Source organism: Papaver somniferum, chromosome 8, assembly GCF_003573695.1.
Source record: "Papaver somniferum cultivar HN1 chromosome 8, ASM357369v1, whole genome shotgun sequence".
Taxonomy (NCBI): Eukaryota; Viridiplantae; Streptophyta; class Magnoliopsida; order Ranunculales; family Papaveraceae; genus Papaver; species Papaver somniferum.
Window position 1 is genome coordinate 126,325,279 of NC_039365.1, and position 72,089 is coordinate 126,397,367.

A 72,089-nucleotide genomic window follows, 5' to 3' on the forward strand; every position below is an offset into this window, starting at 1 on the left:
GGCCCATAATAAAACTTCTTTCATGGCCAGACATTTAGCATGCTCGGGATCTACTCCTGCATGGAAGTACTTGCCTCTGATGCCCCATCATTTCCCTGAGAAGTCACGAACAATTAGACCGATTCCAAAGTTTGAAGAAATATAATCGAATGAAGCATCAATATTTATTTTCAATTCATGAGCTAAAGGAGGCCTCCAAGTCTGATGAGTTTCCCCCAGATTGTGGTGCCTGTTGATAGAATTATTGAGAGTGCATTGATTTATCATGTTTTTTATGTAATAAATTGTGGAACACACATTTTGATTCTTATTTTGAAACACCTTAGAGCAACGATTTTTCCATATAAACCAAGTTGTTATCATAACAGTTGAAATCCAATGTTCCCTATCTTGAGAGTAATTATTAATTGAGTTTTAAAACCAACTTGTTATCTAATCTGTAACCTGAATCTGATGTTGTTGTAATTGGGCCACATTGACATTCATAGCCAGCCAAACTGACTTGGAGTAATCACAATCTAACAGTAAATGTTGGATTGTTTCATCTCCTTGAGAGCATCTGGGACAAATTGTATCAATGTCTTTCCTATACTTATACAGTTCAACTGCAGTCGGCACAATTCCTTTAAGGCATTTCCAAATGAATAGCTTAACCTTATGAGGAGTATTAGATTTCCACAATGACTTCCAGTTGATGTTTGATCTATTCATTTGAGAATTATCAGTTACGCTAGTCTGCCTCATTAGGGAATTGTAAGTGGACTTTACCGAAAATTCTCCATTCCTATTTGGTTCCCAGATCATTTTTTCATTACCTACTTGGACCAATTGCATATTCAGAATTGACCTAGCTATTTCACGCGGGAAAAGATCCGTAACAAGCTGAGCATTCCACCTTCTTGGATTCTGCAGCATTAAGTCAGAAACATAGACTATTCTGGCCGGTTCCTTAAAAGAAGTATTTGGTGTCGATGGATATTCGAAACCTTCTACCCATTTATCATACCAAACTAGAATTCTAGTTCCACATCTGACATCCCACCTATAGAATTTCCTTACATAATGCAGACCTATCTCCAGTCCCTTCCAAATCCATAGTAGGAGGCTCTTGTAGATGAAGAAAGTCACAGTATGGGGAGTATTTTTCTTTCATAATCTTTACCCAAGCCTTATCTCTCTGTGTGCATAATTGCCAAGCAAGTTTGGTTATCAGCACAAGATTAAATTGCTCAAGATTTCTAAATGCGAAACCTCCATCAGCTTTAGAATGGCAAAGACAACTCCAAGCAATCAAACTTAAAACCTTATTTGATTTGTGACCCTACTAGAATTTCCTTTGTAGGGAATCTAATTTCCTTATTGTATTCCTAGGAAGTCTGAAATTACTCATATAATGAGTGGGAATTGTGTTTAAAACTGACTTTACCAGTGTTGACCTTGCTTCCTGATTAAGAGTCTTTGCACACCAACCTTGAAACCTATGCTCATATGAATCTTGAATAGAGCTAAAAGAGTTGTTCTTTTATCTTCCTAAAAGTATAGGAAGTCCAAGGTATTTATCTGAGGTACACAATTCTTAACTCCCAGTTCATTCCTAATGGCTAACTTGTCTTCATACAGTAAATCACTTGTAATAAATGCTGATGATTTGGAAAAATTAATGAGTTGACCTTAGAGATCACTAAATTGCTTCAAACAAGACTTAACTTGAGCTATACTCGTCTTGTCAGCATTGAGGAACAACATACAATCATCTGCAAACAGCAAATGATTGATAGAAATGGAATTCTTCGCTACCTTGATATCTTTCAGCAGATTAAGAGATTCCGACGCAGTTAAAGATCTAGCTAGATATTCCATATATAAAATGAAAAGGTAAGGGGATAAAGGATCCCCTTTCCTAAGTCCCCTAGAAGGAATGTAAGACTGGCAGGTACTTTCATTTAGTCTAATGGCTACTGTAGTAGTCGGTATGACTGTTGGATTAAAGTACGCCATTCTTCACAGAAACCCAAAGAGAGAAGCATTTTATCTATAAAAGTCCATTCAACCTTGTCGAAGGCCTTCGACATATCTAACTTTAGTGCTACCAAGCCCTGCTTTTTCTTTGATTTTTTTATTGTGTGAATCAATTCATGTGCCATAACAATATTATCATTAATATATCTCTTGGGTACATAGGCAGCTTGAGATGGCGAAATGATATTCTCCATTAAAGGTTCATTCTGGTGACCAACAATTTAGAAATTATTTTGTATGTAATGTTACATAGGCCAATTGGTCTATAATCATTAGGAGTAGAAGGTCGATGAGTCTTCGGGATTAAGCAAGTTACAATTTGATTAATACCTGAAGGCATCTCTCGTTGAGCAAAGAATTGTTGAACTAAATTAGTGACATCTTCAGCAACTATGGACCAATGAGCTAAGAAGAAACCTACAGGAAATCCATCCGGCCCTGGGGAATTCCAACTAGGCATACCTCTGAGTACATTCTAAATTTCCTCTTGTGAAGAAATTGCTATAAGCGTTTCATTTTCTGCCTGAGTGATTATAGGATTAATAATATGAAAAGACTGATCTTGAATTTGAGGATTGGTAGATTTGGCAATGCTTGAGAAATGATTAGTAAGTAGTTTCTCCAAGTCATTGTGAGTATGATGCCACTGACCATGTTCATCTCTTAGAGCTGATATATGGTTTCTTGATCTTCTCCTATTTGCCAATGAGTGAAAGTAAGCTGTGTTAGAATCAACCTCTTTAACCCAGTGATCACCTGATTTTTGTTGCCAAAATTCGATTTCTATTCTCTTCCAGTAGCTTAACTCATTAATAGTTAGATGAATCTTGTTAGAATTATGTTCACTATAAAGCTGAGCTTGGAGAATAGACAATTGTTCTTTAAGTCTTTGAGTATGATAGTTGACCTTCCCAAAATGTTTCCTATTCCACTTTGAGAGATTTGTTCTAGCAATTTTTAATTTTTGAGATAAGGTATTAATTGTAGAAGAAGAATTTCAAGAATTTCCTATAAGCTCTGAACAGTTAGGATCTGAAAGCCAACATTTGTAAAACTTCCAAGCATTCTTAGGTTTAAACAAATCTACTTCTGTGGTGAGCAAAATAGGGGCAATGATCTGAGCCTAAGAATGGAAGATGTTGCACTGTAGAATTAGGATAATCTCTAATCCAGTTTGAGTTGCGTATAGCTAAGTCAATTCTAGCTCTCTTGTAACTTTTCCCATTTATTTTATTTCACCAAGTATGATGACTACCAGAGTACCCATATCCATTAAACCAGCATTGTTGATAACATTACAAACCCAGTTATCAATCGAATTGATACTAGTTGAGGCATCACAGTTTGATATATGAATATTAAGGTCCCCAATAATCACCCATGGCGGAAAAACATTTTCACTCAGTTCTCCAATAAATTCCCACTGTTGTTTTTTGACTTATAGATGAGTTGAGCCATAAACACAAGATAGACGCCATTCTTGCTTAGAAGCATTAGAAGTAATAATCAGATGAATCATGTTATCTTTGCTGCAAGCAACATCACATGGAAATCCATATTTCCATAGAAGAACCAAACCCCCAGATAATCTTATTGAACTAACAAAAAGTGAATTTGGGTAATAATATCTTTGAGTTAAACTTCTAGCTTTCTCCTCACCCAGTTTGGTTTCTACAAGAAAAATAATATCTGGATTGTGCTTTTTGATAATGTCTGCTAAATGGTCTCTAGTATCTTTGCCCATTAGCCTTGGACATTCCAGGATGCTATTTTCATGATTTGAACTTTACTAACTAAAATAACCAATATTTTAAAGCAAGAACATCTAATATTGCTACAAACAGAATTATAATTTGGATCAGAGAAATTAAAAGAGTTAAAATTTAAAACTGAGATTTGTAAAGAAGGTACCTGGCCATCAGTTCTTGGATTTGCTGTTTTGAATCTTTTAGAATGGTTTTGCTCTGAAACATTCCCAATAAATGAAGAATGAGAGTTTGGAGATGGAGAAATTTCAAAATTGACATGTTCATTGTCAGATAAATCAACATTTGGATCTGGGGAATTAATATTGGAAATGGATCCTTCATACTGAGAGATTAGAGCTTGAAGTGATTTCTTATAGGCTCTGACAGGGAACTGAGTATCTGGATTTATATTATGAAAATTGAAATCATCAAAAGAGACATCAAGTTCTCCTAAAGCCATGTAAGATTTTAACAGCTCCATGTTAGACCCGTATCCACCATCTTGACCCATTATAGCATTTGATGTCTTTAACTGCTACTCCATATTTTTCTCAGACAAATTATCCAGATTAATATTGTTTCCTATATATCCTGCAGAAAGTTGGTCCAAATTCTTGGAATTACTAGGACCCCCCTCCTCCAATCTAATTCTTTTACCTTGCCTATGGACCACTTGTTCTTTTCCTTTCGAATTATTAATATTAATTTGAATAATACCTTGAGAATCACAAGAAACCATAGCGGCTGGAGAAGAAGACGACAAAGGAATATTCCTTGTAACATTGTCTTGGAGTTGTTCATTCAGATTAACTGCATCTTTTGTCACTTCCATTACATATTGAACTTGATTTTCAGTAAAGTTCGTTGCATGCATGGCAATAGATTTCGACCCCATAGCCACATTTTGGTCCTGATGAAGAATAAGTTGATTAGCATCATCAGTATGTTGCTCTGCCTGACTTATCATTGCGTTGTGAGACACCACTTTCTGTTGCTGATGAGAGGTACCAGAGTGGCAAGATTTAACTCCCCTCATATCTGGATTCGTCCAAGAAGGAGGATCTAAAATTGAGGTAGATGAGAGGTAACCTCTTTGTTGTTGGAGAAGATAGGATGAAATTGTTTGACACTCAGTTTCCTTGTGATCAATGGTATAACAGTAACCACATAGATTGAATGGTTGCTTCTCATAATACATTCGGATCCAGACCTCATCTCCAGCAACGTTTTTCATCCAAAAACCACGCCTTAAAGGGTCTCTGACATCCACGAGAACTAGAGCTTTCTGCACTTTACCTTTAGGAACTATACAGTCTGGAGGATCTAACTCCTTGACTTCTCCCATAGCTTTGGCTATTCCATACACAATGGATGGTTTAGCGAAACCTGGTTTCATGTTGTAAAGCCGCATCCATAGAAGTTGTTTCGTTAAAACCACAACACTTTTTGGAATCATAGGATTCCAGGGTTCTAGAGCTAGCAAATCACCTTCAAGAAACCATGGTCGAAACCTAAGTACAACATCGTATTCCTCCTGTGTTTGGAACTTGATAAGGTAACAATCATTGTCCTCCTTTTTGATGTAAATATCTTTAATTTTAGGCCACAACTTTTTGAGTTCAGTGTCTAATTCACTCACTGTGTAAACTTTATCTGAGTACGGCTTACTTAAGAAACTACATTTGAACTCAGCCGCACCTTGTTGTAAATCTTCTAAAGATAACTCTGGTTCTTTCAAAGCTCTTAATCTGTCAGTGATTGATGTGTGTTTCTATCTTTTCCTGGACTCGTATCAACTCAGAGTCCATTAGAGGAAAGGTTAAAGTGAGAGAAAAAAGATGAGAGAAAATAACGAGGTGAAACAAATAAATAAAAACATTACGACCTCTCTTTTGATGACTGAATGTCTTATCCCTGGGAGATTTCTTCTTACAACCCACTAGCTTAGGTTTAGGGTTAAAATTAAAACATCTATTAAGTCGGCTGGCATTGAAAACAAAAAGAAATTCAATAAGGTGAGAGAAGAATAAAGACTTTGGTCGAAGGAAATCATTAAGATACTCTGTCTGAAAAGGTATAAAAGAAATCAACCCGTGCAAGCTTCTAATCAAAAGTGAAACCATGTCCAAACCTAGGGAGATTACTAGGACCATCATGCAAAACCACTCTAATATCCAAGCAACCTCCAAGCACATCTGCCAGAACATAGAAAAGATAGAAAGAGAGCTCCGCTAGAAGATGAATAAATTAATACTATAACTAGATTGGATTAGGATGACATGCAAATAATGAAATTCAAGATTAGGAGATTGGATTTCAAAGAAATTAAGCTGAGTCACATCCGATTCAAACCGAGTTGATCGCCTAGTCAGTCGCCTCGAGAAACTTCTATAAGATAATTTTTCTAGAAGACCTCTTAGGTTCAATAGGTGTTGGCTAAGTGATAATACTTGTAAAGATATAGTTGTCGATAACCGGAAAACTAGTGAAAGAGGCTTTAAAGCCTACAAGCATACTAACAAGGGGTTAGTCAAATCAGATTTTAAATGACTTCTAGGGAGTTCGCAAATCTACTGTTAGTCCACAGAGACTTCTGGAGAGTCTCTTAATGTCTCTTGTTATTGGTTAAAGACTTTTTTCAAGTCATTTAAATTCTCTGAAACTCAATGTTATTGGATTAGGATTTTAATAAGAGAGTTGAAAGTCATTGATTTGTTATTTTCAGAGATTTGGAGAGACTATTTCTTAAAAATAGGCATGGTAGAAATCTCTCCTCAAGAAGTGATATTTTGGGAGACTTGGAGACTTGGAAATTTGGAGATTTTTTGGATTTTGGAGTGAACCATTTTTTTCTCTCCTTGTGCAGTAATACATTTATGAGCCACTTGTGCAGTAATAACTCCGCATAGGAAATCAGTAGCGAGATAGCATAGAAAATAAAATGTGGGACGAATGAAATAAAGAGAATGAAAAATTAGGCACATAAACTTTCTACAAGTCTCATATTTTTGTCCCGACATTTTTTTCTCTACAAGTAACAAAGACTCTCTAACTCAGAGAATCACTAGAAATCTCTAGATTTTCACAGAATCTACGGGAGTCACTCAACTTAAAAATCTAGAAAAGTCCATAGAAATCTTGTTTGACTACCCCCTGTAAATGTCTGTACAATATTAAGGTGGATCTAAGACAATGGAACATGAATACATTTGGTAACTTTCAAACCACATAAAAGATATTCAGAAACAACTTGAAGATGTCTCCTGTAATCTGCATGATAATACTAGTAGTAGTGTTAAAAAGGTTTTGAATTTTTTTTTAAGTATTGGTATGGTGTGAAACATGATTACTACGTGCAAAGATCTATGAGAATGTATTAACTTTTGATGATAAAAATACTAAGTATTTTCATGATAAAGTTAAATTTAGGAAAAGAAGAACTTAAATTGATTGTTTGCAAAGTAGTATTGGTGTATGGTTAACTGAAAAACGCATGATAGCAAATGAACTTAGGGAGCACTTTAAAAAAATGAGTAGAACTACTAATCCTCCCAGAGATGGTAGTTTTCTGGATGTCATTACTCCTTGTATTACTGCAGAGGAAAGTGATTACCTAATTTATTCTCCCACTAATGAGGAAAACAAGGCTATAGTTTGGCAAATGTAACCATGGACTAGTCCTGGTCCTGATGGGTACCCACATGGATTTATCAACGAATGTGGGAGACAGTTGGTGCTGACACTATAGATATGGTAAAGAGTTTCTTTCATTCTTGCCATATTCTTAAATAGATGAACCATAACTTTGTATCTCTAATAACTAAAAACAATGCCCCTAAAACACATGTTGATTTTAAGCCTATAAGCTTAAGTAATATGAGTTACAAAATGATATATAAATTGCTTGCAAGTAGACTTAAGACAGTTGTGGACAGGTTCATATCTCCATATCAAGCTGCTTTCCTTTCCTTTAGGAAAATAACAAATAACATTGTAATAACACATGAACTTGTTAAGACGATGAGGGAAAACAAAACTAAGTCTGGTTTAATGGCTATCAAGTATCTTTGATAGGATTGAATGAAAGTTTTTAATTGATGTTCTTAAATAACTAGGCTTTCATGATCATTGGTGCAACTTAATTGGGAAATGTGTTTCCACTGTTTATACTTCAATTCATTTAAATGGTGCACCTGTTGAGGTTTACTATCCTACAAGGGGTCTTAGACAGGGACACCCCTTATCCCCTTACTTGTTTATTATATGCATGGATATTCTTTCTAAAATGCTCATGGATGCAGAGCTTAAAAATAACATTCACAGAATTAAGGTAACTACTTCTAGTCCTTCTGTTAGTCATCTTTTTTTTTGATGATGATTGTCTTGTTTTTACTAGGGCAACTGTCAAAGGAGCTAAGCACTTGGAGAATATATTAGAAAATTTCAGTAAGTACTCTGGTCAGGCCATAAATTTTGAAAAGTCGGGATTAGCTTTTAGCCAACTAAGTCTCAAACTTTATCCATCCTTAGAATTAAAAATCTAGGTCTTGCTGATAAATATTTAGGAGTTCCTCTGCTGCTGCAAAAGAACAAAAGGGAGACTTTTAAGCACCTAGGAGAAACCTGCGAAAGTAGACTAGATTCTTGGCAAGGGAAATATCTTAATCAAACACGGAGAATTGTCCTCATTACGTCTTCATTAGGTACTATGGCTTCCCATCATCTGTTAGTTTTCCCAATGCCAAAAAGGATGATAGACAAACTTGATGCTATTCAGAGAAAGTTTTGGTGGAATAAAAAAGGGTCTGCTAGGGTTGGTTACTTTATGAACTAGGATAATGTTTCAATACCTATTAAACTAGGTGGCATTAACATAATAAAAACACAAAATATTAACATTGCCTTTCTAGCTAAGTTAGCTTGGAGAATGTTGAATGAACCAGATGCTTTATGGGTTCAAATTCTTTGTCACAAATATTTTCCTAATTCTAATCCTATTCATGTTAATAACAATGATTCTTTGTCGTGGGTTTTGAAAGGAATTTGCAAGGGTCTAGAGTTGATTAGTGAAAAGACGAGGGTACTCAAATATACCTCAATCTAAAACTTTTCTTACCTATAAGTCCTTTCTGCGAAAGTGATTGTCTATGGACTGAGTCGAGACAATGCAACTAATCGGTTCACACTTCGTGTGATCGTCTATGGATACGAGATCGAGACAATACAACAACGAAGTATGTTTACTTGATAAAAAGTTTCGGACTTAATCAAACACAATGGGATCACTTATCAAGTAAATAGGAATTAACGTTTTGTGTAATTTACTTTAATTATAATAAAACAATTATAATACGGAAAATAAAAGTAAATGACACAACAAGATTTTGTTAACGAGGAAACCGCAAATGCAGAAAAACCCCGGGACTTTGTACAGAATTGAATATTCTCAGGATTAAGCCGCTACACAAAATTAAACCTAACTTCGTATAGTTGAGACCAAGCAACTAAACCTTTAGTTCACCTAGTTTCGTCTGTATTCCCACGCCTCCAACTTATGAATAAGTCACGTACTTGGAACAATTCCTTTGGTTCGTATTCCAAACAGTAAAGAAACAACAAATCTGTTTGGTATCAACTCTCTTCAACCAAGTGATATGAGTTGGACAAAGGCTCTTTTGTTCATCTTAACATAAACTCCTTCGTCAGGTCCTTAGATCTATCTTATGTTCAATTACCGAAGTAATCGTTAAGATTTTGCAATCAACACTCTTAATCCAAAGAATTGTGTTGATGCCGATCCACACAACTAATCAATCCAATTCTATCACAAGGATAAAATCGATTATAGTTAGATCCTCTTTTTACCGAAACAAGTATTGTGCACACCAAATATTATGAACCCCAAATCAGAAATCTTCAATATCTTCTTTGTCTTCAAATCTTCTTAGATCTTCAATAAACACCTGCACACAATCACTTGAATCTCTTGTGATCAATCACGCATAAAACGGAGTCTGTTAACAATGGATTATCACAAGATCGTTTTTAGAACTAACAACAGTCAAAAGATCTCAGTCGAAACTCTGAACTAGTTTGAGTGAATCTTATATCAGAAGAGAAGATCCTCAAGCATAAACAAACTAGGTGAAATCAAAGTTCAACCACCGTTAGTCAATCAAATCAATCGAAAACAAAAGATAAACCGTAATTACCTAGTTTCCCACCAACGGTACTAATAGAGATTCTCAATCCAAAAGAAGACTTTAAAACGAGCGGTCATAAGAGATTTCACCTAATTAGATTACTCTCCTCTCCGATAGGCGGCTACACCAGTAACAAAGACAAAAGAGGAAGTCTGTTGTTACGAAGGATTAGTTTGCTAGAAAGGTAAACTTCGTGTATTTATTGACAAGGAAGTTTGGACACCAAGGAATTTCCAAAACCGAAAATATTCTCAAGATATTCATTAAAACAAAAATTCGGTTTCCATAATTCCTGCAAATGTTCTGCCCAAAAATAATGATTGAAATCTCTTGGAAAATCTCTAATTAGTAAATGCACATTACTAATTCTTATTTTCCTAAAAATGAAATTAATAACCTTAATTAAAAGATTCTTAACTTATTTATGTTTCGATCCTGGGATTCTCTTCCCTTAGCTATTAAGGAATAACTTTGAACAATCAAAGATTAACTTTCACATCACGTGTTCAAAGTATGTCGATATCCTTACTTTGTAAGTCCTCTTTCATACTTACAACCTTGAAACCGATTTTCCACACTTCCAAAAAAGTTTATAATTGGTTCATATGGCTTTCAAGAATTATGCGATTGATTAAGAACACCCGATCACAAATCATGGGTGTAACGGTTCTACCAAAACAAGTTTCGGTTCTACCTCCATGTGAGTATTGTGCTTAGTCACACTAGCTTTCCAAAATTCGGTTGACTAGGTACTAGGATCAGTTCCCCGCATATGTATGGTATCTAACTTATATGTGTTGCCATGTCCACAGGATCGGTTCCCCTTTGCCTAAAAACGTGTTGCACATGTCCATAAGATCGGTTCCCCTTTCTGTTATAAACTTGTTGCACCTCATACAAGGATCGATTCCCCTTTAAGATGTACTGCACCTCTTACTAGGATCGGTTCCCCTTTTCCCAGATTCGGTCAGTCATAAAATCACAAACTTGATCATACCATCTCAGGTGATTACTTAAGATCGGTTTCACTACTAAAAGTCATACCAATACATAAGTCAGGCCTTTGTGAATAGTTTTACCAAGAACACAAAAAAGTCACGAACGGTTATACTAATCACACATATTGGTTGTTCACAAGATATGCAATGAATAACAACACCAATAACACCTAGTGATTTCCTTTTCGATTCACAAACCAAGTTCATGAATTTACTTCCTTAGAACACATGTAAAACATTGTTCCCTAGGATGAAATCCTCACCTCATACCCATACATAATCACAATATCATTTAAACGATTATGTCGATGTCTTATCTACAAAGTTTAATGGTTAAGCAATAAACCTCGTATTATATTCCTTAATACTATGTCTATCTAGAGTTCAAACATGCTTCGCACTTTTGTTTTCAATATGCACGACTTGAAAGATACGTTAGGGAATGAAACAGTTCAAGTCAAATATCACTAACCTCAAGTGGAAGGATGATGTTGTCGTTGTATCTCCTTGCTTCTTCACAGCTTCAAGTCTTCGCAATACTTGTAAAGTCTCATATCCTAATACTTTCAAGCTAACCTATACGAAGTTGACTCTAGTACATAATCAAACGACTCTTAACATGAGTTTTTATTCATTAAAATATGACAACCAAACTTGACGTACAACGCTTGGTGGGTTCAACCGAGCTATGCTCTAACAATTAGGAAGCACTACTGCTGGAAGGTTGGGGATGGATCTTCCATTGAAATTCATGTAAGTGAAACTAGTAACTTTCCTTGGAAATCCCTGTGGAAACTTGATCTTCCACATAAAATAAAGCATTTTATGTGGAATTGTATGCATGATTGTGTCTTTAAGTAGTAAAGCATCTAGGTTTGTTTCCTCTATCCCTAGTGATTGCCCTTTTTTCTATAAGGAACCTGAAACTGTTAGACATTTATTCATTGACTGTGAAGCTACTAAGAGACTTTTTCTTTGGATTCTAACATTGCAGGAAATATAAATAATATGAACTTGCAGGATTGGATTACTAGCTGGCTTCAAACTGCTAATAACATAAGGGAGTCTCAGGAAAAATATGTCCAATTTTTCATTTTTGCTATCTGGCAAATATGGAAACTTAGATGTTCTATTGTGCTTGATAATGGTCAAGTGCGGGTGAAAGATATTATTGAATGGAGTGAAAATTCCATTAGAATTTTGATGGGTAGAAATGGTGTAAGGCAGTCCAGAACTGTTATGCCATGGAAATTACCAGATAATGGATTCCATAAATTTAACTTTGATGCAGCCTTTGTCAAAGAAAATAATCATATGGGCATAGGTCTGACAATGTTTAATGATGCAGGTCACTGTGGGGGTGCTAAATCAATCCATGGTGAATAACCAAGGATGAAAATCAGGCTGAAGCTTTAGCAGCATTAGCAGTTATAAAGTGAGCAAAAGCTGAAGCAGTGCAGAGTCTACATTTGGAGGGTGATTGTCTTAATGTATTCAGTGCTATCAATAGTATTTTAGGAAGTGTTAGATGGACAAATAATAATGTAATCTAAGATTGCAGGTTTTTTTTATGGAGTCTTACAAGTTGGAAATGCACTTTTGTGCACATAGAGTCTAATGAAGTAGCAAATAATTTAGTTAAAAGGGCTAGGAATTTAAGATCCGATGAGTATTGGTCCTCAGCCTTTCCAATATGGCTCAAATCGCTATTTAAAGATGAACTGAATGTAGAAAACTTTTAAATTTTAATAAAGTATTATTTTTATTAAAAAAAATAGTTTTTATTTTTGTATAACACGGGTTTCACTAAACTCATGAGAGGTGAGTGTCTTTGTAATTAAGGTTGAATTGAAAGCTCCGAATATTTATTTATTTTTTATAAAAGTGATCGATGTCGTATGCGTCAAAAATAATTCGCTTTCTCACTCAACTAAATAAACGAATATAGTATGTGATAAGAACGAGTTCGTTCCACCGGAGGCTTATGATGTTATGCAATTTCAGTTCCTAAGTAACCAAGAGGGGTTTTGAATTTATCTAAGCAATACAAAGTAAATCAAAAGCAAAGTAATACTTGGAAGTAATCAAGAGTTGAGAGTATTGGTCAAGGAATTCATCTTCAATCTTAAACAAGTGCTTGCATACATGCTTAGAATTACGATTTAATCTCTTATCTTCAAAAGCCCTAAACTATCAAGTGAGCAAGATAATCCGTTAATTTACTAAGTTCATCAACACACACATTAGAGCTACGCACGCGAATTCTACCTAAAGAATAACCTAACGCCTTGTGCTAATTAAGTTCAATTTCTAGGAGCATTAACTTTTAGAAATAGGCTAATCAATGCAATTGTCATACATTACGCATGACAATTCAGACAATGGTCAAACTCTACATATGATCACAAGAGTGTATCACTATAAACCATGATCATATATTATGGTACTCGTATTTGGGGTTATCGCTTGATGAAAAACCCTAAATTATCTATGGACAAGGATGCAAGTTCAATTATGGTCACTTAACTAAACAAACATCTAAATCCTATCACAATAAATCAATCATGTGATTATAAAATCAGTAGAAGCTTGAACGATAACAAAGAGAGAAAACTAATGCATTAATCAAGCACAAGTTGTAAATATAAGACTACATCCTTAACCAATAATATTAAATTAGCTACTCATAGCTATGAAGTTCATCAACATAATAATAATAATGAATAAAGAAGATGAAATAAAGCAAGCCCTAGTATCCGACTCTCCCAAAGCTCCAAGTAGAATATACGTGATCATCCAAAGTTGTAGAGGACTTTTTCCTTTTGTAGCTTTTCTTGTCTTCTAAAACTAGGTCAAAATCTTCAACGTCCAACAGTAAGATGTCCACCAAGTTCATATGTAGGAAATACCCAAGTAAAATTCACAGCCAAAAGTAGTTGCCGGAAAACTAATCTCTCATGCTTTCAGGGTTTTGGTAGTGACCAAGACTACTCCAGGCACCCAGAAATAGGATAAGGGTCGTCCTGAGCCATTTATTGGTTCCATTCAACTATCAGTTTCGTGGAACCGACAACTCATTCTTCGCCTCCGTTGATGCAAAACTTTAGCTGGATCCAAGTATCACTCGCTTGTGAATTGACCTTTTTGCCTTTTATGCTCCAAATGTACGATTTCTCCTTCTTTTGCTCCAAATGCCTCCAAAATACCTAAACACTGAAAAATAAACATAAGATACAAATTTTACAAGAAAAGTAGCAAAGAAAGCATACACAATAAATAAATATCAAGGTGTTTACAACACCTATCAAAAAGAGGCAAGCCTCAAACATAGATTGATAGAGCCGATTTGAAATCGATTTTATACATGGGTGATCAAAGATCAGTTTACAATCAACTAGACTTAAAATTCTCCGCTAGTTCTTGACTATTCCTGTAACTCCAACTATTAAAACCATACCAGAATTTCAATCATCTGTTATATATATTATAAGGGACAATGGTGTTTTTTCCTTTGAACAGAGATCTACAGTTTGGACACATAAAGGATGGCCCAGATTGAGATACATATTTAAGTTATTCAATTACATTTTTGGCATATAAAGAGTGGTCTAGATTGAGCTACATATTTAAGATTTTCAATCCACATTTTAGGCATATAAAGAAGGGTCCAGATTAATTCACGTATTAATTTTACTTAAGACAATGAATTTAGATTTTTAATATCATTTATTTGGGAGTTATTCCTCTCATTTAATGTCAAAACGTTTATTTTATTCTAAATTAACAACTCTAATCATCCTTTGCACAAATCTATTCTCAAGATATGATAATTCTCTGTTGTTTTGGTTGATTGAGATAATTTTTGTTGGCTTTTCTCTTTAATTTTTGTTAGCTTTTCATCCTTTGCACAACTCTATTCTCAAGATATGATTCTCTGTTGTTTTGCTTGATTGAGATAATTTTTGTTAGCTTTTCTCTTTAATTTTTTGTTTAACATCAATGGATTCATGGTGCCTCGCGCCTAGTATTTGTGTCATTTATGCAGTTTAATTTCTCTTTGTTACTTTTTATTAATATTGCATTTTGTTTTCTCGATTTTTTTTTTCATTTGCAGTCAAAAGATACTGATCATATATGATTGCTATCTATTCATTTTTATTTTTATTTTAGGTTCTTTTTAATGCCATACCATTTAATTTCTATTGTTTTACACTTAATTTTTTATTTTTCTCTGGATAGCTAATTGTCCAATTAGACTTTGACTTCTTCGGGCCAAAATCAGAGGATTTACATGGAGTGAATATAAATGACGTAGAAAATGATGGTTCCATTGTTATGCACTTAACTTGGATATGTAAATAGCATTTTTTAACTGTAATGCTACTGTTTTTTTTATCAGTTAACTGTATTGCTACTGTTGTTGGAGAGTTCATACTCTTTGTTGGATTAGAGTCGTGTACATGTTCGTATCAAATGGATTAGAGTTTCTTGATTATGTATGTATGTTATTTTTCAAAAAATTTGTATCATGTGAAACTTGAAATTACATTTCTTCATATAACCTTTTGATGGTTTACAAAGTGAGTTTTTACTTAAGACAATGAATTTAGATTTTTAATGTCATTTATTTGGGAGTTACTCCTCCCATTTAATGTCAAACCGTTTCTTTTATTCTAAATTAACAACTCTATTCATCCTTTGCGCAACTCTATTCTCAAGGTATGATTCTCAATTGTTTCGGTTGATTGAGATAATTTTCGTTAGCTTTTCTCCTTTTGTTAATTTTTGTTAGCTTTTCATCTTTTGCACAACTCTATTATCAAGGTATGATTCTTTGTTGTTTTGCTTGATAGAGATAATTTTTTTTAGCTTTTCTCTTTAATTTTTTGTTTAACATCAATGGATTCATGGTGCTTCGCGCCTAATATTTGTGTCATTTATGCAATTTAATTTCTCTTTTTTCCTTTTCATTAATATTGTATTTTGTTATCTCGATTTTGTTTTTCATTTGCAGTCAAAAAATACTGATCAGATATGATTGCTATCTATTCATTTTTATTCTTATGTTAGGTTCTTTTTAATACCATACTATTTAATATCTATTTTTTTACGCTAAATTTTTTATTTTTCTCTGGACATAAAATTGTCCAATTAGATTTTGACTTCTTCGGGCCACAATCAAAGGATTTATATATATGGAGTGAAAACAAATGACGAAGAAAACGATGGTTCCATTGTTATGCACTTAACTTGGATCGGTAAATAGTTTTTTTTAACTGTATTTCTACTGCTGTTAAAGAGTTCATACTCTTTGTTGAATTAGAGTCGTTTATATGTTCGTATCAAATGGATTAAAGTTTCTTGATTATGTATGTATGTATGTATGTTATTCTTCAAATTTTATGTATCATGTGAAACTTGAAATTACATTTCTTCATATTTATAAAACCTTTTGATAGTTTACAAAGTGAGTATTTGTTTGTCTTAAATTCTTCATGCATAGTCAAATAATGGTTATATGCGGTTGACATCTAAAAATAGTTATTCTCTTAGAAGATCATCTTAAATTCTTTATACATGGTCAAACATCTTGATAATACTGAAATTTAAGAAGCCTCAAAACAAGCAACGCCGAACTGGTTTATTGAAACTCACCATAATCTTTCATTTTCTGAATTCAAGAGATTTTTTTTTTGCTAGGAAAAATGATTGCATTGAAAAATTTCAAGAATTACAAGTGTTGTGATAAGAAATCAGGGATGATTTCCCACCACTCATTACAAATATTGAAACGCCTGCAATGTTTAACAGCTTTATCTGCTATAGAGTTGAAATTTCTCCTAAGGTGACTAGTTCTAATAAAAGAAAAGTAGTTCAATAACAGATTACAGTCATCCATGATTGTGCAGCTAAATCAACATAGACTACTGTTTTTATTCTTCAAGTAATCAATTACTTTTTTTGCATGACTGTAAATACTGATAGAAGACAGGTTCTTGCTATGTTCCCATTTGATAGCTTCCAGCACCGCTAGACATTCTGCCTCCTCTGGATTCCTTGCTAACCTTTGATTGTTTTGCATCCCTTAAAGGTACCTGCAGTTGTAGTCATATAGATACCAATTCCAGTGTTATTAGTATCTTTATCAAAAGACGCATCGCAGTATATTAAAATGCAATCATCAGGGAGATTCTCATAAGATACAATATAAGAATCAGAAACAGAATGATTACTCAAGTCACTACTGTTGTTATTAACTCTTTGGTTAAGCTCAGAGTTTAACAGACCAATGGTGTCATTAAAAAGTCTTATGGCCAGTCTAGCGGCGGCAGATGGCTGTGTAATTTTCTGCTGAAAGACACGGTAGCATCTATCTCTCCAGATGCTCCAAGCAGTAGTAAGGATTTATATACGAGTCTTGTCAGATCTACCTTTCTCAACCATTTCCTTATCCAACCCTTAATCGAAGGATTTGTACCTGCATCATGTAAAGTAATATGTCCATTTGGAGTTGCAGACCAAACGGATTTTGCAAAAGAGCAATGTAACAGTAAATGTTCAGTGGTTTCAATATCACCATTATTACACATAATGCAAAGAGTATCACTATTTGACATGTATTGTGACAATCTGAATTTCGTTGGCAGAGCATCAGTGATACATTTCTAGGAAAATAATTGGACTTTAGGAATTAGATGAGATTTCCACAGAGCTTTTACTAGGATCAGGGGGAGGGTTCATAGTACCATTAACATTAACAGAAGATAAATCTCTATATGATGATTTAACAGAAAATGTCCCATTATGAGAGTTAGACCAAATTAATCTATCTTCGCCAAAATAAGGGATACGAAGTTTCCTAATTCTACTAACATTCTCACTAGTGAAGAAAGCATTTAACAAAGGCTCATTCCAAGTTTTAATGCTGTCATCAATGAAATCAGCAACCACCAAATTAGGATTAGGATAATGAATGCAAAGGGGACTGGTAACATCAGGTATCCAGTTATCTTCAAAATCTTTTACACTTTTTCCATTCTTAATTTCCCATAAAGAGTTCTTTTTAACAATATCTAGGCCTCTACAAATTCCTTTCCACACCCAAGACGAGTCTTGGTTTTTCTTATAATATAAAGGATGATTATTGCTGAAATACTTGCATCTAAGGATTCTAAACCAAAGTTCATCCGAACCATGAATCAATCTCCACGCAATTTTGGATAACATAGCTAAATTGAACTTCTTTAAATCACGAAAACCTAGACCTCCTACATGCTTATGAGAACAAACACTTTTCCACTGTTTTATGTAAATTCTTCCCTGATTTTGTTTACCCCACCAGAAGTCTCTTTGAGACTTTCCCATTTGATAAATGACACTATCAGGAATCAAGAAAGAGTTCATATGGTAGACTGAAGACGATTTCAACACATTTTGTACCATGACTGACCTACCAGCTTGATTAAAATGTTTGCCTTTCCACTTGACAACCCTATTGTCAAAGTGGTCAGCAAGAAAGGCAAAAGATTCAGATTTGTTTTTATTAATGAAAAGAGGGATACCTAAATATTTGTCATTTAGGTCAATTTTCTTGACATTAAGAGTTCTTATAAGAGAGACACATTTATCTGGGTGTACTTTCTTACTAAAAAAACAACCAGATTTTTCGAAGTTTATCATCTGCCCTGAGACAGAACTAAACACATTGATGGCCTCGACTAAATTCTGAACTTCATAGTGAGTTGCTTTAGTAAACAACAAACAATCATCGGCGAATAAAAGGTGAGACACACTAGTTGCCTCAGTAGTGACTTTAGCACCATGGATCCAGTGTTTATCCTCGAAATACATCAAATATCTGGAGAAAGACTCCATACATAAGATAAAAAGGTATGGAGACAAGGGATCACCTTGTCTCAGACCCCTAGTTGGTCTATAAACATTGCAAGGGGATCCATTCAAGAGAACAGAGACGCTAGTGGTACTGACACATTGAAAAATCAACTCACACCAATGATTAGAAAAACCAAATCTTTTTAGGACATCAATCAGAAAGGACCATTCTACCCTATCAAAGGCCTTAGACATGTCGAGTTTAAGGCCCATGATTCCACTCTTAGCTTTAGTTCTTTTCATAGTGTGAACAATTTTATGAGCAATTATAATATTGTCGTGAATGTTCCTATTTGGCACATAAGCTGCCTGAAAAAGGGAGATGATTTTACTAAGGAGTGGTTTCATTCTATTAACTATTATTTTAAACATGATCTTATAGTTTGTATTACACAAAGAGATAGGTCCAAAGTCAACAGGAGTTGAAGGGTTCTTCTTCTTTGGGATTAAAGACAAGAAAGTGTGGTTCATTTATTTTTAAATATGTTTAGTTTCAAAAAAATCCTTGGTGGAATTCCAAACATCTTGATCTAAGAGACCGATATTTTCCTTATAAAACCCCGGAGGAAAACCATCCGGGCCAGGAGTAGACCAGGAATTCATTTGATTTATAGTCTCTCTAATTTCATCTAGAGAAATAGGTTTTAAAAGCATATCATTATCCTCAGCTGTGATACAAGGAGTTATGCAGTTAAGGAATTGTCTATTTCTCATAGGATTGGTGGAAGTGCCTATATTACTGAAATGATTAACCAATAAGTCCTCTAGTTGTTGTCTGTCATTAGACCATTGGCCATTACTCAGTTGCAAGGATTCTATGTCATTGAAGTGTCTTTTCCTGCTCATAGATGTATGATAAAAACTGGTGTTTCTATCATAACATTTTATGTAATCAGTTCTAGACTTTTGCGCATAGAAATCCTCTTGTACTTTCTGCCAGTGCTCAAGATCCAGTTCAACTTGTTTGATTGCATCCATATTCTGAGTAAATATTGGTTGTCAGAGTATGGAGCTTTTCATTTAAGAGTTGAACTTTGTGATCTATGTTATCAAAGTGAGAAATGTTCCACAGTTTAAGTTCATGTTTAACATTTCTTAACTTGTTAGTCATTTGGTAAGCATTAGAGCCTCTAAAATTTGTGCTATAGGCATTTTTAATTAAATCCTTACAGGTTGGGTCTTTACCCCAGCACTTAAAGTATCTGTAGGGTTTGAAACTGTTTTGGGACTGAGAATTAGTCACCAAAATAATTGGAATGTGGTCTGAACCGATTGAATCAATATGAAATACCCTAGCCTTTTCATAATGATTAATCCACAGACTATTACCCATGACCCTATCTAATCTATCTTTAATGACATTATCATCAGATTGCCTGTTACACCATGTGAAAGGTGTACCAGAGAAACCCAAATCATTTAAATCACCGCTAGAAATACAATCTTGAATAAAAGGAAACTCAACAGTGTTAGGCCTAGTATTGGTGGATCTCTCATGAGTGTGCAATGTTATATTCAAGTCACCCATGAGAATCCAGGGTTGATTAACTCTATCTCCAATACTTTTAATGTAATTCCACTGTTCCTTTCTCTCATTATAGTATATAGAACCATAGAGGAAAGTTACTAGGAATTCAGGCCTACTTGCATCATAAGAGATTAAGACATTAATCATTTTTCTATTAGACTGTACCAAATCACATTGGAATCCACTCTTCCATAGAAGTGTTATACCCCCAGAGAGGCCAGCAGAAGAGTGACACCAATAGTTTGCGTAATTGAATCTATTGAGATATTGATACATTTTAGACTCATTGTATTTGGTTTCACACAGAAAAATGACATCGGGATTTTGAGATGTTATTAAATTCCATAAAGAACTTCTGGTAGTAGGATTGCCAAAACCTTGGCAATTCCAAGAAAGAATTCTCATAATCAGGGAGTAAGAATAAGCTAAACAATGCCTATGATTAAGACCAAGATTGATTGTATTGACTACTTCGATATAATGTTCAAAAATCAAAATGTCAATGTAAAAAAATTAAATCAGAGTGCAACACAGAATCACTATTATTCAAATTAGGGCTTTCAAACAGGCAAAGACCATTAAATCTACAGGTATTGCTATTTCTACCCTGGAAATACAAACTATCATATTGGACAACATAAACCAAAACCCTAAAATCAACTATTTTGCACAGAGAAATAGGTAATTGAGAAAGCGAATGTGGGGAAACAATCAAAACAGGACAAACACGAGAATTAAAATCTAATTGAGTAATAAAAAGAACCTGATTTGAAGTGCTTATGGTTGATTCAGCTGCAGGAAGATGATACATCAACGGGTTTGGTTCTCTGACTCCATTATCAGCATCTTCCATGTTCAAATCGTAACCTCCATGGCTTGGCCCTCCGATCTCTAATTGAACACCTCTACCATTGGTATTAGATTGGGATATCTCTCTGGGATTTTGGTTAGGGTTTCCAGAGTTCATTTCTAGCAAAACATAGTTGTCTTCGATTCCTGAGTCTCTACTTCTTTTATGTTTCCTCGGATCGGTTTCTTCATTAATCGGATCTTCTGGCCCATTTTAGTTGTCAAGCCCATTTTCTCCTTCCATGCCATCTGGGTTGTTTTGCATAGCTTCAAATAAATGAGCATGGTTCGCACAGTATTCTTCAAATTCTGCTTCAGTCATGCCAAAGATAAAAATGTCTCATGCACGTTCTTCACACATCTCTTGATTATGATCAATAGTAAAGCAGTCAGGGAAGATTTTCCTGGGTTGTTTCTCGAAATGGTATTGAATCCAAACCTTCTGTTTAGCTGCATTAAGAAGCCAAATACCTCTCTTCAGTGGTTGGCTAAGGTCTACTTCAATTTTTGCAGAAACTACTCTTCCTCTTTTAGTAAAACCCATGCTCCCTTCTTGAGTTATTTTCCTTCCAATATCTTGACATAGTTTGTCAAGGATGCCATCATGAACATGCTCAAGAGCAAGACCCTTGAACATTACTGAGAAAACTTGACGAGAAAACTCATATTCTTCAATCGTAATAGAGTTGTCATACTTCTTCAGTACCACCAGGTGTTCGTAAATAATTCATGGGACCCTCTTTAGAACCTCATTTACATCATCAGTTGTCTTGAATTTGAAAAAAAATAGATTCCTGCCCATGGCGTGGATTTCAACTCTTTTATGTTTTCTCCAAATGATATTTACATCCTTCTGCACCTTATCGAAATCAATATCATCTTTTGCGATAATTTTACCGATCAAACTGTTCTTCCATTCATTGGAAGCTGCATCAATATCAGCTTCCGAGATAAGGCTTCCTCTAGCACGGTTGAGTTGACCCTGACTCAGATTTGAGTCTTGTAATCTCCTAGTTAGGGCAGCTATTTAAAGACGAGAACTCTGAGACATATTTTTGAAGGATAAAATACAATATTTGTTTTGAGAATAAGAGTTTCTTTTTGTGAATATGGTCTTCCTTTCTTGAGAGCTTAATATATATCCTCTCGGGATTTTAGGGTTTAGCTGGTGGTTTCCTAAAATTGTGGGATATTTTCCAACGTAAAACTGTTGAGATATTCATATAATTTTGGTTAATAAAATCCGCACTATAGTAAGCCTTTAATTTAGGAAGGTGAAAGTTGAATTTTTTGATTAGTTGTTTCTGCGCTTTTGAATCGAAACTGTTGAAACTTGATTTATGAAGTTCTAATAGTTGCGCCTTTTGGTTACCATCATTGCCAAAATCGTCGTTGATATTGAAGAGGCTGAACAATGGGGTATCTTGGAATTGACGATGAAGATTGAAGAAAGGATAGTAGAAGGGATCCATAGTAGTGAAACCTGTCGTTTCATGGTTCAAACTGTGACAGATCATAATGGATGAGAACTCTACAAGGAGAAAGATAAAATCTCTAATGGAGATGAACATGACCATGTCTATGATATGGAAAACACTATTGTTTTAATGAGTGTATAGAGAACCAAACTGCACCACTGCTTCCTTAACAACCACAACTGGTACCCTACTGAGATCAACCAAAGCACTACAAATCACACCGATTAGTTTGCCATGAAGATTAATGAAAAAGATAAAAAAATTTGTAAGAAACATAAAGAAGAGAAGCACAAAAAGTGAAAACACTAATAGCAAAAGAAGATCAACAAATTATAAAATCAACATTCAGACAGTCAAGTATTTAAATTTTACTAATCTCACTGACCAAATCTCATCACTTTCAAAAAAATATTATGAAGGCTGATATTGATTCATCAGACTATAATTCGACCAATAAGAATTTCAGATCTCTAAATCTCTCTAATGGTTTAGAGATTGTTTTTAAGCAATGAATAAAGCGGTTTAGGGAGCAATACAATTACATTTTTGTTTTTATTGTGGGATGCGTCACTATATCTATATGTGACGGGACTACACAAATTTTTATTGCATGCATTTTATCATTGATGCAAATGAAGAAGTTTTGGTGTTCCAGAATGGTACAAGTCTAATTTTTGCTAGAAGATGTGGTTCATATGAACATATGTGATTGCGATGATTAAATTGTCGAGTTTTTTAAAGATTATCTTGGTTTAAGAGAGCTTGGTGCATAAGAACCCATCTACATTTTGCATCTAAAGATACCATGACTAATACTTGAAACATTACCTATCTTTTACAATGTGGATACCATCTAATACTTGAGCTTCTTTTATTTCATTGAAGATACCAACTAACCAAAGTCGGTACATATATCTTACACTTTATAGAAGTTGATTTAAAAAATATTTTAATATTCAATTGTACTATCATGTTCATTTTATGCTAGCAAATTATAAAATTATGCATGTTTTAGGTCTCTTATATACTCTTAGGTCAAGGTGTAATATCAGTTCCATTTGCAAGTTTTCATACCATTGATGTTTATACTTGGTCTCTTATTTATTTCTAGGTCTCAAACGCAGATGCTGATAAAGCGCAACTCTCTTATACATGTATCATATTAGAGGGGGAAATTTTATTTGTTTGGATATACAATTTTATTTAATGCGAGTCTTTCACTACTTAATTAAGACAATAAGATTGTATTATTACTTTACAAGGAAAAGCATATTTGGCATATGATATATGCAATATCATCACGCGCGTCATTTTTCACCGCTAAGAAAGATTCAAGGGCGCTTCGTATCACTAATATCCAAGGGAATGCTGTAAGATTTAATGTTTTACATTTTATTTATTTAATTATTTTTAACTTTTTGTGATGCTGTAAGATGGGCATTTTTCATATGTTAGTTTAAACCATAAATGTATAGTTATCATTCTTTATCAAGAGGTTTCATATTACAGTATAACGTCTCTCAAACCTAGAATATTGTAGGGAATGGTGAAGTTTAATGGCCGTAAAATGACTGACCGTAAATTATATTAACCCAACCGATTAATTTTTTTTACCATGGGTTCGGGTATTACTAATGTGTAACCATGCCAATTATACATTGATACAAGCACAAAGTCAATATTCATATTTTAAAACTGTCAACAGTTCTAAAAATTAATGTAGATATAACACATTTTAAGGATATGAAAGAAGGCTTCCCAACTCAGATTCAACTTTTTGAATTTCGAAAAAAATATTACTAATTTTTTTAGCATAAAATGATAATCTATTTAATGATGACTGAACTGCATTTGTAATTTGGAATGCAATCGACAAGTTACTTTTATTCAAACCTAGAATTTCTACGTGTTCCCTCTTGGGACATTAGGTTTTCAAGTTTGTTGGTATTATTTGCAACAACTACGAATGGATGGTTATCTCAAGTACCATAAATGAAAATGGGTGCAGATCCCAGTGTACATACTTATATTGGATATCTTAATCACCAAAAAAATACTTTCTGCTGTATATATGTCAGTGTACATCCATGTGGACATCCTAATCCCCATTTAACAAGAAACCGATCCGGTTGATGTTAATAATATCGATCAAAGCTTCGAATTCAGTTTGAGAAAGATTACAGTTCCCCCAAGTTTCTCACGCTCAACTCTTGGTAATCACACAAGAAAAAAAAATCTAACCAACACAAAAACAACTCATAGCTCCGTGCCGTTACGGCGCGGGTCATATCCTAATCTATAATATAAAACATAAAGGATTTTTGATCCTTGGACGGTCGAATAACATTTTGAGAGACAAATATTTCATCTGACTATCCAGTTTTATCCGAACCAAAGACATCCGACGGATATAAGAATTGTAACCTCTTTTTATTATGAATTTTCATTGATTGGATTCCCTCATAATTAAATAATAAGTAAAATTGAATATGGAAAAAAACAAAAATTTAAAGATCATTAGCATTAAATTTTTCCATTTTTTTCTCCATCTACAAATATATAAATATTGACTAACCCGTAGTGGATTTCCTCTAACATGTTAAAACTAAAGCATTTATGTACCTTCGCATCACCTTATGACTATCAAATGACTTAAAACTAATTATTAGGTCTTCAACATATACAAGTCCCGAATTAATAAAAATGTTGGCATTAATTTGAGTATTCCACTTATTTTTATTTTTTAAATGTGGGTTGTTGTTGTTTTTTTTTGTTTTAAAAAAAGCTCTATATATTTAGGGAAAATCCTCTAAATGTAAAATGAAAATATTTAAAATTTAGAAAGGAAGTTAATATTTTTAAAATCTTTTAAAAAATCTTAGTTTAACAATTTTTTTTTATTTTTAAGAATATACTTATCTAAGCTTTGATCATGAAGGAGTTGTTTTAATAGGATAAAAATGTTCGTGGTATGAGTATTCCGGCGCACTACAATTCGTTTTAGTAAGTATACACGGAATATCAAAATATGACACGAATATTCAAAACATGCCATACATAGCGTAAATAAAAATAATTGCTCATTAGATAGCCAGTTACATCTAGCTGTATGTATGATGATTTTAGGCATGCTAATTAATTTACGTTGATGTTGTTTTTAGGTCGTGTTATTACTTCTTAAAAGCTTTTATATTCCAAGTACATTTAACTTTTAATACATTACATTCTCTATTCCACCAATGTAAATATATATTCAGGGACGACATAAAATCTCCAAAGTTAACAAAATGTATTCACGCGTTGACTACATTCAAAGGAACTGTAAGCACCGGGATGAAATATTCATAGTTTTCCTAATTGTCTTATAGCAATTCCTCACAAAAACATGAGTCCATCTATGTGCACCCCTACTAAACCAAAGGTGCACATTCCTCCCTTCACCATTGGCTTATATCTAACCGTAGTTACAATTATTGTATTTTAAAATTTGTACCACCCATGACATGGGGAACCGGAGTATGAAACATTGGAAACAAAACCAGATAATTATTAACACTTTTACCCCTGAATGTGGTATGGATCTATAAGTTGTCGCAGTAGTGCAGTTTGTATACAATGGTAATCTGCACACCCTTTTCCCTCTCGTGATTTCCAGGCTTCAAGTATCTGAAAAAATTTCACTGATAAAGATTGCATTTTGTACACTTGCGACTCTTGTTTGTCTTTGATGCCTACAGTCTCGTCTGAATCACAACTTAACGTGATTTTTGATTGGAATGTCGGACGAATCGTATAAAATTATTCGCATTGTAGACAATCCAGTAATGGTATTCATATTTCATGTAACAACATAGTATTTCTGCTCCTTAAAATCCAGGTTAAACTCTCATGGTATACATGAAATATTTTCTGCTCCTAGAAACTGATATCTTTTTTCTTTAATTTTTTTTATAGTTTCACTTCACTCTTTCTTTTTTTCTTGTGAAATTGGTCTTCCCTTCATTTTAATATATCTTGATTACAGTGGATGGATTAGCTAAGGAATTCCCTGATACGTATCATATCATGAGTGGATTTGTTTCATTTGTTGCTTGTCGAAGATGGTGGACGTGAGTCTGCAAAGATAATTATATATGCAAACACCAAATAAGTTTATCTCTTTAAATCTCAAAGATTTTTCACGATTTAATAGGGCTAGATTAGAATTTCATGAAATTAAACTTTACATTTTGGTTTTCTGAAACTTATCAATTTATTAATTCCCTTGATTGTGCTTGAATTGGATTATGAAATTGTTTTTCTATTCATCGTTAACTAGTATCCATTGTCTTTTTTTCAGGTTGATTCTTCTTGAACGGAACAATAGACCACGCCAGCAGGTTCCAACAGTGGAAGAATTGGACGAGTTCGGTTGCTTCATCAACCCATGCTAATATGCCAGAAGAAGGGAAGAGCTTGGAGTTTACCCTTTTATTTTTTGAAGCAAATTGGAGTTTACTTTCCCACTTCCCATGAAGAAAATTCAGAAGAAAATTCAGAAGAAAAAATGAGAGAGCGAAGTGTGAAAAATAAAATAAGCAGAAAAGGAAGAAGAGATGTAATCCAATTCCCCATGTCATATTGAATGCGTATTTATAAAATCCAAAAATTACAAACTATGGTTGGATACAAAACAATGGTGAAGAGAGGAATGTGCACCCCTGGTTTATTGGGGGTGAACATAGACGGATAAGATAGGTTTCCTTGTTTTTTATATTTTTTTTTTTTAAAATAAAACTACTATCAATTTATTAAAATCGTTTTACATATAATATTGATTCGGTAACAAGACTAATATTGATTCGGCACGTGTTATTTCTAGTATGGTTACAAGACTAATAGATCAAAGGGTTAATCGGTGTTTGGTATTCAGGTTTTGTCCAAAGTTAGCGTTTGGTCTAACATTTGTCCAACTTAGTGGTTGGTACTTGGACTTCAAGTTGACTGTGTTAAATTCAAATTTAATTAATTTTAATAACTTTACCATTTGATATATTTATGCATTTACATTTTTATCCTTCATTTTGTTAAATATTCACGGCATATATTTGCATCCGTACGCTTTTCCTTTCTTATCATCTCCCTTGTTACCTTCACGATATCATATCGCCGCCACTGTTGCAAACTAGGTCAGAGTTTAGACGTAGTCAAGAACACCGCAAGTACCTCGTTTCCAAACTAAAATGCAACCAAAAATCTAACTTTTTATTGAAGCAAACCCAACATCAATTCTTAAAAACCATCTATTTCACACAAAAAAAAAGTAAATCAATTTCAACACCACCAGTACCGTGAGTTTCAATCTCATAAAACTCAACTCAACATTGAGGTGTTCTTAGACGATAGCCATATAAAGAATCATTGATATTGTTGACTGCACAAAAAATGAGTTATTAACACTGCCATCATTTCTCAGTGTTCATTGTTGTTCCCAATATATCCCCATAATTTCTCACAAATTCAAGCACCCATTTCAGCTAATGAATATACAACAACAATCCCATTTGCAGGAACAACAACTCTGAGAAAATCCCGGTCAAAATTAGTCAAAATGGGGCAGTTCAAGAAAAGGGAAAGACAAATCACTTACATGAATAGTAAAATCATCCAAGGGAGTAAATTAGAAGAATTAGTATTGTTAGAGCATAGTTCGGTTGAACCCGCCAAGCGTTAGTATGTCAAGTTTGGTTGTCATATTTTAGTATCAAAACTCATCCAGAGTCGCTTGATTAAATACTACAGTCAACTTCGTTTAGGTTAGACTAGAAAGTCAAGGAATGTTGAGACATACAAGTATTACTCTGTAGACCTGAAGAATGAGAAGAAGTAACGACTACAACGACGACATCATCCTTCCACTTGAGGTTAGTAATATTGACTTGATCTTGTTTCCATTTCTAACATATCTTTCAAATCGTGCTATATTGAAAACATAACATGTGAAGCTGCATATATTGTATGTAATACTCTAGTGATGAGACTTGGTCATAACATTACGGTCAAAGTATCAAGGAAAACATATTACGAAGTATAAACACTTATCTTTTGGAACATCGTAAATACGACATCAATGTAATCTGTTTTATATATTTGTTGGATTATGTATGCATTATATGCATTATCTGTTGTATATACGACTGCCAAATAATTAAAAACTCAACAACCGTTCAGCATCTAAAGGGGTTGATTTCCCTTCACAAGCCCAACATCTTTTCTTATATGAAACCCTAGCCAATGAAACTCATATGTCGAGGCTTGCTCAATCCCTAAAATTCCAAAATATAACCATTGTACCCAAGATTGGCAGAAGAGGAGGAGTATGTTTTATGTGGAAAAACAATCTCCATATTCGGGTACTGCTTCAATGCCAAAGGTACATCCACGTCGTCATAAATCCTCCAGCTTTATGTCAACCGTTGCTTTGCACCAGTATATACGGACCACCATACCCATATGCAAGACGAGACTTACAGAAGGATTTTCCCACGATCTTCCCTGCATTCAACAATGCAACATCATGGGTATTATCAATAGACTTTTACGAAGTGATGAACCAATTGGAAAAATAAGGAGGAAGGCAAGTAACATATGGACAGACACAACATTTTCTCACAATGATGGACCAAATGGGGTTTATGAATCTAGGATTTCATGGGGATCCATACACAAGGACAAACAATCAACAAGGACAAGATAATATAATGAAAATACTAGATCGAGCCATCGCCACCCAGCATTGGCGTACTACCAACCCTCATGCGGGAGTTACTTATCTCCGAGAATAGCTTCTGATCATGCCCCAATCCTTCTTCATACCAAAGCAATCGACTGGCATGGGAAAAAGAACTACATTTCGAGCATCTCTGTCTAACTCAGCCACAGCTCAAGCAAATCATTGTCCAACATCGTCAACCCTACTAATATACCTAGGAGTACATTTTAAACACGGGAGATCCTTTAGTCACGTCTTCGACCCATTGCTTCAATGACTGGCAGGGAAGGCTCAGAGATGGATAACCAAATGGCTTACTCAAGCAGGAAGGTTAATACTCATTAAAACCTCCTTAATACCACCTCAAACCACCTTATGCAAACACAATTATTCCCCACCCATGTTCACAAACCGATAGATCAGATCGTTAGAAGAAAAAAAATTGGGTCATGATTCATCAGTTAAAAAAACTCCACCCATTAGGATGGACCAAACCAAACAAACCGATAGCAAAGGGGAGTCTCGGCATAAGGAAAATTAATCATCAAAATAAAGCCTTACTCATAAAAAGAATCTGGAATTTACACGATCAACCTAATTTCCTTTGCACCAGATTATATAATGAGAAATACATGCAAAATCAACCGATCTTCCAGGAAAACACACCCATTCCTTCCTCATCCAGCCCAAAATGGAAAAGAAAATGGTCTCCCTACCTACCCTATATACAACAACTCATCTTCCATCAAATCGGAAACAGTTTAGACACACCTATCCAAGCAAACTGGATACCTCAATCTCAAAACCTTGACCCGTCCCAGTGTTACCCAATCCAATCAGTAGCTGATCTCATTGACCCTCTCACCAATAACTGGAATCATGAACAACTGAATCACCTCCCATCTGATGTTGTACAACACATAATAAACATCCACCTTCCCTAAACCTGCCTCCGGATAAGATCCTATGGCCATACTCAAAGTCCGGAAAATACACCACTGCCACCGGCTACAATTGCCTAATTCAACAAGACAACCATTTCCACCTAAACTCCCCCTGATCTACCAAATTCTTGTGGAACTTACCCTGTCCACCAAAATTCCAGCTTTTCTCGTGGAAAGCTATCAATGAAGGATTTCCCTTAAAAACAACCTTTTTTATTTTACACTGCATCAATCTCACCAGTTCCAACCAATGCCCCAGTGCAACGCCGAACCAGGAACAGCAGAGCACATGCTTATTTTCTTCATAATAGCAATAGCTACCTGGAACACCTATTATCTCGCCTATCGACAAATCAAACCAACCCCAGTTCCCATATCAATCAAACAACCATTTCATAAATGCTGCAGAACGCTAGTCATACCCCATATGTATCAGCTTTATGTTTTTTATTCTGGAACCTCTGGACGTCCAGAAATGAATTAGTTTTCAAACAACACCTTACACCCCCATGACAACATCCTCGCACATACCTAGAAGCAACAACAGGATTTCGCATGGACAAAAAAAGTTCTTCCCCCGATTTTACCTGGGGATCCACCAGCCGGAGCCACTCCAATACACATCAGAGCAACAACAACAATATTAGCAGGTTGGACGAACCGGATTAAATGAAGATCAACACAGATGGTGTTGCTAGAGGACATCCAGGAATGGCGGGTGCAGGTTTTATTTGCAGGGATCCGAGTGCTCAAACTGTGATGGCTCCCGGGCAACCTCTAGGAGTAACTACCGCGCTAGTAACTGAAACGTGGGCAACTCTGCTGGCATCAACGACGGCTATGGAGAGACAATGACCAAAAGTTATCTTTGAGACAGATTTGAAAAACCTGATGCGCTTCATAAAAGCGGAGGCTGAAGCTCCGTGGTATCTTGCAGGAATGATCACCGTAATAAAACAGAGAATGTGACAATTCCTCTTTATTGTATTCAACACAATTATAGAGAAGGGATCAAGCAGCAGATGGTTTGACAAATTTTGTCGCAGACGGTAGCCAAGCAGGATTCTTATCACAACAATATGGGACCAGGCAATCCCATATTTTTTCAGCCAAATTCTATTAAATGACTATACGGGTACAAAATACCCACGTGTAATAGCTATCGAGGCTTGTTCTTTATGTTTTTCATGCTTATAAAAAAAAAAACTCTTTTGCGTGATACCGAAATCAGTGACAAATTTCGAACTTTGAAAAAAACGGAATAGAGAGTCTTTTCGCCGAAAGTTTGATAATAAAACGCCAAAACCCTAAGAAACACCAAATAATATTATCTATTCGATTTTCTTCTTCTGAGAAACTCCATAACTCTCATGGCTTATGCGTATCTATTAACTTGTACAAGTGTTCTTTAATGGCGCTTCAAATTCCTAAATTGTTTTCTGTATCTACTTGTACTGTAACATTTCAAGGTTCTCTCAGCTTGCTATCATGGTACACGCTCTATCCCTCACAGATTCTAAATTCTCGAATTAGTACAATGTTTCATTTATGCCCATTTTTCTGCTCATGTGTTGCCAATTTCTTGAATTTAGTTTGCATCAAAAACCTGATTATCGAAAAGGGTTTTCTAAGTCGCCTTTAAATTACAACCTTTTAAATGTAAATGAAGAGAAAAATGAATTACTAAATGTTCAGACAGATTGTTATTTATATTTTCTGGTTAAAAAGGGATAAATTAAGTATCTTATGCGAGATTTTATTGTTGTTCTTTGATGTGACAGTTGCAGTGCAGGACGTTGCAGAGCTTCCCTGGCGCTTGCTCACTATATTCAGAGTTTGGTGGTAGCTGTAAATATCGAAAATGTACTCAGCTTAAATTGAGGACGCCAGTGGAAAGATGTAAGGTCCCTAACGGTCAATTTAAAGACCTAATTCTCCAACGAGATTGTGTTATTAGGCCACTCAGTGAAGGATATATGCAGGGGTTTGGTGTGACTAACTGGACTCAGTTAGGAGTTGGCTTTCCTTGTACCATGAAACATATCACTAGTAGATATTCAGATAGAAATTTTGTTACATTGAGTTTATCTTTATATAATTGTGCAAGTAGGAAATTTACAACATGTAAAGCCTTACGAAAATCAGAGGCGGCAACAGAATTGATGACTATAAATGACAAGAAGAAAAAGACATCCATGGTTTCTGACGGCAGTTTGGAAGGAGCACCGCAGGTTGATGCTCCTAGTCAGCTTGCTAAAAAGAGTCCTAGCAAGACTGCAAAATCAGCAAAGGATGCAAAAAGTGAATCTACGAAAAGGACCGCTGTGAATGCCAGAAAGGTAGTAAAGAAAGTCTCCGTGTCAAAGTCCAAGGAAAAGGTTCCTAAAATTCAGATGGATAAAGTTTCAAAACTAGCTTCTCGAGCAAAGAAAGTGAATGGTTTAGATCCTGCAATATCTTCTGTGACTTCTGGAAAAGTAAGTCCATGTTAAGTTTTTGAGGATTCTGGTCTTTTGGAATCCATCTGAGCCAGGTTCTAACTAACTTTCTGTTTCTTCAGAGTCTTCTGGTGGGTGAGGAACCTTTGCTAGTAGTCAGTGATTCTTCGGTAACAGATCATCGGAAGAAGACGTCTGGGAAATCTACCAATAAGAGGAAGCCCAAGGAGACGAAAGTTCCGACGAAGTCAAATAAAGTTCCAACAAAACAAAGTTGTAATCCAGTTCTTGTTGAGGTAAACCAAAACTGTGCAGGAACAACAATTGGGCCTTTATATCCCCCAGCCGGGAAATCTGTTGTGGTAGTGGAGTCTTTCACCAAAGCCAAAAATATTCAACGCTACCTTGGAGATATGTACAAAGTCCTGCCTAGCTTTGGCCATGTGAGAGACTTGGCTGGCAGGTCGGGGTCGGTACGGCCTGATGATGATTTCAGTGTGGTTTGGGAGGTTCCTTCTGATGCCTTGCCTCACCTTAAGAACATTAAAGATGCACTAAAGGGGTATGCTTATCTCCGTTTCTACTAGCTGATCCAGAATGAAGTTATCTTGCTTGTCAACTAAAATGTTAAATATTCAGCCTTTGCATACCTACATTGGGTGGGATGATTAGACTCATAAATATACAATCTTATTAGATATACGTCAAGTGGTCTAGAGAGAAGCTATGTTTGGGCAGATGCTTTATGTGGAATCTCTTGCCTGAATGAAGAACCTCAAGTATTGGCTGTTTTGGAATCTATATTTGTACTAAATATTAGCTCAAAATGATTTATTGAAAGGATGACCGCAATTAACTTGCAGACTTTGGCATGACTGGCATTTTCAAAATTTATTATCATGAGATGGAGATATCCTCAGCATAAATCATAATCATTTGGGCTTGCTGGTAATGTCTAGATTTGAAAGTCACTATCTAGCTGGGACATTCTAATTTAAACATTCTGAAGCAACATTATTGATTCAAATTGTAATGTTGTCACCCTTAGATAATTCATTTTGAATCCTAGGAAATGTATGCAGAGTTACTGCTCCGATTCATAACTGATTAAGAACAATGTTAATACTCACTGAACGTCACTTATTAGTCACACGGTTTTAATGTTCTCTGTGAGACGAAACTCAACATTTCTGATGCCAAAGCGTTTTCGAATAAAATTATTTTTGTACATGATAACTGTATCCAAACACAGTGAAGTTGTGGAAAGTTATGCATGGTATGCTCCAGCAAACACTGGGAGCTTTCTAATTTTTATTTTGTCGTCAATGAATTTGTATTCTATGTTCTGCTAACGTGGCCTGCCCTTCTCCTCTTTCTCTCTTTACCTTACTAATACTCTTATTTTCATTGGGTTTCCACTTCTCAGAGCAGATAATCTTATCCTTGCATCTGATCCTGATCGGGAGGGAGAGGCAATTGCTTGGCACATCATCGAGATGTTGCAGCAGCAGAAAGCAATACATAACAAAATGACTGTAGCAAGGGTAGTGTTTCATGAGATAACCGAGGAGTCTATCAAAAGTGCAATGAAGGCTCCAAGAGATATCGACACACACTTGATTCATGCTTATCTTGCACGTCGTGTACTGGACTACTTGATTGGGTTTAGCATTTCACCTCTTTTATGGAGGAAGCTACCTGGCTGCCAGTCAGCTGGGCGAGTCCAGTCTGCAGCTTTGGGTATCATATGTGACAGAGAAAAGGAAATTGATGAATTTAAATCACAGGAGTATTGGACCGTTGAAGTTCAATTTAAGAAAATGGAGCTAGGAAAGGCCTTTTGCTTTCCATCCCACTTGACCCATCTTGAATCCAAAAAGCTAGAGCAGCTTTCAATCATCTCCCAAGCAGAAGCAGAGAAAATCAAACAGAAGACGAGTACAACCAAGTTTAAAGTGGTAAACTTAAAAAGAAGCAAAACACGCAGAAATCCTCCAGCGCCGTATATAACATCAACTCTTCAGCAGGATGCTGCAAATAAATTACATTTTACTGCCCAGTATACTATGAAGGTTAGACGTTTTCTGGCGTTCCAAATTATCTTTTAGAGCCTCTGTATGTCTTGTAGTTCCCCTCCTGATGTTTTGTGATTGCACTTATATGCAAATATGCAAGTATTTGGGTTTTAACTATATGATCAGTATCAGTTTTGCTTTTGCTTTCCCTTTTCTGGTCCTTTTCCCAGCAACCTTCTTGATTTTGTGTTTCTACCTGAATGCAGTTGGCTCAGAAGCTGTATGAGGGAATTTCAATATCGAACGATGAGTCAACTGGGTTGATAACATATATGAGAACAGATGGTATGCATGTATGTATCAGTTCCATTACATAAGTCTTCCAAAGTGACTTGGTTTATCCCCTTCCTTTATGCTAAATATTTTTGTAGATAGTTAGAAATCACACAATATTCTGATGCATATGTTGCCAAATAGGTCACTGGTTGCAATTAAATTGACATTTGTATAGTTGCCAGTATAGAACACAGATTAAATGTGTTCATTTAGTTCACAATTCTGGATAGTTAACCTTAGCAAGCTTCATTCATGATTTATCTAATTTCCATTCGTGATATGGTTTGAGTAGTATTAGATTTTCTCTTTATTTATCTTCGAAGATTGTTATGTGAACTAGAAACCTAGTCTGGATTAATTAGTGTCTCGTATTCATGTAGTTACTTTTCCTCGTCCAGTAAAAATCAAGAATGCTTCAACTAAAAATATTTTTTGTCTCTTGCACTATTGGCATTGTCTTGCAAAGTTAATTCAGCATAAAAATCGAGAACAGCCTAGAACCACGCATCCAAAGCTAAAGAACATAGATAAAACTCTAAAAACTGAAATTGTTGTTTATATAAACTTCATAAACTGCATACTAAAATAAATAAAATAAACTTCATAAACTTGGTGACGTGATTATTCCTGTAGGTTACATCTCCTTATATAGCTATAAAAAATCATAACAAGAAACCAACTTCTGGTTTTGCTGATTTGTAGAATATAGATATTGTCATGTAAGTCCGTTGAAACTTCAAATTTCTCACGCCAAAAGTTTCCAGCTTTGCTAAGTGAATCACATATGTTTAAAATATGCTGAATAGTAATATTTCACTCAAAACACTATAAGACAAAGAACGGAAACTTTTCGAAATGTGTTGTTAGCTCTCTAAAGGAATCACATACTTTATCATATGTAGTACCATTAACTTGTCTCTCTTGCTCATCACTCGTAAGTCGTAACATAAGTATATGCATATTAAAGTTGGATAAAGTAGCACGCGAACTGCAGCACTGATCACTAGTCTAGCCTCTATATAATACCATGTAGTCAGCAGGATTGAGTGAAAAGTTCCTTAAATTGCGGTGCAGTAGGTATATCAGTATTTTCTCTGCCGGATGATATGGGTTACACCTAAAGTTACTTATTCTTAATGTTGTGTCATGTCAGGTTTCAGTGCTCGAACATCGTAAATTTTACAGTCTTTATCTTCGATCTTATGCTTGATTTAGTGATTTTTTTTTTCTTTCTTTTTATTCTTCCTTTAAATTTTGCTTTTTACTACTTGGAGATCTGCTCCAAAGAAGTTCTAAAATTCTTTAAGCAGGTTCAGCGGGGACATCAAAGAACATAGGTAGACATCAAGTTTGATTTGAATCAGATGTAATATTTATGCTATCCCAACATAGCAACACCATCATGTATGAATAAAAAGTTAACCCTTACAAATCTATAGGGTTTTGATGGTTAACTGACAATCGATGATAACCCTTTCATCATGGTTAAACGTTATACGTCAAGTTTTTAAACATATTGTCGTTTCTGTTAAACCACTGGACTTTCTCTAAGAAAGGAAAAATGTCTGTTAACTTCAGTTTCTCCTTTGCATATTTCTATTTCTCAAGGTTTCTGACAAAGCTGCAGAGGATATATGCTCTTTGGTCAAAGAAAGGTGTGTGCCGTGTTTTGAAGATTATACTTTCTTATGCTTTACCAATGACCTCTGAACTGCCGACAGACCAAAATATTAGACTCAATTGCTCGCACACCAGTAATTTAAACTCAATTCATAACATAATTCAACCTCTAGCATGGCAATCTCAATTGTCCAAGTTACCATATATACTCAGCAAAAGTGGAGGTTTTTACACCCTTTGGTTCAGCAAAATCACCAATAGAAGCACCTAGTAGTTTTTGAAAACAGCTCCACTGCCAGAAACACCTAGATTACTATAAGAAGGTCCATCTGAATTGGTTTAATAACAGCCCATTATGTTCCTCAAGTTGATTTTCTTACTAGAGTAATGCATAGACTACGAAATGTATATAAATTTCTACATCAAGAAAGAGATTTTCTTCGAGATAATTATGCAGTTCGGGTCAATTGCCTTTAATAGCAGTTTATTAGAGGTAGATGCTGGAATTTCAGCTTCATAATCATAATTCTTTAGACTTAAACATGAGTATACGATTACCTCTATGCTGAAACAGATATTAATCGTAATATTAACACATTCTACAAGCTAAACAACACCATATGCTAATCTCTTATTCATGGTATAAACACTCTCTATGATAGCTTACACTGTTTGGTTTTCTGGCTTGGACTTCTACATCTATTTCCTCTTGCTTAAGTGATGGGAAAAACAAAACTTCTAGATATACAAGAGGCTTAGAAGAGGGTATTAGTCAACAGCCATGTGTCTCCATCATGAGTTGGATGACACCTCATTAGCCAACTCATAGGACACGTAAGATGTTTAACCTTAATCTAGCATTAACCTAAGCTAATCTTAATCACTTGATTAACCCTTAGTGTTACCTTAATCCGGCTTATTAACAATTTAATTAAGCTAAACATGAGTTGTTGCGTAAACCATAAAAAGCCAACAATAGACACTTATCTTTGGGTCTCAATGGAACTAAATATTTGAAATGTAGGTATGGGAGGGATTTTGCATCAGAGAGCGGTCGTACATATTTTAAGAAGGTCAAAAACGCTCAAGAGGCACATGAAGCCATCAGGCCCACCAACATAAGAAGGTTCCCATGTAATATATGATTCCGTGAATGATGCTATCTGATACTTTCTGTAGTTAATGTTATGTTTTTGTTTATCGCTTTGGTGATGATTAAAGTATCTACATCATTCTGGATTTCAGCAAGCCTCTCTGGAGTACTTGACGAAGATTCCTTGAAGCTGTACACTCTTGTATGGTCTCGAACAATGGCATGCCAAATGGAGCCAATGATAATTGATCAGGTGCTTATTGAAACCTAATATATATAAAGATGTTTATCTAGTTCTTTCATATTTGGAATTAAAGGGGCACATTCCTTGGTTTCTGGGACATGATGCGTTACTTCTCATCTATTGGGTATCTAGGTTGTATTGATATATTAAAACTCCTGTTGGCTGAAACGAAATTTTAAGCCTTCACCGTGTTGCACCAAAATAAAAAATAAAAAGAAGAAGAAGAAGAGGAGGAGCACATACCTGATATCTTCAGAACTGCTGGAGTTTTTTTATATGTTAGTATGGATATCAAACACAATATCTTCTTCAGAATTTGAGTTCAGGCACCCAGTATCAGTTTAATGGTAGGTAAATGCATGTAACATCATTTTTCACAAACCTCCTGATTACCCAGATATAGACATGATGGAAATCATAAGTTCAAAGTTGGTTGTGGGGCTCGCATAACGCATCTGGCGTAAGTTTGGGAGGTGTCACTCTTTTATTGACAATTCCATGATACAGTGTAACTTGGACCATATTATAGTACCCGTAGTGTTCCTAGTGTCGAAATGAGTCATTTATACTAGAATATAGTTGGTTAACTACACTATAGTTCTTGCCTTCCATGAACAAGGTTTACATCTCTGTTGCTCCTGCCAAAAGCGTCATCTTTTGTTATAACACTTTTTACTCATTTTTTATTTTTGTTTAATATTAAGTCCTTGTATTATTATCGTTTTCAATAGAACCATTAGCCTCCATATGCTTCTATATTGTTTTAATTCTTGCGCCTTCCACCTGTATTGTTGGTTTTCTCGTGAGGGTTATTTTGGGACCTTGACTCTGTTATTTTTCGTACAAGGTACAAGTGGATATTGGGGATGCTGGAAATTCCTTGGTTTTTAGATCAACATCTTCAAAAATTGAGTTTTCTGGGTACCAAGCAGTCTACAAGGTATCTTATTATAATTTGCATTCAGAAAGTCACCTTCTAGCTATTATTGAAGAATTACAGAATGGTTCTAGTATTCTACTGGGTGACATTGTATTTCTCTCTTGCTTGATAGTTTTTTCTTTTCGAGATGCTGTGGATCTTGTAATCCCATCATGGTAGCTACAAATATAACTGTACTTGTCTTTCCTGATGATTATCGTGCCCATTGCTGGAAGTTAAGCAAACTTTTCAAATCCTTGAATTTCCTTGGATGTCAAAGCTGGAAAGCTGCAGACCAGGCTTTTCTACACATGCATAGATAGAATCACTGGTTAAGTAATTATTCTTGAATATTTATAATTTTTTTGGTTCTGAAATTTTCAGGATCCAGAAGCTGCAGCCATTGGCAATAAAGATAAGGAAGGGAGTGCTCATGAGGAGATTTTCAATATTCTTTTTGCCTTAAAGGTAGTTATAATGTTCATAATATATTAAAACTATTTTTTCCCAAGTGATGTGGGATCATGTCTGTGTCAAAACCTAAATGCAATCCATAATTTTACTTTAGTCGCTTCAAAATTGATGGCTAGAAGGGAACATTTAGATGCAGCACCCCTCCCCATTGCCTACCTGATATTGTATGCTTTTGCCATTGCTCACTGTAAGGGGTTTCTGGGAGACATACAAAAGGCCTCGGACAACATTGAGTGTGGACTTTCTCTCCAATGTAGCCCCTGGCTTTTTTGGGTGTTTTCTAGAAGACTGCATTCTGTCAGCAGTCAACAAAGCAGGGATGGGAAGTGTAGGCATTGGGAACGGGGGTGTTACACCAGAACTCATTGTTGTGTTCAGATATCCTTTTACTTAATTTGTTTGTTGTCATGAGAAACTGCTTTTTAGTCAGGAGACTAGTTGTCTTCAAATATTGTTATTAATGTTTAAATAGGTTCCTTTACCTAATTTTGTTTGTTGACATGGGAAAATGCTTCAAGTCAGGAGACTTTTTAGATCCCGGACAAGTGGAACTCAAGCAGCACCACACTCAACCTCCTTCACGATATTCTGAAGGCTCCTTGGTATATTTTATTCTTCTGGTTTCTGATGTGGTTGTCCTTTAAATGTAGTATTTTTTTACTGAAAGTTTAAAAGCATCAACTTTAAAATCTCATTTACCTTTGATTTTCCTATGAGCACTTCTTTAATTATTACTCATAAACATCTGAAGGTTAAAAAGATGGAAGACCTTGGCATTGGAAGACCTTCTACATATGCTAGCACCATAAAAACTTTACAGGTATTTAACACTCTTTCTCTGAGGTATGAATTGGTTCCGTTTGCTTTCAACTGTATTAAAAAGATGTGTTAGTTTTCTTTTTGGATGGTAATCTTCAATCAATCTCTGTAGTAAAAATTCTGAAAGGGCTCTTTCTACATAGAAGCATTCCTATTAATTTTATTTGTGAGACTTAATTTGTCTCAATTAAATGGACTTTAATATTTGCTTATTGCTTTTTTGTGTCATCAGGATAGGAAGTATCTGACAGTGAAGAGTCGAATACTAAATCCAGAATTTCGGGGTCGAATGGTTTGTTCTGATTTTTGTTCCATTGATTATCCATTTCAATAGTTTCTTTCTTGTAAATGCTAACGCATTCTTGTTTCTTGATCCAATGTTGCTTGTACATTGGTTTCGTGTAATTGTCAGGTGTCAGCTTTTCTCTCCCACCATTTCTCAGAGGTCACAGACTATGGTTTTACTGCCGATATGGAGACTGAGGTGATTAAATTGGTTACTTTTACTTCTCTTTGCTGTCAACGTCCTCGTATCTTTGTAGTTTGTGAATGTGCCAATGGTGTAAATCTAGCAAAAATGTGTGAGGGCATCTTATGTAATTTGCTTCTTGTGATGATTTTATGTGCTTTTAATTTTACTTAGCTAGTACGTTTATCTGGACGTTCTGGTCAGTGACATCTTTCTGTCCTCAATGATCTTTCACTAGCTTGACAATGTTTCTGCTGGGGTTACTGAATGGAAACGACTCCTGAAGAATTACTGGGAAAGATTCAGCTCATATTGTGAGCAAGCTGGTAAAGTTGACATTCAGCAGGTAAGGAGGCCACCTTTGTTAAAACTAGACTGGGAAGATTCTAGTCTTGTTATCCTGTGGGATAAAGGTATTTATCTGTAAAATTAATTTGATATACTAGTATTTTGCAGGTAGAGAAAATGTTGGAGGGAACATTTGAAGATTTCTTGTTTGCTTCACTTCCTGACGGAAGCAGGACGTGCCCTAGGTTTTCTGTTTGTGCACTTTGTAATTGTTGATTATCTTGAATGAGAGTCTCGTTCTGCCACGTGTTGGCATGCTTTTGTTACCATAACATACCACATAAGGCATTTGCTCTGTATTTTCATTGCTTAGTTGTTGTTCACTCGTGTTCTGCAATTCTGTCGTAGTCGCAGTAGTTTGAACATTTGGAATTGATGTTTTCATGATCTGCTTAAGCTCCTTCACGTAGTTCATTGCATTCACTCGGTGTGGCATTCAACTTTTGTTGACTGCATTTGTTCATGTCGCTTAAGTTTTAATAAGACCTGAATATGGATTTTAGTACATGTATGTACTGTTTTTAACCATCCTGTAGTCTGCTAGATTACTTCTCCTGATCTAAATTTCCTAAAATTAATTTTGGTGCAGTTGTCAGACAGGCACTTTGAGCTTCAAAGTCAGTAGATACGGCGAGGGTTATTTTATAGGATGCGACCAGCATCCAAAATGCAAGTAAGTTCAGATAAGAAAGTTTTGAATTGTCATCGATTTACGCAACTTGTCTTGCAAGGTGCTATGTCCCACTTCTTCTCATTTAAGTCTTTGTGTAAGGTATAGGTTGTTTAATCGGAGTGTTTGAAGCACAAGTAGATAGGTAACATAAACAAAAATGCTTTCGTCTTATGGTTACGATGCACTCCCTTCTTCCAATAAGAGTGCTAAAATCTGACTAGAAAGGGGATATGGGTGTGCCTTACTTATTTCAATACGAGCCAGATGAAAGTCTGAAATTCACCCTTGTTTGTCACATCAGCTTAAAAATAATTGTTACAACAACCACTTAGTTTGATCGCTAATAAGTTATTTCATTTGTGTACCTAATGGTTATGTATTCTATGCATGGATGACCTACTGCTGATGGCATATGCAGGTACATAGCGAAGACAATGTACGGTGAAGATGAAGAAGGGGTTACTCAGGGCTCAAACATGTTGTCTGAACCAAAATTGCTTGGTCTCAAGCCTGGATCAAATGACAAGGTTTTCTTCCTTTATTCGTTTAAGAACTATAGACTTGTTGCATCCTGGCATATCATTACTGGGTTCCCCCTTGGGAGCTTTCTATATCTTTTGCCTATTTCTCAGCTGGGCTGAACCCTTCTTTCAGATACTTTTGAAGAATGGACCTTATGGAGTATATGTTCAGCTTGGTGAAGATAGGAAAGGACACTCGCCAAAAAGAGCTTCTGTTTCTAAGGTATTTAATGATTACATTAGCACCATAATGGAGTTCTTATATTACAGTTCGCCCATTTGCAAATTGACAAAGTAACAATGTGGCAGACATGTGGCTTCTGATTCAGTTGCGAAGAATGACTGTAAGATACCTTGTGCCTTCGAGAATCCTGAGATGCAAGAACACCAGATGATGATTATACTTTTGAATTTTTCTTAGGTCGATATATAATAGCTTAGTAAGTTAAAAAAAAAAAACATTTTGTATGCTACATGGCCTTTTTATCAATTAGTACAATCATAGTATTGACGTGCAAGGTAGGAGAGTTACCAGGAAAGAGGAAACTACCATTGTGCTTAAGTACATCATGTAGTGTACATAGAACATTTGATAACATGTCTTATCTACTTTTATTGCCTTGCTGAATTTCAAGAAAGATATCAAATTATCTAACTTGTTTTTATAAGAAATGCTTACCGAAAAGCAGCAATCTTTATTGTTCGTAATTAAGGAAATTATGTGCATAGTCTACATCTTGCAAAAGATAGTTGTGTTATGATGCGCAATTTGGAGCATATAATCTTTGGCCGTAATTTTGGCCTGTAATCTCATGCAACTGTGCCTTTCTGCAGATTAAGGGTGTAGATTCTATCACCTTAGACGAAGCTCTGGAGTTGCTACGTTACCCTATAACATTGGTACATCTACTTCCTAATTGGGTTTTCATGCGGCTTCTTATTCTGCTAACTAACCCTTTTGATGATCACCCTTTTGCCTATCAGGGAAATCATCCGGAGGATGGCCAGCCCATTGAACTAAAACTTGGGAAATTTGGATTTACAGTCAAACATAGACGCACCTACGCTTCAGTACCTAAGGTTTTGTTAGCAACACTGCATTATATAGCGACATTTTTAAATAAATAAAAATAGATAAAACAAGTACTACTGAACTCATGACGTTTTTCTTCTTGATTTTAATCTTGATTACCATATTTGAGCAGTATTCTAGACTTCAGATTTTGGAATCTGAGCATATGTTTTGTTTAGTAGTACTGTTTTACTTTTTCATATGATGCTTAAGCCTAAAAGATGCCAAAGAAGATGATCCTTAAGTTAGCTCTTGTATGATGGAAGGGAAAATCCTTTCTGTGAAGAACTGAATTTAGGAATGAGTTACACTCAGGATCTAAGAACCGCAACTGTCCATTATTTTCGTAGGACCTTGGTGAAACTTATCAGACTTCAAGAATAGGTTTTGTCCTTGGCAAAAATGGGACTTCAAGAATAGGTTTTGTTCTTGGCAAAAATGGGGCTAAGGCAAAGGAATACTTGTGTCGATTCTATCACTTCCAGCCTATAAAATTTTGTTTCATTTGTTTCCTTTTTTTTGCATTTCGTATTCGGTTTTGCTCCATTTCTTTTTTGTTCATATATCCACCTGGACTGTTTGTTGGCAGAGCATGGATCCTAAGGATGTTTTGCTGGAAGATGCATTGAATCTTTTGTCGAGTAAAGATACTAGACAAAGTGGTCGGCCAAAACGTAAGCAAGGACTAAAAGAAGCGGAGTAGGAGATTCTAAAGGTAGTTATTTTTTGGGGAGCTGCCTCCCATAGTTATCCACTAAAAATGTATATAAGCAATTTTCATTGCATTAATTTTCACCGCACTCATTCTTATGGGAAAAAAAAAATCATTCATGGTGTAGACTGTAGAGAAAAAGAGAGTTACGGTCAGGTTATAGAAACAAACAATATTCATTTTACCTTCTTTGTTTTGAGATAGAAGCGATCAGAATCATTTGGAAACCATATCTGGATTTGTATATGATGCCCATTTTGATCAGCTACCTCATTCATTTCCATTAATACCTTCGGCATATAATAATTTCTTATTGGAAAAAGAGAATTTCATATGTAATGCACCTCGTATATTAACTTATCCTATAGTGAACATCTGGATGTGGCTTGTGAATGCTACTCTTTAAAAACCTAAAACGCCTAAAAATAAAAATAACTATGTGCAAAAAAAAGGGAGTATGGTTTGAAAGAGTTTGGAAGATTCAGATACGGTAAACCGGAAAAAATTATTATTTTAGCTTAATTCATCGAAGCGTAAAATCAATAAAACATTTTAGCTGAAAGGCGAAAGTAGATTCAAGCAACCGTAGTAATATCAAAACGAAACCAAAGCCAATTCAACAAAAACAGGACGGCAATGACACTTCTTAGAACCTGTATAAACCACGAATAGATACAGCAAGTAAGATTTGTCATTTAAGGACTCCAAATGAAACCAGACTTTGTTTCCTCAAGTACTTTCCAATTTCCACCTCATGACCTCAGGTTAAGAAAAGAAACAGATAACAACCTGTTTGGAGTTCCAACAACTTCATTACCAGAAATCTCCACATGAGCAAGTACCATCTTTAAACAAATGGTACCGGGTGGAATCTCTTACAAGTATCTCTCGCTGGACGATCTTCGATATGAACTTCGTTGCATTATGACAGTCTCCACATACCCGGAGATTCTTAGTAACTCGAATGGGCAAGCCAGAAGGTATAAAGATCAATCCAAACGCGATTGCGAGCCTCTCACTGTGGTGATTAAGCATCTTTATCTTCTCTGTTTCTTCAACATCATGGAGGATAGAGTTCGTATCAGGTTTATAACCAATATCGATCATTTTAGTATACAGTATATCCAGTTCAGCATATATCTTATCTGAAAACGGGTTTGATCGATCATCAGCTGAGAATTCGTGAACCTTGTTCTTATACTTGATCCAACTATAACCAGGTGTTTTTATCAAGCCCTTATCTCTCATTACTCTTCTTAAACCAGACACTTCGTCCCTCATACCATTGGCCGCATAAATGCTAGAGAGCAAGATATAACCGGCGGGGTCTTCTGGGACTAACTCAAGAAGACAATCAGCAGCCCATTTCCCAATTTCCAGGTTATTGTGAAATCTGCACGAGCTAAGTAGGGTTGACCAGCCAATTGAATCAGGACTACAAGGCATCTTGTGTATAAAATCTTTTGCTTCTTCTAATTTTCCTGCACGACTGAGAAGATCAATCATGCAACTGTATTGACCAAGAGTTGGTTTAATTCCATTCACTTTAACCATGGAATCGAAATACTGATATCCTTTATCAACTAGTCCTGCTCTACTGCAGGCCGAAAGGACCCCAATGAAGGTAACACCGTCGGGTTTCATGCCTTTTTCTAGCATTTGCTCAAATAAATCAATTGATTCATTGGCTTTTCCAAACTGAGCATATGCTGAAACCAAAGCAGCCCATGAAACTTCGTCCTTGACATGCATTTCATTGAATAACTTGTGCGAACCTTCAATACTTCCACACTTGCCATACAAGGTAATTAGGGCATTTGAAACAGTAATAAAAGAAATCAAACCTGAAACCAGAGCTTGACCATGAAATTCTGCCCCTTCTTCTACACTTGCTAAATTAGCACAAGAACTAATCACACTTCCTAAAGTATAATCATCAGGGTAAATGCCGTTCCTTTGCATCTCGCAGAGTATCCTCAGGGCTTCTTCAGATAATCCATTCTGACCATAACCCACAATCAAAGCTGTCCAAGACACAATGTTTTTATGAGCCATTTGCTTGAAAACATTTTCTGCATAATGTATGCTTCTGCATTTAGAATACATGTCAACTAGAGCACTGCCCACAAATATATTATCCTTATAACCTGTCCTAATTATAAAAGCATGGATCTGCTTTCCTTGCTTTAAGGACGAAAGACCCCCACGAGCAGTCAAAACACTTCCAAATGTGAACTGATCAATGATGAAACGTTCCAATATCATCTCTCTAAAAATATCAACTGCTTCACTCCCTAATCCGTTTTCGGTAAGCCCAGTAACCATAGCTGTCCATGAAACTGAATCTGTTTCAGGCATTTTACGAAACAAATGTTTGGAATCTTCAGGCATTCCACACCTAAAGAACCCACTTATCATTGTGTTATAAACTACTGAATTTCTATCTGAAAGTTCATCAAACACACGCTTTGCATCATTGATTCGCCTAGTTTTGGAGTAAAAGTCCACTAAAGGACTACCTACAAATACATATGATACAAAGCCAAATTTCCAAATATGTCCATGAACCTGCATACCCAATGTTACGGAAGCATGTTTTATAGCCAAGATCAGCATTGTTGAGAATGTAATTCGACTCAAGTTGACAAAGCTACATTTTAACATCAACCTATAAGCATTCACTGAATCCTCTAGCGTCCCATAATTTGCATGACCTGAAATAACAGAATTCCATGAAACTGCATCAGGACTTCGCATTCTATCAAATATTTCTTGCATTTCATAAAGCTGGCCAGATTTGGAGTAAGTGGAGAGAATGGTGTTCCACGAGTAGATATTTGGGTTAGGAATTTGATCAAACACGTGACGCGCGTAATTTGAATTATTGAATTTTGAGTACACACTTGTGAGATTGTTGTATAGAAAAATGTCCGGGACTGTTAAGGATTTGATTATGAGACAATGGAGCTTCTTTGACTGGCTGTAGGATTCACAGCAGAGTTTCAGTAAGGAACAATAGTAATTTCCTAGAGAACACATTACGTTATCTACTTACAGGAATTCCCAAGACGTTAACCAGTTTTTGCTCATTTCCTCAGAAATAGTCTTCATACTAGTTTGAGCTGAATGACTCTGAATATGCTTTTCCTTTTGTGGAGCATATCTCTGAATATGTCGGGTACCAGCCAATATCATTGATAAGGTCCATTCAGACCAGTACCACTCACTCTTCTGTTGAGGACCGGTACAAGGTAAGTTATCCCTGGCCAGTTTTTGGGGGTGGTCTCGTAAGGTAATTTTATGGAGGGTACAAAAGATCAAAAACGCAATGTCGAGAGAAATTTTTTCTCTTTCCTTTGTTCATTATTTTTTCTCTCTCATTTGTTCACATAGATAATATGTACTACTTAATAGCAATACACCGCCGCTTCGCTACAACTCCGGTGCCGTGCCATACCCTCCCTCTAATATAGCTACTGAGCAACAAGTAACAAAGACAAACATCACCGGAAGCTAATTCAGCTGAACCAGTAGCACTGTCAGAAACAGCCAGCACTCCCTGACCCCCAGTAGCACTACCTACAACACCCGCACTTCTTCATTTCCAACTTCACTAGGTTCTCCCACCCCATCGGCAACAGAACCGACAGCAAATGGTTCAACTGGAACTTCATCGATACCAGTTTCACCTCTACCATCAGCTCTGTTTACTTTAGCTGGCACTCATCACCACCAGCAAAAAAACCTACTTCACCAGGCTCTGCCTCACCACCAGCAACAGCCATTGTAACAACTGGGATTGCTACTACACCAGTTGAACCACAAGCTACCATATGTTGATAAAAAGATAAACATCAATAAACTATGAAATAGAACAATATAGACGAGCATTAGAAAAAGCACGTTAGAATAAATGCTGCTTTGCCAAGGAGATTACAGATACATCACCAACAAAATTACATTACAGAACAAAAAAATTGTGAAACTATTTATGGACTTTCGATTCTATCTTTGGAAACTATCAGTGACCATACTATATTCCTATTCATATTTGGTTCCAACAAGATCTGTACCCTGCTCAAGATGCCAGGCTCCGGAACCCTGCCTGGTTCATAAAATTAGAGAGAAACAACACAAATGAGGGCTAAATTAGTAACCATAGCGTTCATTCAATGAAGTCCTCCCATCACCCGATTGTCCTGCATGAATTCACTTATGTGAGTCTCAAGTTGAATATTGAAATCTCAGATAAAACAATAAAAGCTATGTGAGCATGTAGGAGTTACCTTCTGGAGGCACCCAAGTCTCATAGTCTGGATTATCATTCTCAAGAAAATTAGGTTTCTCCGGGCCAACAACTCTTCTGGTCTTTATTTCTTTACTGGGATGAGCAACAGTTTTGAAACTCTCATTTTCTTCCATATCTTCAGATGCGAAATACCCTTTTTTATGCTTCAATAACAATGCCACAGCATCGGCAGCAGTTGATGCAGCTTCCACTGACAAGGATGCTGTTGTCTCAGGATCTTTATCATCATGTTCTTTAGGTTCCTCCGCATGCTTTCGTTTCCTTATTATTAAACCAGGGGCAGCATCTTCAATCTCCAGCACTGGGTTCACAGAAGAATTAGTTACCTTCTCAAGAGTCTTCTTCCTATCTTTATAATCAACAAATTGATCTGGCTCGTTGATATCCGATGGAACTTCCACTGGTTGGGAATCTTTGTTTTTTATGTTATCCGTTGCTCCGAGCCATACAGGTTTGGTGGCCACGTAAACAGCAGACTTACTTTCTTTTACTCCAGTAACCTCAGTTACATCCTTTTTTAGAGGCTTAGGTTCTTGCGTGGTAGTAATGATGCTAGGACTTCCCAGTTTCAGGATGGGACCATCTTTGGGCATCTGTAATGTGGCAGAGCTCTTCTTCTTTTCTACTGGTAGTTTCTCTGTGACAGGAGAAGTAGCACCAGCTTCTTTAGATTTTGACTCCGTTTTTGATATTCTTCTCTTAGAAGCTTCTCCTGTTGGATCTGCGATTTTCAGCAAGTAGATGATTCTATCGAGCTCGGTCTGGAGAGAAGATATTTCTGCCTGAAGCTGTGTGGTAGTATCAAGCACTGGTAAAATGCAGAAAATAGTGTCACTCACATAGTCGCATTCATGAATTTGATAATTTAATTATTTACGGAGCATGAAATTACTCGCTAGATGCAACTACACGATTCAGCTAGAGTATACAAGGATCAGGCATGTACGAATCGATATTCTGACACACATAATGGACAAAGGCTATAACCTTAAAAAACATATTCATTCATGTAGTCGTGTGAAGCAAAAGCCTACCCATAAACGCAAAAAAAAAATAAAAAAAGAATGATGACCCTAAAAGACTTGATCACAAGAAAGCTCTTCCCAAAGAGCCTTTTTGACAACATACCATATTCAGTCAGCTGTATATGAAAGATTACCTAGTTGGGACGAGAGCCCAGTCATGTAAGCATCGAGGGCATCATCTCCATTTTCCATTGTTCGCTCAACTTCTGGTATCACTTTGTTTCTCTCACTCAGTAGTAACCTTGCTTTGCTCTCTATTTCACTTACGATGGCATCTTTCTTATCCAGAAGAGTATCGGCTGTTTCAACTGACGTGCTTTCACCAGCTTTCTGTATGGGTTTCTTCTTCGTACGGTCATAGAAGTCATCCTCATCACTGTTAAAGATAACATATGAGCAACATAAATAAACCTCAACGGAGACTAGGATTACCCAGACCAGATATTATTCGACTTGTGAAATATGGACTACTAACAGTTGACAAGCTATTTCAGCCATTTTAACAAGTTTTAGAAAAAGGTTAATGCGAGACAAGGTGAGGCGTTGCCTCACAACAGCTAAAAGAAAATGCTAAAAATCAAGGAAATAGGCATTACTAAAACATGAAATTAACAAATAATTCATGTCACTTGAAGAAACTAATCTACCACCCTAAATATTAACCAACTATTTTGGCTTCTCTGCATGTTATAGTAGCCTCCACTTAGTTTAATCTTCTGTTCAAACTAGCATTTAGACAGCACTTGCATCATGGTTTGATCTTAAAGGCAGTTCATAAAGTGTTTAGAAAGAAAATTCCCAAATACACCTCAAGGCGTGAAGTTTGGAGATTTTTTGAGCCCAAAAGGAGTAGGCATCGTTCCCGGGCCCAACAGGCTACTAAGGCACGCCTCAATACACCTTTTTCAAAACATGATTACTGTTTTCATATGCATGATTCTAACATCATACGAGCTTGTGCTCTGCATTAAAAAGTTCAAAGAGATGATAGTTTGGTCTGCTAGCAAATATAATCTTCAGCACTACATGATGCAGATAAGCTTGGTAGTACCTTGAAGCTTCATCTTCATCCTCTATAGCTCCTTTGTTCTTACCAAGTCTTTTTCCACCACGTGCCCCTAGACTTTCTTGAATACTCTCATTCAGGGTCTCCTCCAAGCTTTCAAGTTCTTCCAGGATCTAATCAAGACAGACAAATAGGATACTAACTTGCCCTTTCCAAAAGATGAGAAACACAAAAAAGAACAATTAGCATGGAGGGCTGCTGACCTGAGACATGCGTTGTTCATTCCGAGCAATCTGAGTTTGCTGGCCTTGTGTTAATCCACCTTGAGATATATCCTTTGATCGAATAGCATCAATCTCTTTCTTCATATTCGCTATCTTTTACAGAAAATGGCAGTATTAGGAGCATGTTTATCCTTTTCTCACCAAAAGGAAATTAATATTATTCGAAAAAACGATCCACAACAACATTTACCTATGTGCTACCAAACCTGCAAGTTATTGGAATAATGCCAAACTAAATAGTGTAGCATGTTTATGATAAATATTCCTAACTGTGTCATTAGTCCACTTAACTGTAAAACACTAAGCTTTTGTGTGTAAATCGTTTTGACGGTTGCCATTTGCCATTTGCCAGCAACCAGCGTGTTAAATCAGTAATAATATGTGTATTGTGTACCATATTTTATACCTGTAAAGCAGTACTAGATACCCAGAATATCAAAATAGATATAAAGCTCCAGATAATACAGTAAGGTCGAAGCTCGTACTACTAGACTATAAATTTGGTGATGCCATAAACCCTAAAGATAACTAGTATACGTATCACAGATGACACGAGAGTGCAAAGAAGAAAAAATAAAATAGTTTCATTACCTTCTCGGTTCTTTTAATAATTTTTTCACGTGTCTTCTCCTGCCTCTCAGTAAGCTGCCCTTTGTAGGTTTGCCAGGTAATCTCTTCTGTAACCTCCTATCATCAGATAAATAAGTTGGCGCCTTTCAGAAGCAAATAAGACAAAAAGTAGGAAGGAAAATGATAAATTAAGAAACACAAGTGCATGCAATCACCAACTGCCTTATAACTAGAGTATAATAAAGAGCACTGTTAACCACACACAAAAACAGAAAACATTGAATGAGTGACTCAGCTACTAATTATACATATTTCTTTCATTTTTATTAATCTACAAACTTTTAAGAAAAATAGCAGAAACAAATAAGCTAAAATGAAAAATCCTTGAAGTAGTTTATGAGATCAATTAATAGAGTAAACCTATTTTTGACTGATACAGAAACGTTCCCATGTATTATGCAACCTGAAAAGCCTACAAACCTCAGCTTCTTCGATTACATCTTCTGAGAGACCCCAAGAGATACCATCCGCTAGAGATGCTTCCAATTTAGCTCGCCGAAGTGAAGCTTCACGATCTTGGGCTTCCTCGCGAATCCTAGCACTTCTAATCTTATTGAAGTCCCTTTCCTACAACAAAGCCATCGATAATAAGCATTGCCAAACAGAAAATGATAAAATACAAAAGCAAACAAAAAAAACAAAGGAAATGTGCATTATCAAGGAGAAACAGTACATCAGATCAGATATCTATGCAGGATATATTTACAATGAAAACATAGGTTGAATCGAAGTTGCACCAAGCAACTCTCATGGATGAGAACAGAAACCTTAATGTCCTAAGATTCACTAGAGTTCTAAATTAAAATAAGAAATAAAGTAAATAAACACATATGCGTTTCTCACAAGTCATATCTAATATGAGACCAGACAATCTATGAAGGTTACTTAGTTTTACTACTTCCAAGTTCCACCTAAACATGGAGAGTAAAAGAGTAAAAAACACTACGAGATTAAAGCATAATTGTATCTAAAAGATGAACTTCATGTAACTTTGTTTACCATAACATTAAAATTTTCAAATGGAGGTACCATCTAACATTATGGGATGCTTTGTTTTCGTAATGACAGACAGAAACATTCGACTATTCTTACGCTACTAACTTTCTTTTTCTTCAGACTGTTTAGTGTCTCGATTTATTAACTAATATAATCAGATGTCTATGTCCTCTGAGTAAATAGAAATCTCCAGCATACAGATGCTTAAACGAGAATCTATGATGCCTATCTCATGGTCGTCTTTAACCAGGACAAACATGTTAAATCAGAACACTAACATCTTCAGCTTTGCAACAATTGAGTGATAGTGCTCTCTTACCGGTGGCATCAGCTCAGAGGGTCCTTGAAATATATACAATCGAGAAGACCTGTTAAGCAACAAGTGAGGAAGGAAAAATGAAATCAGTGGTGAGTAGAACACCTTAATTCAACAACTAGAAGATCTAGAACGGAGATTGTTGACTTCCTTTGCGAGATAAATATACATGTTAACATCACAAGAGTTGGACATTCACATCCAAAAACTATATGCAAAGTGACTGCTACCATCCAAGTATGATACCGTCATCGTTGTACAGAAAAAGGATAGAACTTAGAAGCATTATAACTAGAAAGAGACAGCCAAATCAACAATAAGCACACGAAGGATACGCTTCAGAAGATTCAAATAGCAGAAGTATGAACTTACAAGCCAAATCGCACCACATCACCAACATGCAAGTCCGTGTAAGTCTTTATCTTCACCTATTAAATCGGCATTAAGTAAACATTAGAAAGATGATATTTCATGGTGCACTAGCTACTTAAACAAACTGAAAGTGAACCTCATTCTGATGGGCACAACAACGTACATGCTCGGTTTATGACGCTAATAGGTGATCATAATGAGAAGGGCATCTGAAACTGTAACAAATATATTTCGCCATACAACTGAAGCCATAACATAAAATAGACCCATCAATAAGATAATCAATGATCCAAGAAGACTACGCATGCAACATAAACATCAAATTATCAACATATAGGAGAACGCACATTTCTCGAAATGTCATGTTCAAAACCAAAATCAGATCATCTGTGTGCTAATAATCACCAAAGGTAAAACCAATAGTGCCGCCATTCATATGCCTAATCATTTCTTACTTCATATGCCATATATATATATCAGTTTATGGTGATTGGTGATGGCAAGAGCATACATAAGGCTTTATTTAAATTCTCACCATTATAATTTTCCTACCCATCCCCATTTTTGACAGAGCTGAAAGCTGGACTGTGGAGAGGGTGCCCTCCCATTTCAGTCTTTATAAAACTCTCATAACTAATGCAAATTCTGGATAAGTTCTAAGGTCTAGGTATTTCTTTTATTTATAAGCCTTAACCAGTTTGGTCCCCATTTTGAGCCTTATTAACAGTAACTCATTCATAGTTGATTGGGAAAAGCACCTTTGGCAAAACCTCGTGTTGATATTTTTGGGATTGAACAGTCTGGTAATACGTTTTGATCTCCATGAAACCAACTTTACCTACCAGCAAAAAGAAAATAAAGGAAACTAAGTCAGTCTGTGGTACATTAATTTATGTACATTTACTTTCGTTCCGTTTGGATAACTGGTTTATGACCTTACGCACTTGCGCCCATAGCTCACTAGCCACTCCAACTCTCTCAAACTTTTCAAAGGCTAACTGATACTATAATTTTCATTTCAAATATTAGGTGATATACTTTTATTATCATAAGACTCAAGCTCACAAATCTTATTCCATACAATTGACTCGAGATCTTCCCAGTTAGGCAAAAGGCATAGATTAATCCAGAAATAATAAAAATATACAAAAGGTTAACTAAATGATTTGTGTCCTGGGGCCAGCAGATAATAGGGAAGGCTGGGCCGCCACAAAAACCCATACTTTGTGAGGAAACATAAGTAGTTAAGCACCAACTTCTTGAAATTCATAACATGGAAATATAGACAATAAAATACCAACGGTTTAAACTAGCATTATTCAAACAAGATTACACGGCTTCAAGCAATTGGTTCAAAATTTTCTATATCAGATAAAATAAGTAACATTCATATATATGATATAACACAATTAATGAACCTAAGTGCACAGAAATTATTTTAAAGACAAAGTGGTGATGATTCTTATACCAACGAAATCATGATTTGCAAAGAAATAACAAGCTGATACCTGATTCTTATTGATAGAAGTGCCATGTGTACTTGCAAGATCATACAGGTATGCATCTCCACTTTGTTTAAATTGGAGAACTGGCAATAAAGATGCAGGAGATAAGTCAGAGAAAAGATTATATGATCATTATGATTGAAAAGAAGACAAGCAAATATCATAAGAGGAAGGGGGTAATGTGCATGTGTATTCAATCAACAACAAAAAAATGGGAAACATGGAAGAAGGACACATACCAGCATGAAACCGAGAAATTGTTGGGTGATCAAGAACAAAATCACATAGATCAACACGCCCAAACATATATGCTCCCTTCGTCGAACTGTAAAATCACAGAAATAGTTCATATGTAAACTCTAATACACAGCTCAAACCAAGCATTTCCATCTGCAATGTTCAAATATGATGATTCAAATTCTCATTCAGAGAGCCAGGAAATCCAACGAAAGCTACATATTTCCTTGCAAACCCTAACAAATATCTAATTCTGATTCCAAATTACAGCCCTACCTAAGTTCTGTTCTAATGTAAATCTGACAAGCATGTAAGCATAAATGAAAGAATCTCAATGTTTAACAAATGCATCTTTTATTTTCTTCATCACTAAATTTTCTTGATCACTAAGAAGACGAATTCTCATTTGAGAAGTTCCTATTCCTAATAATACATGAGAAAAGCACTTACAAATCAAAAGGAGTGTGTGAGAGAGGGGAATCTTACACATCAAACTGGTCAATTATTGAGCCATCCTTGAGAATCTCAAAAAAGAAAGGGTGACGAGGTGGGGCACTCCATGGAGGAATTGTATATGGAACTGTAACATTAACAGGTTCACTAGACTTACTAGGTTTTGGTTTTGAAATTTCAAGGGTTTTTTCTTTTGATTCTGTAACTTCATTTTTGCCTTCATCTGATTGACGTTCGTCTATTATAGTGGTATTCGCAGTAGAAGCGGTTGTTGCAGTACTAGTAGTGTTTTCCTGAATTCCTCCGTCAATTTCTGCATCGATTTTGGAGGGATTAGGGTTTTTAGGAGGGGGAGGACCCATAGGGATCTTCATTGTTACAGAGTTTGAACTACTTGAGGAATTAGGGTCTTGAGTTCCTGTATCTGCAAGAGAACTAATGGATGGTTTAGGGTTTTTAGGTGGAGGAGGTCCCATGGCTTCCTTCATTGTTTTTGCGCGACAAAAAAACCGATTGGATGACACACTGAGAGAATCGAAATAAGAAACTAGTAGTCGATATATACTTCCAATTGTCTAAGAGGGTGTTTGGCAACCCGTAAAAATGAGCAGGAGGTAAAGTTTTTTGTTTTTCGTGAAAAGAGGCTCATACTACAATATTTCTTGGTTCCAAAATATTCAGGATACGGGAATTGTAGATATTAATAACCGGAGGAAATTGTTGATGGTAAGGAATTGGATAATATGGAAGAAAAGGTGTGACTGTGCTCCTATTGAGGATACTTCAACTAAAGTTCCAGCTGATATTTTAACTCACACTTCTGCATTATCTGAGCATACTACTAACACTTTTACTTGTCTGCAGGATATTTTGAATGAAGTGGCCACCTTTAAATTCTTTGTAGACACTTCATTTGACAAATACACTACTGATTGTGGGTCTGGAATTGTCTGTTATGATACTGCAGGTACATTCGTTGGATTCAAGGGATCATATGCAGCTGGAATAATTGATGCAGAAGCAGGAGAGTGTAGAGCTGTTCTTGAAGGACTGAGATGGACAAAGGTAATGGACTTAGACAACATTCACATCATATCAGATGTTGATGCAGTAGTTAACTCCATCAATAATATTTCCTTTTCAATAAGATGAGAGAATAGAAAGATTATGCAAGAGATCAAACATTTGCTTACTTCTTTCAACTTTACCAAAGTCTCTTATGTTAGTAGGAATTTTAATTCTTCAGCAGGTTATATTTCTAAAGTAGTAAGGAGAGATAAACTTCAAGTAGAAGAATTTAGTCATGATGTTACGCAACTGCAAACAGTGTTATCCAGGCTTTTAAATCCTGGTATTGATTAATAAAATCTCCCTTTTTATCTAAAAAAAGACAGGAAAATGGCAAATTTTATTAAGATAGTATAAACTTTCAAAAGTGACAACTTACAAGAAAGAAAAAGGAAAAAAGAAAGTGATTAGAAGTTACCAATCACAACATTCTAATTAAAATAAGCTTACTAAAAGTGTGGTCATCAAAAATTTTAGTCGACAGAGCCCAATTAGAAAAAAGTACGTTTAACTGAGGTGATTAGCAGGTCCGAATTTCTTCTTCTATTCCTATAAAACCTTGCATTTCTTTCGCACCAAATTTTCCACCAAACTGCTAAAGGAATAAGTCTCTTTATTAAAATTGTACTCTTTTTGTTAGGCCATTCCCAAAGAGTGGATTTAACATTATCTGCAAACACCCAGTCATGCCGAAGAAGACAAGAAGCAATTCCATAACTTAGCAGTTTCGGAACAGTGAATAAATAGATGCATATTCTTGCTCAACATTATAAAAGCCATCAAAAACTTTAATCGACGTATCCCAATTATAAAGAGTGCGTCTAACTGAGGTGATTAGCTGGTCCGAATTCCTTCTTCTATTCCCATAAGACCTTGCATTTCTTTCACACCAGATTGTCCACTAAACTGCTAAAGGAATAAGTCTCTTTTTTAAAATTATACTCTTTTTGTTAGGCCATTCCGAAAGAATGGATTTAATATTATCTGCAAACACCCAATCATAGCCGAAGAAGACAAGAGGTAATTCCATAACTTAGCAGTTTCGGAATAGTGAATACATAGATGCATATTAGTCTCTTGAGCAATATTATAAAACAAACATCTATCAGAATTCACTTTACCAACTCCGAGTAAGAAATCTAAGGTTGGAGCACCACTGTAACAAAGAGTCCATACCAGGAAAGACACTTTTAGGGAAGCCTTGGAATTCCAAAGTTGTTTATGAGGAAACACAAGAAAACCATCAACATCTAGAGATTCATAACAATTAGCAATAGTAAAATCATCCCCTGCAGCCCGTTTCCTGTCATCTTCTATATCAGAGTCTCCTAAGATAGAAATTGGATCGCCAATAGTTTGAAGTAATAAAATGACTTCCCCGGTTAGTTTTCATTTAAATTCCTTTTGAAATCAAAATGACACGCATGATCCGAGGAAATACAGTCCCTACTAGAAGATGATTTCTTTCTAGAAAGTTCGAAAATAGATGGGAAAGTAGTTTGCAAGCTATTATTCCCTATCCATCTTTCCAGAATTGCACTCTACATTCGTTATTCACCGTAAAAACGGTATTTTGAATAATATGATTCATGGATTTCAGAATTACCGCCATAAACTATGACCACATATTTATAAGTAGAATTAGGCATAAAAGAATTATAAATATCTCCAAATTTCTCAAAGACGATGCTTCTTCTCTGTCCCATATCTCCAAATCCACTTGCAGTGTAAATCTCTATTGACAAGTTTCAACTTTTTAATACTGGTTCCGCCTCTACTCTTCGGAACGTTAGCTTTAGTCCAAGAGACTCAACTTCTTTTCTTTATAGATGCTGAAGAACCTGTCATATACCTGGACAGCCTTTAACCATCAGATCGAGTGCCTCGGCATAATTACTTGCAGCACGTTAATTAGGTTTTGCATGTTAATTATTACATTTAAAGTTAAGTTAATGATTAGTATGAAACGGTTTAGATAAGCCCACGCGTAGGGCTGTAACAGCGTGAACACTTTAGGGTTTTGATATCTGTTGCCTTAAAAGCAACTGTGTTGTATCGCCATTTTCATTAAGAAAAGAAATTGAAAAGAAACTGATCCCAGTGAGGATGCAGTGAAGAGCAGTTATCTCATATCAATTCTTTATCACTATCATCCCAGTCTATGTACCAGAAACCATTACAATTGGTATCAGCCAATGTCCTTCATTTTCATCATGACAGGCGGTCCTACGATTAAAGATGTCGATAGTCACACTAAGGAACTGAAAGAATTATTGAGGGATTTGAATGAGAACCACACCCGTGAATCTGCTAGTCGTACTGCTGGTGCAACTTCACATGGTGAGAAGTTAGATAATATTTGTATCAGTCTTCAACATCTTACTTCCGCAACTACAGCCACACAAAAAAGTTAGATAAACTTATTGATATTTTGGCTGAAAAGCAGGACTCCCCACATCACTTTTCTCACATCACCCCACCGCCATTTTCTGGATTCTTCTGTCCATCTCATCCTTCTTCTTCAACAGATACTACTTCTACATCCCATCTGAAACCACCCAAAGTAGATCTACCAAAGTTCAGTGGTGATAACCCCAGAAGCTGGATTCGAAAATGTGAAAGATACTTCCAGATCTGATTTATTGAAGAATCTCAGAAAGTGGGTTTTGCTTATATGTCTCTTGAAGGTAAAGCAGACTCTTGGTTTTTTGATTATTCTGCTGGTAAGCCATTCATCCTTTGGCCTGATTTTGTAGAGAGTCTTTGTGGCAGATTTGAGGATCTGGCCAATGATAACTATGTGGGTTGCTTTAACAAACTCTCACAAATAACCACAGTAGATGAATATTTTGAACAATTTGAGCTATTGAAAAGTTTGAAGATTAACAAAAATCCTTCCCTCTCTGAGGAATATTTTGTTATGAGCTTTATTCGTGGTCTTAAGGAGGAAATTCAAAGTTTTGTTAAAATGCATAAACCCACCACACTGTCCATAGCTTTCTACTTAGCTAGATTACAGGAAAATGCACTCTCTTCTCAACAACCCTGCACTAAAAACCCTATGTTTAAACCACCAACAACATCATCTTATTTCCCCAGAAATTCCAACCCACCTCCTAAAACACCACCACCTTCATTACATGTACTTTCACAATCTAGACCACCAATTACACCTACTCCTCTAAACCCACCAGCTAGATCTGTGTACGTTTCACCCATCAGAAGGCTCACTCAGGAACAAATGAATCAAAGAAGAGCTAATCAACTTTTCTACAACTGTGATGAAAAGTATGTGCCTGGTCATAAGTGCAAATCCCAACACCTTTATATGGTAGTTCTGGAAGAAGAAGAACCCTCTACTTTTGAGGAACCTATAAATGCAGAATAATAACCACAACCTGTGCAAGCCACTGAAATGGAAATTTCCTTACATGCCCTCACTGGCCATGTTAGTGGTGATACTATACGCATTGAAGGGTTACTCAAGCGGCACCATACCACTATCCTAGTGGACACAGGGAGTACACACAGTTTTATATATACTGAAGTGGCTAAAAAACTCCACTGTGCAGTTCAACCCACATCAAACATGCTTGTTACAGTAGCTAATGGAGAGAAGACCACTAGTTCTGGCATGTGTCACCAACTCAGCTGGCAAATGCAAGGCCACCAGTTTGAAGTCAACTTACACCTACTTTCCTTAGGAGGTTGTGATATAGTCCTTGGGGCAGACTGGTTGAGAACTTAAGGTGATGTGGTATTCAACCTAGCAAGATTGTGCATTTCCTTTCTTCATCATGGTTAACAAATAACATTACAAGGTATATCATCTAAACCCTCTCTTAAGATGATAACTGGTAGGGATGTAAAAAAAAATCAGAAGAAACACTTATGGGTTAATGGGCCAACTTTTTTCTATCTCAGTCCAACCATTGGCCAACCATATTCCACCACCCGTTGAAAACTTATTAAATGAATATCAAGATTTCTTCTCAACACCTTCCTCATTACCCCCATCTGGAGCTTTAGACCATAAAATCCCCCTCAAACCAAATGCACAACCAGTAAATTTGAGGTCATATAAATTCCCTTACATTCATAAATCTGTAGTGGAGGCATTAGTTCAGGAAATACTGGATACATGTATCATTCAACACTGCAATAGCCCATTTGCTTCCCCTATCTTACTTGTGAAAAAGAAAGACAATTCTTGGCGCTTTTGTGTTGATTATAAGAAACTAAATAACTGAACTATCAAGGATAAGTTTCCCATACCTGTGAATGGTGAGTTATCAGATGAGCTACATGGTTCAATTTTTTTTTACCAAAATAGATTTGAGATCAGGGTATCATCAAATCAAATTATATGCCCCAGATATTCCCAAAACTGCATTTAGAACACACCAAGGGAATTATGAGTTCAAGGTCATGCCATTTGGCCTAACCAATACCCCTGCAACCTTTCAGGCACTAATGAATTCTATTTTTGCTGATTATTTAAGGAAGTTTGTCCTAGTCTTCTTTGATGACATTTTAGTATACAGTGCCACACTTGAGGAGCATATGCAACACTTATGTATAGTGCTTTCACTTCTCAGACAGCATCAACTATAAGCCAAGTACTCCAAATGCTGCTTTGCTCAATCTTCTCTAGAGTACTTGGGTCACATTATTACAGCTGAAGGTGTAGCAGTTGATCCATCCAAAATTGAAGCCATGACAAACTGGCCAGTTCTAACTAATATCAAGCAGCTCAGAGGATCCTTGGGCCTTACTGGATATTATAGGAAGTTTGTAAGAGTTTATGGGATTATCAGCAAACCACTCACTGACTTGCTCAGGAAAAATGCATTCACTTGGTCAGAGACAACTCTAGAAGCCTTTGAAGCACTTAAAGCTGCAATGTGCTCCACTCCAGTCTTGGCTTTACCTGGTTTTTCAAAGACCTTTGTGGTGGAATATGATGCTTGCTCTACTGGCATTGGTGCACTACTTATGCAGGATGGTAAGATCATTGCTTGTTTCAGCAAGCCCTTGGGTCAAAAAAACATGACACTCTCTACTTATGAGAAAGAATTATTAGCTGTAGTCAGGGCAGTCACTAAATGGAGACATTATCTACTAGGACATAAGTTCATCATCCATACAGACCAGAAGACATTAAATACTTTATGGATCAAAAGCTGACAACTGTTCTTCAACAAAAATGGTTAATGAAGCTACTTGGCTTTTGATTACACCATCCACTACAAGCAAGGCAAGGACAACACAGCTGTTGATGCACTTTCTCGACTTCCATCTGATCCATCTAGCAGTTGCAATGCACTATCCCTATCAACACCAACTTGGTCTACTAATGTACTCCAAAGCTACACTGATGATCCAGTGACTACTCAACTCCTCCCCAAACTCTTGGTCAATGCTGCTGCTTGTCCACATTACGCCTTGCATGAAGGTATTCTAAGATACAAAGGGAGGCTTTACATTGGCATTGGAAATTCTTTGAGAGATTCAGTGCTTCACTCAGTTCATGCTTTTTCTCTAGGAGGCCACTCTGGCATCTAAGGTGAAAAAGCGGGGGTCTAACAACCACACCCAATATTTTGCTTAGCAATCTGTATGAACAAACTCTAATATACTTTCTAGAGAATCAACTAGACAGTCAGACTCATTTTAGATAAAAAGTATATTAAAGAGTTTATATCTCTATCTCTCGATTTAAATATTACTCAAGCAAACTACGAGTCTCAATTTAAATACAAGAGAGATAAACTTGGATGGTACCAAAGACCAATATCCAAGTATCAATCAATTTAAATCAACAACCAAAAGGTCGGATATTCTAATTGATTGATTCTAATGCACAACCTGTGATATTTCAATTATAAAGATAAACAATATAATGCGGAATAGAAATAACACAGACACCAGAATTTTGTTAACGAGGAAACCGCAAATGCAGAAAAACCCCGGGACCTAGTCCATATTGAACACACACTGTATTAAGCCGTTATAGACACTAGCCTACTACAAACTAATTTCGGTATGGACTGTAGTTGAACCCCAATCAATCTCACGCTGATCCAAGGTATAGTTATGCTCCTTACGTCTCTGATCCCAGCAGGATACTACACACTTGATTCCCTTAGCTGATCTCACCCACAACTAATAGTTGCTTCAACCCAAAATCGAAGACTTTAATAAACAAATCTGTATCACACAGAAAAGTCTATTGTAATAGATAAATCCATCTCCCACGAATATACCTATGAGTTTGGTTCCGTATTTTGATAAAATCAAGGTGAAAAGGAACCAATCGATAACCCGGACTTATATTCCCGAAGAACAGCCTAAAGTATCAATCACCTCACAATAAACTTAATCGACTAGCGAAACAAGTTATTGCAGAATCAAAAACGCTGAGACGAATATGTTTGTATTTACTTTTTATCTTTCCTATCATAGATAGAAATATCAAGCCAATTATTTCAATTGTACTCGTACGACAGAAACGACAAGATCATATCACACAACTACAAGAAAGTAATATCGGTCTGGCTTCACAATCCCAATGAAATCTTTAAGTCATTAACACGGTTTCAGAAAAGAAAACCAGAGGTTAAAGGAGAATCGACTCTAGCTACAACTAGTATCACACATAAGGTGTGGGGATTAGGTTTCCCAGTTACCAGAGTTCTCCCTTATATAGTTGTTGATGGTGGTTTTTAGCCTAGGGATAAAATCGTAAAACACTTAGCATTTGATATGACGTCACCCCATAAGGAAATGGGTCGTAGATATAAAGCCCATCAACTAAAATACGTATTGGTCCATTCATCCCAACTTTGACACGTTATTCATATCCACCCCATATAATTTTAAGGCCTTGGCCATGCCAGGCCACAACTTGGCCGCTGCGCCATTCTAAGAGTCTTGGCCTTTCCAAACCACAACTTGGCCGCTGCGCCGTTCTAAGAGTCTTGGCCTTTCCAAACCACAACTTGGTTGTTGCGCCACCCTAAGCCTTGGTCGAGCCATGACTGTTCCAGGCCCATGCCAATTGCCTTGGCCGCACCACGCACATGCCAAGCCTTGGTCGAGCCATGGCCGCTCCGTGCCCATTGCCTTTGCCGCTCGACGCACATGCCAAGCCTTAGGCGAGCCATGGCCGCTCCATGCCCATTTCCTTGGCCGCATCACACGCATGCCAAGCCTTGGTCGAGCCCTGGCCGCTCCATGCCCATTGCATTGGCCGCACCACACACATGCCAAGCCTTGGCCGAGCCATGACTGCTCTGTGCCCCTTGCCTTGGCCGCTCCACGCATCTGCCAGGCCTTGGACGAGCCATGGCCGCTCCGTGCCCATTGCCTTGCCCGCACCACGCACATGCCAAGCCTTGGCCGAGACATGTCCGCTCCACTCCCATGCCATGGCCGCTATACCTCCGTGCCATGCCTTGCCGAGCCACGGCCAAGCCATGCCGCTCCATGCACATGTCGTGACCGCTCCACTCCGATGCCATGGCCGCTACACCTCCATGCCATGCCTTTCCGAGCCACGGCCAAGCCATGCCGTGACCGCTCCACTCCCATGCCATGGCTGCCACACCTCCGTGCCATGCCTTGTCGAGCCACGGACAAGCCATGTCGTGACCGCTCCACTCCCATGCCATGACCACTACACCTCCGTGCCATGCCTTGGCGATCCACGACCAAGCCATGCCGTGACCACTCCACTCCCATGCCATGGCCGCTACACCTCCGTGCCATGCCTTGCTGAGCCACGGCCAAGCCATGACGCTCCATGCACATGCCGTGACCGCTCCACTCCCATGTCGTGGACGCTACACCTCAGTGCCATGCCTTGTTGATCCACGGCCAAGCCACGCCGCTCCATGCACATGTCGTGGCCGCTCCACTTCAGTGCCATGCCTCGCTGAGCCACGACCAAGCCACGCCGCTCCATGCTCATGCCGTGGCCGCTCCACTCCCATGCCGTGGCCGCTCCACTTCCGTGCCATGCCTTGATGAGCCACGTCCAAGCCATGTCGCTCCATGCATATGTCGTGGCCGCTCCGTTAACATGCCATGGCCTAACCTCGCTCGCGCCATGACACACAACTTCACTTCCAACACTTGGCCATGCCAAGCCACGGCCGCCGCGCCATTCCAAAAACAATAACATCATGGAAAGTCTCCTCACTTGCCCCACAACATACTTTCCACAAGAACATTCGAGATATCAAACACAAACTGGGGGAAACTCATTAGGGTATTGGTTTGGTGGTTTACAGCATGTGGCATGCAAAGTGCCCGTTACAAGAGAGTGTCATAAAGAGGGGCGGTGAGTAATGGCGAATAAATGGCTAGGTGTAATGGAATGAACGTTTCCTCCACCATGGAAACATAAATTCCCACGTTACACATTAACCACCTTCCTATAACTCCACTTCCAATTCTTGCGAGACAAGGCTACGTTACATTTGAAACTTGTATAAATAGGCTTTGCCTATCCTCCACAAAGGGACAAGTCTTGGGGAAACAAGAAAACAAGTATCCAGAAACACCTAAGCGACTTTCCACTTGCTAGCTACCTTCACTTTATAATACAAGTTGCAAAGTAACCACACCTTCACAACCAGTCTCAACACTTCTCTTTGCTTCCCTCCCTTAAACCAACCCTTATCCTTCACTTTGTGACCGAAGCAAACCTGGAACGAACATTTCTTGGTTTAGGCCAGTGTTGTACAGATAGATCTCTCGAATCAAAGTACTCCACGAGCAGTACATTGTTTTGGGTTTATATTTGCTTCTCACCCACACACACTCAAAATTACCAAAATCCGCAGAAGCAGTTTTCACCCACAAACAATTGGCGACCACAGTGGGAGGTTTAATCTTTCGGTTACAATACCAGCCTTCAAATCTCGAACTCCATTCTTATCAACTCCAAAATGGTAGAACTCAGATCCGGATCAGCAACGAACCCTGAGGGTGCCAACACTGAAATCATCACCGGTGCTAATACTCCATCCAGCACTGTCAATACTCCATCCAACACTGTCAGTACGCCACCCACTAGCGCTAGCAGTGCGGAAAATGTTTCTCCGGGAGCTACACCACCAATTACCATAGCTAGAGATGCGGATGCCACCCCCAACGTTTCATCAAGTACGACACCGCCAACCGTCACCAGGACCACTACCGCTGCTACTCCACCATCGGGAAGAGAGACCGGAGGAACCCGAGGAAACCGTCTCTATGTTACCGTTGCTGATTTTGTGGAGATGCAAGAAGCCCTGGCTAGATCCCAGACGGACATGGTGTCAACCCAAAAAGAGGTGCTTGTTTTCCTCAAAACACTAACAGAACGGCTCCCACAGGAATCACGCCAGCCAGAGCCAGCCGAGAACACTTCCAGTACCCCTGACACTGATACCACAACAAGACGTACTTTTGTGGACGAAGAGGCTCGTCCAAGATCCCCCACGGATAGAAACCAATCATCCAATTTCGTCACACGAGAAGACTTGGAGTGACTGCTCCAAAGCCGAGACAAATGCGACTCTGCGGGTATGCATCAGCACCAAACCCTGTATCCTCCTGAAATACAGAGAATTCCTCTCCCAAGAGGATATTCCTCTCCTCAATTCGCCCTATACGACGGCACCGGTAATGCACGTGAGCATGTCTCTCGGTTTTTAGAATCCTTAGGCGAACACGAATACAATCATGTGCTTCGCCTGAAGGAGTTTTCGAAATCGCTTACTGGAAAGGCATACACGTGGTACAACAAAATTACACCCAATAGCATATCCGGCTGGGGCGACATGGTCACAACCTTCTACAAAAAATACTTCTTTGTATCTGAGCATATCACTTTCTCAGATTTATGAAGGATGTTCCAACGAAGCAACGAACATCCAAATGATTTTGTTAAAAGGTTCAGAATCCAAGCGCTGGATTATCAAACGTAACGGAACAACAACTGGTGGATTCCTGCATCAGCGGCATGATTCCCATCTACCGCGCATTACTGGAGAATCTGCGGTTCCAGACATTATCCGAACTCCACGAAGCTGCCAAACGATCGGCCACGACGACACCAGCATTGTTAGAGAGAACCAGGCCAGTTAGAGTTAAGGACGCACGCGAAACCCGAGGAAACAGGCGTCTCTTCAATAAACAGTATAACACCGGCCCTTTTGTGAGCGTGGTGAGCGAAAAAGGGAAAAGGAAGGATCCAGCAATCGAGCAGCAATCCAAGCGCACAATGCCATCACTTCAGACGGCCCCACCGCGGAAAACCACATCTAAATCCCCTGTGCAACATAGGGAAATTAAAGAAGAAACCTTAGATTTCCCGTTCCCGATCGAAGAGGTGATTGAGCTCTTGGAAGTATGGGTCCAGGATGGCGCAATCGAGCTACCCCCTCTCAGGAGCCCCTTGACTGAGGAAGAAGTGACAAACCCCAAGTATTGTCACTACCACGGGATTGTCCATCACCTAACCAGCGACTGCAACAAGCTAAAGCGCATCTTCAAGGAGAAAATGGAAGCAGAGAAACTTCAACTGGGCAGCGAGGAAGTTCACAGAGACCCTCTTCCCGTCAGGAGATGCATGTTCTCTGGGGACTCTATTCAAAAAACCATACAATCCATGTGCGAAGTTCTCTACTTATCCAAGGCGCAACGTCAGGATGTATTTGCGGCCCTTAATCACATTGTGTCAGGCAAGCGATTTCCTCCTCTTGAGAAAAATACACCAGGACTTCAAACCCTCTCAAGAAACAGTACTGAGAGATGCAACTGGGGACTGTTGACCACGGTCAGCTTGAGGAACACCAGATTCAACTGCTCATTAATCGATGCAGCTTCCGATTTCAACCTTGTCACCGTCGGAACTCTAAAAACTGCGGGAGTTTCGAAACAAGAGGATACCTTTTACCCAGGACCTGGAAGGCAAGGCGGTGAAGGCATACGGCTACATCAACCTTGAGGTTAAAGTGGGGGATGTTGTAACAGACGACAAATTCCACATCGTCAAAGAACTCCCAAATTACGACATAATTCTGGGACGATCATGGGTACATGATAACAAGACAAAATTGGGAACGTCTCCCCTGCCAGTATCAATACCGGAAAGGATCTTCAACAAACCATTTGATCCCGAGGGATACATGTGGCCGTATCGACAACTCACTGAGGTAACTCAACTACCTGGAAAAAGCCCATCAACATACATCAAGAGATTCCGAGCACAAGTAAGTCTCATACAACAACCCTTCCTACACCCGGTCACTTCCCCTCTTGGGAGAACATGGGAACTCAGCCCGGTAATAGACTCGGGCGTCGCTAAAAGATGTGAATGGAATGTCGGACCGTTCGAATGCTTCACCAGAAACCTAGAGGCTGCTAACGGAAAACACAATCGTCAAGTGGTGGCACAGTGCCCAAACCCATTCCAAATCGGAGACCTGGTGGTCAAGGCAACCATATTTCAAGTTGGAAAGGCAACAGTGAAGCTAGCCGCCCAACCTGGGTCGCTCAAGGAAAAGGAAGAAGAACCCTACTTGGTGGCAGGCATTATTCTAGGCGGGTACTGCAAACTCGTCAACACCGACATTCTGGAAGGCGTGACAATCCACTCTCGATGGCTCAAACCCTTCAATGCCAAAAACGCTGTGTAATCTTTTCTTCTAGCGTTTCATTTCCTTTAAATATTTCATTCTTCCAGCAATTTCCTTTTTCCTAGCGATAGATGTACCTTCCCCGAAACGATTGCACTTGCTTGCATTCGTAATTAGGGGTTTTAGTCTTAATTAAAATATTATCTTTATTTCAAAGAGATAAGTTCCCCTAGAACGATTAAGAAAAAACACCCAATTACTTACAAAATCAAAACCATCAAAAACAAAATCAAACCGTACAAAAAAAAAAAGGTGCTTCAGCCCTTGACGCCTCCATCAGAGCCTTTCAAGCATTTTCCCCAACACTCTCCCGAGCAACAAACATTCTATCCTAAAGCCGTTTCAGCGACAGCATCCCGCCTAGAAGCCTCTTTGACAGCAGCATCCCACCTACAGGTCGTCTCAGCAATGGCTTCATCCGCTTCAGTCTCATAGGCCGCATCAACGTTTTCCCCTAACGTCTCTTCCTGCGGATCGTCCACATCATGATCAAGGATTACAACACCATCACAAACAAGCAAATCTAGGGGAGTCTCAACACGCGCTTGCACGATGCATAAGTGAGACAAATCTTGCACAATTTCACCAGCCTCGCGGAACAAGAAGTTGATTCTGCCTAAAACCTCATCAGGCGAAGAAGGGCTAGGATCATCAAATCCCCAAGATCTTCCCAAAAAATTAAAGGTATGGTTGTTACCAGGAGATCCCATTGCGCACTAAAAAAAAAGAAAGAAGAGGGAGATCTCTTTTACTATCACTACCGCATTAACAACCTACGAAAAAGACGAGCTAAGAAAAGAGATGTGAGAGGGTACCTGTGAAAAGGATGGACTCGAGCATGCAGCAATCTGAATGGGAGAAGAACGCAAGAGCACTTTTTATACTGAGTAAATTGATAAATCTTGGGAGAGAAAGAAATTTCAAGGCCACATGTCAAGACCCTTGGTGCGGGATACCAGCCAGATTAGATGCTAAAACACGAGGAAATTAGGGCATGGATTGGCATCCATGTCACTGACCATTTTCTTTGCTATTATGACATCCCTGCCTACTTCACAACTCCATATCGTGGCCGCTACTTGCCTAGGCCGCTCTTGCTCCATGTCGTGGCCGCTACCTGTTCACGCCAAAGCCGCTCCTGCTCCATATCGTGGCCGCTCCTTGCCTAGGCCGCTCTTGATCCATGCCGTGGTCGCTACCTTCTCACGCCTAAGCCGCTACTGCTCCATGCCATGCCAACTCCATGTCGTGGACGCTCCTTGCCTAGGCCTCTCTTTCTCCATGCCGCGGCCGCTACCTACTCATGCCTAGGCCGCTCCTGTTCCATGCCGCACCAACTCCATACTTTGGCCGCTCCTTGCCCATGCCTAGGCCCTCAAGCTCCATGTCGCGCCAATTCCGCGCCATCTTTTCCGGCCAAAGCAACGCCATCTTCACATTTCTCCGAGGCCAAAGCGCGAGGGCTACAAATTTTGCACGACAAAGGTTAGCCATATCTTTCTAGCAAGCTACCCATAACTTGCTGTCACGATTTTATCGTTGCCTAACACCATCTTTTGCCTACCCCGCAACAATGTCAATGTTACGAGCTAAGCAGGGGACTTATTGTTGATGGTGGTTTTTAGCCAAGGAATAAAATCGTAAAACACTTAGCATTTGATATGACGTCACCTCGTAAGGAAATGGGCCGTAAATATAAAGCCCACCAACTAAAATACGTATTGGGCCATTCAGCCCAATTTTGAAACATTATTCATATCCACCCCATATAATTTTAAGGCCTTGGCCATGCCAGGCCACAACTTGGCCGCTGCGCCATTCTAAGAGTCTTGGCCTTGCCAAACCACAACTTGGCCGCTGCGCCGTTCTAAGATTCTTGGCCTTGCCAAACCACAACTTGGATGTTGCGCCGCCCTAAGCCTTGGCCGAGCCATGACTGTTCCAGGCTCATGCCAATTGCCTTGGCCGCACCACGCACATACCAAGCCTTGACCGAGCCATGGCCACTTTGTGCCCATTTCCTTGGCCGCTCCACGCACATGCCAAGCCTTGGCCGAGCCATGGCCGCTCCATGCCCATTGCCTTAGACGCACCACGCACATGCCAAGCCTTGGCCGAGCCCTGGCCGCTCCATTCCCATTACATTGGCCGCAACACGCACATGCCAAGCCTTGGGCGAGCCGTAACCGCTCTGTGCCCCTTGCCTTGGCCGCTCCACGCATATGCCAAGCCTTGGACGCTCCATGCCCATTGCCTTGGCCGCACCACGCACATTCCAAGCCTTGGCCGAGCCATGGCCGCTCCACTCCCATGCCATGGCCGCTACACCTCCGTGTCATGCCTTGCCGAGCCACGGCCAATCCATGTCGCTCCATGCACATGTCGTGACCGCTCCACTCCCATGCCATGGCCGCTACACCTCCGTGCCATGCCTTGCCGAGCCACGGCCAAGCCATGTCGCTCCATGCACATGCCGTGACCGCTCCACTCCCATGCCATGGCCGCTACACCTCCGTGCCATGCCTTGCCGAGCCACGGCCAAGCCATGTCGTGACCGCTCCACTCCCATGCCATGGCCGCTACACCACCGTGCCATGCCTTGCCGAGCCACGTCCAAGCCATTCCGTGACCGCTGCACTCCCATGCCATGGCCTCTACACCTCCGTACATGCCTTTCCGAGCCACGGCCAAGCCATGTCGTTCCATGCACATGCCTTGACCGCTCCACTCCCATGACATGGCCGCTACACCTCAGTGTCATGCTTTGATGAGCCACGACCAAGCCACGCCGCGCTATGCACATGTAGTGGCCGCTCCACTCCCATGTCGTGGTCGCTCCATTTCAGTGCCATGCCTTGTTGAGCCACGACCAAGCCACGCTGCTCCATGCACATGCCGTGGCCGCTCCACTCCCATTTCGTGGCCGCTCCACTTCCGTGCCATGCCTTGCTGAGCCACATCCAAGCCATGCCGCTCCATGCACATGTCGTGGCCGCTCCGCTAACATGCCATGGCCTAACCTCGCTCGCGCCATGACACACCACTTCACTTCCAACACTTGGCCATGCCAAGCCATGGCCACCGCGCCATTCCAAAAACAATAACATCATGGCAAGTCTCCTCACTTTCACCACAACATACTATCCACAAGAACATTCGAGATATCAAACACAAACTGGGGGAAACTCATTAGGGTATTTGTTTGGTGGTTTACAGCATGCGGCATGCAAAGTGCCTGTTACAAGAGAGTGCCATAAAGAGGGGCGGTGAGTAATGGAGAATAAATGGATAGGTGTAATGGAATGAACGTTTCCTCCACCATGAACACATAAATTCCCACGTTACACATTAACCACCTTCCCATAACTCCACTTCTACTTCTTGTGATACAAGGCTACATTACATTTGCAACTTGTATAAATGCCTATCCTCCACAAAGGGACAAGTCTTGGAGAAATAAGAAAACAAGTATCCAAAAACACCTAACCGGCTTTCCACTTGCTAGCTACCTTCACTTTCTGATACAAGTTGCAAAGAAACCACACCTTCACAACCGGTCTCAACACTTCTCTTTGCTTCCCTCCCTTAAACCAACCCTTCTCCTTCACTTTGTGACCGAAACAAACCTGGAACGGACATTTCTTGGTTTAGGCCAGGGTTGTACAGATAGATCTCTCGAATCAAAGTACTCCATGAACAGTACATTGTTTTGGGTTTAGATTTGCTTCTCACCCATACACACTCAAAATTACCAAAATCCGCAGAAGCAGTTTTCACCCACAAACAATAGTCTTTCAAATCAGGGTTTGCAATCAATGTTAGATTAGTAACAAAGCATTCAATATTCACCATTAGATGAAAACCTGATTAGATTCAAGCTAATATTTATTAACCGTTAGATCGAAAACATAGCTTGTCATACACAAATGAAATGCACGTTTCTAGGCTCGTGTAACCGTACCCAAACTTGTACATTAGTTGGTTCAACAATAGTTAACCAAATGGTTATCCATATGATCACTTTCATATCAACC

The 72,089-nt window shown here is 37.7% G+C and overlaps 3 protein-coding genes across 4 annotated transcripts; 1 reads left to right on the plus strand and 2 right to left on the minus strand.

Annotated features, from left to right (window-relative positions):
- Positions 1-31,748: 31,748 nt before the first annotated feature.
- LOC113302951 (DNA topoisomerase 1-like) lies at positions 31,749-44,394 on the plus strand. Its single transcript, XM_026551924.1, has 22 exons — positions 31,749-31,902; positions 32,193-32,888; positions 32,972-33,411; positions 34,276-34,921; positions 35,131-35,217; positions 36,809-36,855; positions 37,845-37,954; positions 38,066-38,166; positions 39,005-39,097; positions 39,461-39,544; positions 40,069-40,152; positions 40,302-40,370; positions 40,602-40,661; positions 40,782-40,853; positions 41,077-41,184; positions 41,295-41,371; positions 41,776-41,859; positions 42,278-42,386; positions 42,514-42,603; positions 43,215-43,280; positions 43,365-43,460; positions 44,042-44,394. The coding sequence occupies exons 1-22, from the start codon at positions 31,900-31,902 to the stop codon at positions 44,153-44,155; spliced, it is 3,336 nt and encodes a 1,111-aa protein (XP_026407709.1). The 5' UTR covers positions 31,749-31,899; the 3' UTR covers positions 44,156-44,394.
- Positions 44,395-44,698: 304 nt separating this feature from the next.
- On the minus strand, positions 44,699-47,471 carry LOC113302952 (putative pentatricopeptide repeat-containing protein At1g68930). 2 transcript variants are annotated; one of them, XM_026551926.1, is made up of 2 exons: positions 47,220-47,471; positions 44,699-46,878 (listed from the first exon to the last, which is right to left on the minus strand). In XM_026551926.1, exon 2 carries the CDS (start codon positions 46,826-46,828, stop codon positions 44,978-44,980), a length of 1,851 nt encoding a protein of 616 aa, XP_026407711.1. In that variant the 5' UTR covers positions 46,829-46,878; positions 47,220-47,471; the 3' UTR covers positions 44,699-44,977. The 2 variants fall into 2 exon arrangements, with proteins under 2 accessions (XP_026407711.1, XP_026407710.1); XM_026551925.1 differs by having other exon boundaries at positions 44,699-47,470.
- Positions 47,472-48,004: 533 nt separating this feature from the next.
- LOC113302953 (kanadaptin-like) lies at positions 48,005-55,952 on the minus strand. Its single transcript, XM_026551927.1, has 12 exons — positions 55,331-55,952; positions 54,847-54,932; positions 54,611-54,690; positions 53,103-53,158; positions 52,734-52,782; positions 51,839-51,985; positions 51,380-51,475; positions 50,768-50,881; positions 50,550-50,677; positions 49,633-49,874; positions 48,451-49,281; positions 48,005-48,363 (listed from the first exon to the last, which is right to left on the minus strand). The coding sequence occupies exons 1-12, from the start codon at positions 55,783-55,785 to the stop codon at positions 48,314-48,316; spliced, it is 2,334 nt and encodes a 777-aa protein (XP_026407712.1). The 5' UTR covers positions 55,786-55,952; the 3' UTR covers positions 48,005-48,313.
- Positions 55,953-72,089: the final 16,137 nt, after the last annotated feature.

Excerpts from the sequence above, each read along its gene's own strand:
- LOC113302951 (XM_026551924.1), top strand. Across the intron at positions 37,955-38,065 it reads CAACATAAGAAGGTTCCCAT|CAAGCCTCTCTGGAGTACTT; the intron begins GTAATATATGAT and ends TCTGGATTTCAG. Across the intron at positions 41,860-42,277 it reads GACCAGCATCCAAAATGCAA|GTACATAGCGAAGACAATGT; the intron begins GTAAGTTCAGAT and ends TGGCATATGCAG.
- LOC113302952 (XM_026551925.1), bottom strand. The coding sequence starts at position 47,203 with ATGTGTTCTCTAGGAAATTACTATTGTTCCTTACTGAAACTCTGCTGT.
- LOC113302953 (XM_026551927.1), bottom strand. The coding sequence starts at position 55,785 with ATGAAGGAAGCCATGGGACCTCCTCCACCTAAAAACCCTAAACCATCC. Across the intron at positions 53,159-54,610 it reads CTTCTATCAATAAGAATCAG|GTGAAGATAAAGACTTACAC; the intron begins GTATCAGCTTGT and ends CCGATTTAATAG. Across the intron at positions 52,783-53,102 it reads GATGTGGTGCGATTTGGCTT|GTCTTCTCGATTGTATATAT; the intron begins GTAAGTTCATAC and ends GTTGCTTAACAG.